The sequence below is a fragment of the Cheilinus undulatus genome, linkage group 5 (genome assembly GCF_018320785.1).
Source record: "Cheilinus undulatus linkage group 5, ASM1832078v1, whole genome shotgun sequence".
NCBI classification, from domain to species: Eukaryota; Metazoa; Chordata; class Actinopteri; order Labriformes; family Labridae; genus Cheilinus; species Cheilinus undulatus.
In genome coordinates, this window is record NC_054869.1 from 20,165,673 (window position 1) to 20,237,761 (window position 72,089).

The 72,089-nt window shown below is 39.2% G+C and overlaps 2 protein-coding genes across 3 annotated transcripts; one reads left to right on the forward strand and one right to left on the reverse strand.

Moving 5' to 3' along the window:
• Positions 1–7,576: 7,576 nt before the first annotated feature.
• Positions 7,577–15,138, forward strand: ccnh (cyclin H). 2 transcript variants are annotated; one of them, XM_041787105.1, is made up of 10 exons: positions 7,577–7,753; positions 7,880–8,004; positions 8,100–8,216; positions 8,311–8,384; positions 9,567–9,780; positions 9,892–10,055; positions 10,533–10,603; positions 12,053–12,155; positions 14,210–14,273; positions 14,646–15,138. In XM_041787105.1, exons 2-10 carry the CDS (start codon positions 7,888–7,890, stop codon positions 14,649–14,651), a joined length of 930 nt encoding a protein of 309 aa, XP_041643039.1. In that variant the 5' UTR covers positions 7,577–7,753; positions 7,880–7,887; the 3' UTR covers positions 14,652–15,138. The 2 variants fall into 2 exon arrangements, with proteins under 2 accessions (XP_041643039.1, XP_041643038.1); XM_041787104.1 differs by having other exon boundaries at positions 14,972–15,138.
• A 116-nt stretch (positions 15,139–15,254) lies between these two features.
• rasa1a (RAS p21 protein activator (GTPase activating protein) 1a) lies at positions 15,255–49,233 on the reverse strand. The gene is made up of 25 exons (XM_041787103.1): positions 48,022–49,233; positions 32,045–32,197; positions 29,763–29,898; positions 28,325–28,395; positions 27,508–27,625; positions 27,189–27,220; positions 25,442–25,494; positions 25,130–25,280; positions 24,889–24,967; positions 24,459–24,582; positions 24,211–24,373; positions 23,976–24,063; positions 23,629–23,709; positions 20,041–20,198; positions 19,845–19,921; positions 19,571–19,743; positions 19,322–19,481; positions 18,998–19,140; positions 18,275–18,390; positions 17,217–17,300; positions 16,983–17,050; positions 16,787–16,875; positions 16,602–16,679; positions 16,354–16,488; positions 15,255–16,260 (listed from the first exon to the last, which is right to left on the reverse strand). The coding sequence occupies exons 1-25, from the start codon at positions 48,564–48,566 to the stop codon at positions 16,177–16,179; spliced, it is 3,159 nt and encodes a 1,052-aa protein (XP_041643037.1). The 5' UTR covers positions 48,567–49,233; the 3' UTR covers positions 15,255–16,176.
• Positions 49,234–72,089: the final 22,856 nt, after the last annotated feature.

Below are 72,089 nucleotides of genomic sequence, written 5' to 3' on the forward strand. Positions count from 1 at the left end.
AAGGAGCTACTTGTCATCTCCACAGAGCCTCACAGTGCTGCTGGTTAAGCTCTGCCCGTCTCATTCCCAGGACAATTCAGAGTCACTGAGGAGCCGGGTCGGGACCAACAACAGCACGCCATAACACAAGCATGAGCTAATGATATGCTGCGCTCAAATGAATGTAGGAAGCAAAGAGGCTGCTGGGAAAGGACAGAAAGGAGAACCTTATGGAATCACAGAGATCATATTTGAGAGGCTTGATGAATTGGAAATGAGGTAAAATCTAAAATAGAACCGAAGAGATTGTCCAGTTGGGCAGTGTTAATTTCAACGACTAAAACTATGACTAAAAATGTTTGTCGACAGCCTTTTTCAATGAGAAAGACTAAAACTAACCAAAAAGAGATCTTTAAAGACTAAAACTGTCTAGAAGTAGTTTTCATCAGTGTTAATTTGAAAGCTATTTTTAATTTCAGTCTTTTGAATAAATGCCTTTAAGTTTTAGTCACATTTCTGTTATTCTGCTCCTATAATTTTAGTCTAGTTTTAGTAGATGAAAACTCAAAAACATTTACACTCTTACCAAGCATTTATTCTCTTACCTGATTCTGGTACCAAATCATGGTCGTGTGTTCTGTGCACACTGCCAAACCTGGATCCCTGCTTTCTACAGCTGAAAGGCACAGTAGATACAGATGGACTGTATTTTGACAAATTTAATGACAGTGGAGAAATATCAGAGATTTTGAATTTCGGACAAAAACTAAATTACATTTTAGTCTAGTTTTAGTCATCTTGATGAAATTTATACTTACTTTTAATCAGTTTTATTCATCAAAGATCTATTCATGGTGAGTCTTAGTCTCTTATTTCTCATGGAAAAAAGGCGGTAGATGAACATCTTTAGTCATAGTTTTGATCAACAAAATGAATGCATCTGTAGCTCTTCTGCCTCTCAGCTGTAGAAAGCAGGGACCCAGGTTTGGCAGAGCGCATAGAACACACTAACATGATTTAGTCCAGATTCAGACAAGAGAATAAATGCTTGGACTAAAAGTTTAGATTAAAATGTGAGGACTTTTTATGGACTAAAACTAGACTGAAATGTTTTTGAGTTTTTGTTGACTAAAACAATAAGGGTAGAAAATACTAAAATGTGACTAAAACTAAAACGCATTTGATCTACAGACTGAGACTAAAATTAATATTCAAATAGCTGCCAAATTCACAGTGCTGTAGGGAAATCTGCTTTTTCTGTGAGTGTGTGTGTTTTTTTTTTTTTTATCAAACACAAGATGTAAAAAAAACTTTGCAGGTTTGTGATGCTGCAGTATCAGCTCCAGAATGATCAAACAAAAACAGCAATACAATTCAGCACACAGACATAAAACATGCTTATGACATTTCTCTGTATTTTTGTACTATTATAAATATTGATTTCACCTCAGCCATGCAAGAATAACCATCCAAGAGGGAAAGCAACATAAAACAGCGCCTTTCTATACTGAACTCATCCACATCTGTGGCTATTGGGATGTAAAATACACTCTCACTATGACTCTGGATCTCTAGAAAATCCAAAAAGTTCATGTTTATCAAGATATTGATAAGATAATGGAACATGCCAGGGAGTAAGGGGATATTTGCCCCGTTTCAAAGGCTTTAACTGATGCTCTTACCCCATCTAGTGAGTAGAAGGAGTAATACGCTGAGTGTTTGCGCCTGTCTATGTATGTGCGTGTGAGTAATTCTCCTAAATGAATCTTGAAGAATCAGAAAAGCCATATAATTAAAAGAGAAAACATAGGCCTTTGCATAATTTGGATTCAACATAAGCAGATCAGTGTATGACCAACGTATCATTCATAAGAATGTATTTTCACTCTTTTTAAATTCAATTAATTAGATTTTAGCTCACTGGTATGTTTAATTTGCCTCACATAAAGACCACAAGAGGGCATTATTTAATCACTGTATTTTAGAAAAAAATCTCAAGTGGAATAAAATGTATTCAGCCATAAAAACTGGAGCAGTTGATGGTGGGATTGTTTTGAATGACTGAGAAGTGATCAGCCACAGTATTGTTATAATTATATCTTTTAAAGGATAATAATAATCAAAAGTTAGAAAAGATAAGAAAAATCACATCATCAAAAAAGTGTGGGATATGACCTCAGAATGACATTTATGCATCTCGCTTGGAAAATAAGTAATCCGAAGAAATAATTCAAGTCATACCACTTCAGCAATTCATTCATTTGCTTGATTTTTTTTAATTGCCGTCTGTTTTATGAAAAATATTTCACTGAGCAAAGGTTCAGCTAGGCATTTAGTATCAACATGTTTTCTGTAAGAAGTTCAGCCCAGCATGTGTGACATTTCCTGGATAAAACGTGTGCAATTTGCTGCTCACAGAGGGTGCTTTGAAAATATGCATGTAATTTAAACGTCAGACTTGTCCGAGACAATGCAGACCGGTGACTAATGGCTCATCCACCTGACAGGGCTTTTTGTGCAAGTCCACAGGAAGTCCACAGGAAGCCTGCAGAGCTCTCCAGCAGGGCCTGCAGCACTCAGAAGAACGCTCTCTGACAGAAAGGATGGCGGCAATTAGGAAAACAAAAGAGAGGAGAGTGCAAGGGATTATTAGCAGGATCTGACACCAAGCTTTCACGGTCTCGATTACAGAGCATCAGGAAATATTTCTTTTAGTGGTTGATATTTGTAACTTTTTTATTTCTGATAAAATTGTCTTTTTTTGTTACATTTGTTGAAGTTGCTCATTTCAAATGGGCATTTTAAAACACAAAATGGTGTTACTGGAAAATAAATATTAAGACTATACATTCTGGCATTTTTTTGTGCCATTATTTTTGTCTTCTAAGATTTCTTTTTTTAATTTTCTGGAATAAACAAGGCAGAAAATGGGAAATGAACATCCCATTAAATTCATAACTGTGTTAAGTTTCACTTGCTCCATTAAATTAAAAAAAAGAAAAACATAAAATGAGATAAATACGCTGCGTGCACATGCTTCTTTAATTTATTCCCTTCCTTTTTTTTTTACAAGCTGCTTTTAAAAGCTTATTTCAGCTGATTTGCAGCGTTTGAGTGCTGATTTTGACAGACACTCACTGCAGAAGGTCAGCTATTCACCTGTAAGGAGAGAAATTAGCCTGCCTAATTTTTGCTGTCCTTCAGGTGCAGCCTGACAGCCTGCTTTGCATTTTAATGCAGAAACCCTGATTATTAAATCTTAGAGAGCTTTTTTCTTTTTTCTTTTTTTTTTTTTTTTTCATAGTCTCAAATAAATGGCTTGGGTTGCTGGGCAACGTGCCTTGATCAAACAGGGTTCCCCTCCCCCATTTGCAAGCTCATAATTCTTCGTCTATATTCAGGCATCCTCTTCTTAATTAGATTAAGATGCAAAACCCCCCGCTGCATGCAAATTTGCGCTAATATGAAGATTATGCACACAGAGACACAATATGTAGCTCTGATGCGCATTCACCCGTTTAAAAATAAAAATATGAGGGCAAAAATGAGACTTTTTCTTGTGGAATATGTAATTCCTATTTAACTGTTTCATTGTATTTATTTCTATCATGAAATTTGAACCAGAATGTTTAATTCAGTTCTGATGCTACTTGAAATAACACCAAAATGTCACATTTAAGAGAGAAAAACATCTACCTGGCAATCACACAACACAAAATAAAGCCTGTATAATTACAGGATATATTAAATGCAAATATCCACTCCACTCTGAGGGAAAAAATGGGGGCAGTGCCACCACACAGACCATACATCACTGCAGCAGGACACTACACCTGCTCCCATTCACCCAAATGGCCAGCTATTTGCAAAGGTGAGTACATGCACGCTGATGTAAAGGGTCATTTGTAGGCCTTGTTGGAGCCTCGTGCTGTGAAGGATTGGATTTTCAGCAGAACTGCCGCACTTTAACATCCCTCTATCTGTCCTCCTCTACATCTCATTCACAGCTAAGGTGCTCACCGTGATGGAGTGCCACGTGCGTGTGTGTTTTTCACTCCCCGCTGATTTGGAAACCCTTTACAAACGAGCTCTTTGTTTTTCTAAATAAAACATTTCCATCTGAGGGGGAGGAAAACAGAGAAACATTTCTGCACTCTGCATTTGTCTTCAAGGTAAACTTAAATGGATCATTAAATTTCACTCAGTTCTCGCTGATTTCTCACTGTGGAGAGGAGAACTTGTATGCATATAGCAAACCAAGGACAGTTGGATTTGCAGAAAAAAGAGCGTGCCATTTCTGCTCTCCCTGGAGCTACGGCTTTGATTGAATCCTGAAATGAGTTGAAATGTCACAAATCCCTACCAATATGCTCGCAAAATGAAAATTGGCCTTGGGGTTTTTAAGGTTCCCATTAAGGATGTGCTTAACACGTTCTGTTAAGTGTGGTTGGAGTGCATCAGAAATACAACATAATCATGTGTCGACGCACACTTCAGCAAAATGTCCCCGAAAATCCAGTGATGCTGAGCGAATCTCTCTCTCTCTCTCTCTCTCTCTCTGGTGAGGAAGGAAAGATCAGGCCTGAGCAGGACTGAGGCAAGAGGAAAGCCAAAGGGCAGCTGGCTTCAAATTAAAGCTGGCAATGTTTGAGCAAAACAGGAGAAATTACAAAGCTGACTCTGTGCTGAATTTCCTGCAGTGTTAAAAAAAATCCATCTGAAAAGTAACATGCATCTAACACTGCTTATCTAGCTTCCTCTCTATCACATTATTGCATGTGATACCTTCTGCAGTGTCTTGCTTTATTAAAAATAATAAACTCAGCATCTCCTTTCAGACTGGTAATGCTTGTCTCTGTCTGAACACTCTGATTTGATACCTCTTCCTCTCTCAGGTAGCTTTATTTTCAGGAAATAGGATAAAAAAACGACTCTCCCGCCTGTTTAGTATTCACATCACGTAAAGTGGGTCTGTGTTCCTCATTTAGTGCTGTACTGTACAGCTGGGGAGCTGTCCGGTGTGCGGCGGCAGTATGCAAATGAGCCTGGATTTGAATGGAGATGGAGGTAGACACAAAGCTCAATTAGAGACACAGAGAGAGAGAGGGGGAGAGGGAGAGAGAGCTTTGAGTGTCTGAAAGGAGGGGGGAGGGTAAAAAGAGGGGAAAAAACCCTAATGCCAACCTGAGGAAACTGATGTATGGACACATTGGAACAAAAAGACTCAAGATTTCTAAAGTGTGATCTCTGACGGCTGAGCTCTGTGATGCGTCACCAAGATCCCACATCATCCGTATCACACAAATCATCAGAAACAAGCACACGCAGGTGCACTTCCTCTTTTTGTTAAAAGACCCAAAGACAGACCCTGCACGGTGAGTGAAAGAGCGGCCATTTTGTTCTTGGGTGTTAGTCCGTGCCCAGCAGCAGTGCAACATCACCTGACCCAGCGCCTGCATGAGTGTCCTTGGAGGAGGCTCTGACATCAGCTTAGCCACCCCTGGTTGTCATGGCAACCCTGGTGCAAATGGGGCGAGGGGTGCAGGGTTGAGGGCAGAATAATTAATATGCACACATATGGGCGTCTGAATGCAGATTTAATTATATTTGTTGGTGTGTGAAGCAAATGGGATTGAACGCCACAGCCAAAAAAAAAAAAGAAGCAGATTAAGAGAGCTCATTGGTCAGAGAAATCATTTGCATCGTTGTCAAGGTTATTTCTAAATGAATTCCTTTCATAGAGAAAAGTAACTTCATAAGGGTGGGGATAATCCTCCTCAGCCTCCTCTAGATTCTTCTTCCTTTTACACAGAATCATGAATAGTTTGCAGAGCTGCACAGCCAAGGTGATGCTTCACACTGGATCAATCTGTCGGTCACTGGCTAACACGGTGTCCATGAATTGCAATAATTTCAGGTTTTCAAATGCAGCAGATATATAACAAGAAGGAGTGCAGATTTGACTCCAACTGGGGAGAGTAACTTGATCAGGGAGGCTCAGAGATCATTCGGCTGATCTGCAGGAGGCACCAAATCACACAAGTCTGATTTCCCATAAAACACTGCCTGCCAGATTATATAGAGACAACATTTAGTCTCAAGGATAACCAAAACACACACTGCAATCTTTACTTTATTCCTGTGTAAAAAAACATCCGTACATTTTTCTGTGTAAATAGCACTGTAATGCCTGAAAGCCATTTCTGTCAAAATGTAAATAATAAAACTAACTTAAATTAAAAAAAAGAGTCTGATTTTAAGTGTTTAAAAGCAAGATATAAAGACAAAAATAAGTCTTCCACACAGCACAGAGGATTTATGCCAAACAGCAGACAGAAAGGTGTTTGCTTAGACTGACAACACAGACGTACACGCACACAGTCGCTGAGCTGCACGCACGCACGCGAGCATTACACGCCCTATCAGCGCGCGCACATACAGTAAACGTTGCACTGGTCTCATCAATAATGCATCGGCACTTCATGTTTATGCAATTTAAGCTACATGGCAAAAACCCGAGCGATGGATACTGTAGATGTAAGCCCGACTCACATTTAACGTATACACCGTTTAACAAGCCTCACACACTCACAGCTCACACATAAAAGTTCAAAAATATCATTCCGCGTGCAAAGAAAGAGATTAAGATAATAAAACAGTCCTCAGTACATACCTGTTAAAGCGTTATTTCTTTGATTCTGGTTTATGCCGGCTTGAAGGGCTTCATGATAACACGGCACTAAGGAAATAAAACTAGCTGCGGTGATATGCAAATTAACGGCTCCTGCTGAATGCACGGGCATTTATTATTCATAAATTACTCATGTTTATGCAAATTACGGTATACGGAAACACTGGTGGGGGTTGAGTGGCTCCGTCTAAACACACTGTGTGATTCAATTTCTGTTATGCTCTTCTATCTAAAGTGTACCAAATCTAGGACTCTGACCACGATGTATTATGAAGCTGCTCACTTATTCTGAAGTTTCCTCCAGGTAGTCACTGAGCTGAGGGAAATCAAAGACAGTGGAACCGAGAAAAACAAATAACCTAATAGGAAAATGTCGAAAATGACTCCACTGTGGAAACGCCTTCAAATAAGAAACAGAGAAAAAAAACTTTGGTGGTGTACCTTTTAATATTATTCTAATGACAACAAACAAGCTGTGAGACCTACTGGCCTTATTGTACATTGAGTATGACATTTTAATAGGCTAGTAAATAAACAAACTCAGGCAGGTGTTGTGCATGTCTATTTCTTGTCTTTATGGGTTCAAATATAACACTCCTTAACTCTCTAGGTTGTATTCAGATATGCATACTTTTGATTTTGATTAGATTTTCATATGTAAAGGCTATTTTAAATGTTTGCAGCAAAATATCCACTGCTACAAGCTAGCAACTACATTGAAATTTCTCAAGCAAGTCTTTGAGCTTGTTGATAAAATTAAGAATAAATCATTATTTTCAATTTGTGCCTGTGCATGTGAAAGAGGGAAAAGGTGAACGAGAGAGACGATTTTAATGAATACCTTTCTATTGCGCCCCTTTCTCTGACTTACGGTAATGTTGCGTCATCAAAAAGAGACGACGTGACGCAAAAGTGTTGCGACGAGTTATAGTTTTATTATTGATCAGTTTTCTTACCTGTATCTTTGAGTTTACAGGGCTTTAGAGGCTGTTTTTACGCAACTAGAGGTATTAACTTTTTCAGTACATCACTGCTCTCGTCAGCGTCACCTGTGTTCAATGGACTAGCTTATTTTGACATAAAGTGAGTAAACTGATGCTAACGCAGACAGTCATACTGCTAGCACCTGGCTAGCTCATGTTTTCTTGTGTTGTTTTTCTTTTCCTTACGCTCTTAATTTCACTGATTTTCTCTCATTTTTCCCTCCAGAAGCAGCCATGTTTCACAACAGTTCACAGAGAAAATACTGGATTTTTAAGAGTGATGATGAACTCGAGCAAATGAGACACAAGGCTAACCTGAAATTCCGTAATAAGACACACGAAAGTGGGAAGGCAAGTAGTGAAATATTTAGGTACGCTTCCTAAATAGGACAACAAATGTGTGCGACAGTTATCTTTACCTGCTGCCGTCTCTTTGTGTGAATCAGGCCGGGGTGGTGGCTTTTCTGGAGCGCCATGAGGAGGATGTTTTATTCAGGCACTATGAGAAGAGACTGCTGGACTTCTGCAATGCGTTCAAGCCTGCGATGCCTAAATCCGTTGTGGTATTTGTTAACCGACTAGTCTTTCCACGTGTGATCAAACATTATGACTTATGTGCCTGTACTAACCGGAGACACGTGTTTCTTATCTGTGAAGGGAACAGCTATTATGTACTTCAGGAGATTCTACGTGAACAACTCCATCATGGAGTACCATCCAAGAATTATCATGTGAGTAACATTGATCTAGGTCGAAATGATGGGTCAGTACAACTAAAACAATGATGTGCAAGTTTAAAGGAAAAATAAATAAGCTTGTTATGACTTTGTGGTTCACCTGTGCCACATACTTGTTTGGGGTTTTTCATGATCAGATGTTTAAACTGACAAAATACTAGTAAAAACCTAAGTATATCTGCTTATTAAATTCCTGTAGTTTACTAGCTTTGATCAAAATTTATGTCGTATGATGGACTCTTCTTCCATGCTTTACCTTCTTACTCTTAGGTCAAGGCTGGTTGTTTTAAATGTATTATATGAATTAAACAGACATAACTTGACTAGTTCTTACACCACTGCCACTAAAATAGAAGTTGCAGGTAGACTTTTGTCTATATCTATATGCAGATTTTTACGTACTAATTTAAGCTGACACCAGTATTGATTCCACTAATTAAATATGTATTTCAGACCTAAAACTTTAGTCCTGAAAACACAGTTTAAAGCTCGAGGATGACAAAAAAAACCCACTTAAAATTAAGCCCTAAAACACACTTCGAAGTTTAAGGAATGAAGATGAACAAAGAGAAAGACTTCAGCTGACATAGTTCAGTTAGTCCAGTATAGGTGCATTTCCACAGCTGAAATTAGTTTTAAAAATCTGCAGGATTTTTCATTTCTGCTGATACAGATAATTGACCTTTTCAGCTCATATCTGTCAGTACCAGAGCTTCTGCACACTGTCAAAATAGCACAAACACATTGGTATTATTTTTCTGCCAAATTATTGCTCTTGTATTTGTACAGTTTAGACAATGTACAGGAGTTTGCCAGCAGTTTTCTGAGAATTTACCCCACTACTCAGCTCTTGTCTTATGATATACAAATAACTAGTTTTGATATTGTTACTCTTCCCTATTAACCATCCCTCAAATATCAGATACTGTATGGTTTTAAAACAAATGTTATGAAAAATCAATAATTTTTACAAGCTTAAATATATTAGTGTCTTACAGTGATGTTGAAACAAGTACTTGGAATTCCTTTGGTGAAGATGATTCCTTTAGGCATGATTTAAAAGCATAGGTGTTTAGGAATGACTGAAAAAAATGGTTAAATTCTTTGTAAATTAACTTTTGCGTATGCATTTCTGCTATTCCACAAACCCCATTTGATACTCACCTTTATTTTCAGGCTGACATGTGCATACCTGTCCTGTAAAGTGGATGAGTTCAATGTTTCCAGCACCCAGTTTGTGGGCAACCTTCTGCAGGAGACGCCAGCAGGGCAGGAAAGGGTTCTGGAGCAGATCCTTGAGTATGAACTCCTGTTGATCCAACAACTCAACTTTCATTTGGTGGTCCACAACCCCTACAGACCCATGGAGGGTCTGCTCATTGACCTCAAGGTAAGTGGACTTTTTTTGGAGTTTATTGTATTTCTCTTGAGCTCATTTAGAGCTTTGTATTATCAGCCTTATCTCACTTAATATTTACCTTTCATTAATGTCGATCCTCAGACAAGATACCCCGCGCTGGAGAATCCAGAGTCACTGAGGAAGAGTGCTGATGACTTTCTAACACAGGCAGCAATGACCGATGCCGGACTGCTGTTTCCTCCTTCTCAGATCGCTCTAACAGCTATTCTGAACAGCGCATCAAGAGCTGGGCTCAGTTTGGAGAGGTGAGTCACTAGACATGCTCAGTTTGAGACAAGGAGCAGGGCTGAACTTCTAAAACAGAAGTTTGATGTAATCTTGAAACAGTAAACAACTTCATTTTGTTTAAGTAGTCCAAACGGTATTTATAATTCTTCTCTGCACCTTCCTTATTAGCGATACCAAACAGGTGCTCTCAATTTAAGACCCAAACAGCAAATTACAAGTGAAAGTGTCAGTTAAGTGTCTTAATTTGAACTAATACTAATACTCCGTTCTAAATTCGTGTTTTAAGTCTTGCTTTAGCTGAGGTTTTGTACATTTAAAGTACATGTTTGAAAAGGTTTTGGGATCTTTCTGGATGAGCATCCTCAAATCATGCTTCTCCAAGCTAGATTTTCTGTCTGATTAAAAATGAAATGCTTGAAATTGAAAATCAACTGAAGAAAATCTACATAAGTCATGAAGCGATTTTTGTTTTGTTTCTTTTTTCACATGCCCAGCTACCTGACCGAGTGTTTGGGACTGAAAGGGGACAAAGAGACTCTGTCGAAGATGTATGACTCTATGAGACGTGAGTGAACTGTACCTTTGCATTGACACCACAGGGTGGTGCTGTGGAGCCTTTAGTCAAGATTGTAGGAGCCTGAAGTGAGGCACTGAGAGTTGTTTTTGTGTTTAAGGGTTGTACTCATTTCAAGCTAAGGCTGGGAAATTGAGATTAAACTGCAATATTGTTTTTATCTGAAATGTGTAATTTATAATGCACTTCATGCAAACATTGAAGCATCAATATTTCTAGAATAGTTTGCAAAACTCTTATTTTTTTTTCTTATTTAGAGTTAGAATGACATAAAAATGATTATTTCCTTCAGCAGTTCACATTGCATCTACAATATGAGACAAAATAATCAGTTTAATATTTTTCTAAATTGTTCAGCCCTATTTTTCATGATGACTACTACAATGCTGTAAGTTAAACAAAGCAATCAGTGTCCTACAGTGGTCAAAGTAGTCAAAGATGGGTGATTCATGTATGTCAGTGGTTCCCAAACTTGTTCTGTCTGTCCCACCTCTGGCAGATGAAAATACTTTCAAGCCCCCCCACTCATCACGTACATGCATATATACAGTATATTCAGTCACCCCCCTTGCTAACTAATTTTGCTTGGTTTTTAGAATTTATTTCCAAAGTTGTCGACAACAAGTACAGAAAAGTCACGGCAATTAGAAACTTCTGAATTCAGACTGCCACTCTTATCTCATGTTGAAAGTCCAGTTTTGTCTTGATGAAGCTAACAGCAGAAAAAATAATCTCACACTAGTAGGATGTGACAACAGGAAGGATCAAGCCCTCTTCATTACACAGCGTTGCACAGGTGAAGCCAAGGGCATCTGAATCGTTAATTTTTTGACTTTGTTTTAGGTGTTGAGATGTCTTGTGTAGATTCATTGTTATCACTGACTTTACTTTGGCAGTGCTAAACATCCTGCATGGACTTTATTTAGCCTTGCTGCATCCCCCTCTGCCATGACTATGGTCCCCACTTTGGGAATTACTGTGTTATGTTATGTCGTCCTACCAGACAAGCCCAGCCGGCATATTTATGTTTAATCTATTTTAAATTGTGTTGGTTATAATGTAGAATGATGTACTGCTTGTGTTTGTTAAAATTAACAGAAGATGAGGAACTAAAAAAAAACATAATTGCATAACAAATCACAAATCCAGCAAAAGGAAAAAAAATCGCAATAAGATTATTCCCCCAAATTTAACCCGATTTTAAACCCAAATTAACTTTTATTAAAGATATATTTCTGGGATTTTTTTGCCCAGATTCAGAGGAGAACATGTGGGAAAGCAGCCACTGGCTGGTCCTGAACTTGGGCCGTCCACGCACACGATGCGCCACCCAATCCACCCAAGACTTTTTAAGACCCTCTTTCAAACCCAAAGAGAAAACAGCAGAAGATAAAATTGAAGCATCTGCAGGAACACTGATGCTTTTCTGTGTTCATGTAGGGATGAAAACCCTCCTGAAGAAGTACGAGCTGCCTAAACCAGAGGAGGTGAACGCTTACAAACAGAAGCTGGAGAGGATTCATGCTGAATTCACTACAAGCAAGTAAGACAATGTGTCCTGCTCCTGCATGTTATTGTACAAACACTGTTATTAAAAAAGCAAATAAAATTCATTTTAAGTAGTTGTTACATTAAGACAGAGATAGCTGATTGCAGTTTTATTAGAAGTTGCAGCATTTTCTGATATAAAAACATGTGGCACATTGATGCAGGTTTGTGTATTTTTATAATTTTTATAATCACAGATGTAGTTTAAATCACCTTGAATAAGCGACTCCATCCATTTTTGTACATAGTAACAGTTTTATTGTAGCCAGGTTGTCGTATCTAAGATGCAAAAGGTTCAAGGTTCAGTATCAGGTAGAAAAATAAAAAGGAACACATCATCAGCTGTATGAAATACAGAAAGGAAGTACAACAGCACGCCACATTCCTACCTACATCATCCATACCAGGTAGCACAGCTGATATATTGGTATTGCTGATGAGGAGACGTTCAGGCTCATTTTATCGGTCGCCGGCTGTCTGTTAACACTTGGTGAGGTCGGTGAGGTCCGTGGTATCTTAAGTGCATCTACAGTAAACAGTTTGGTAAACTCTGGAGTTATGACAGGCACAGATTCAGACACGAATCACGAGGAGGCACGCGAGGCCAACCCCTTACGATCATGACTTAAAAGTTGATAAATCTGTGCATGGCATGACTTCTCAGGATGAAATCTACATGAAAACAGTCGGTGCAGAGGTGTACAGAAACGCCACCCTGTGATGGCGGGAGAGAGAGACTGCAAATGCATGAAAGCTTATCTGTTCACACCCCGAAACTTAAAGGAAGTTGGTGGTTAGAGCAGCATATATGTAGGCCCAAGGATCCATTCAGGGTTAACACATGCACAGGACAGGATACAGAAATCTACAAACTCTTATCTCTCAGCTCAGCTAGTTCATACACAAACACCTTTTTACTTCTATACAAGCCTAGGTTTATAGTATCAATAAACAATGCAGCATATAGAAAAAGTAACAAGTGGTTCCAGTGCTGCGTGGAAGGAAGTTTGTACACAAAGACAAGTGGAAGTTATAATGAAGGAAGAGCTTGTCATAATACCAAGCACAGGGTGTGTAGAAAGGGAGTTAAGGCTTGTGTCATCTTGGAGAGAGGTGCTAAGTTTAAATTCCCTGATGACGGCTACTTCAATGCTTTGGATTGCCTCCCCTGTAATCCTTCAGTCCAAGGAAGAAAAAGGCTAATCGTGGAGGTCTGCTCTATAATCAGCCACTAATCATGACCAGTCAAACTTCTGAGGGAAAGGCAGGCATATCAGGAAAGTAACAGAAGTCCAGATACATCTTGAGGTGACGGTATCTCAGGTCCATCTTCATTGAAATCTTCTTTCAATGTCTCACATGATGAGGCTTCTTTGAACTTGAATAAGTTCAACACACTGACAGTGTCTGAAGCGTTTTGGGAAGGGCTTTGGAAGGACAGTATTCAAATATGCAGCAAGTGGTTTCCCATGGAGAACAGCTGTATTGCGTTTGAACTGCCTTGTATCTTGGCCACATGCTTATAAATACAAACAGCCTCGTCTTAGGTCTCACGGGACGAGGCCTCACTTTGGCTGGCTGGCTGTGTAGTCACACTACCACACTTTGATTCTCAGCTGGAAACCTGTAAAACTTACATTACCTGGATGGCAGCTGCCAATGACATGATGGTGCACTCTGTCCTGTAAGATAAAGTGGACATGTCTGTGAGAGGAACACGCTGAGGGAGTCCAAGGTGGATTTAAGTGATTTCAACATGAGTGTATAAAAAAGCACACATAGCGTGAACTAGTCTAAATGAATTTGACTAATGTAACGATGAAACTAAAACTACTGGTGGAGACCGTGAAGGTGTGGAAACAAGATTCTACGTTCATCTACATGAGTGTTGAAAATGAACTTCAGTGAAGGGGTTGGTCAAACATTGAACATAGACAGAGTTCACCAACAAATACAGCTTATGGATACATTTCAATAATACAATTTTTACACAAGCTACTCTGAGCAGCACTGACTAACTGTTCATGGTAAAATGACTTTGTATTGCAGCAAACGAAAGCGAGGATATGAAGAAGACGGCCACGTAGCAAAAGAACCACGTTTGGAAGAAGAGGTGGGACAATATTGAGTATTAACAAGCTGATGAACTATCTAAACTTAGCACAAGAAGTAAGGAAATTTGTGTTGGTAGAGGATTTCTTTGTTGTAACAATGCTTCCTGGCAGCAAATTTTATTGTGTTGGAAAGTCTGTTTAGTCCCCTTTTAATGGTGCCACCTTTGTAAGGAGCATGCAGTCTGCCGACAGCAGTTGGATTGTAGAATCATAGAGGCACAGAGGAAGCTGAAAACGCTATGCTGACTGCTGCACTGATCGAGTAACATCTTTTGGTGGAGGCAGTGTGATGGTGTCGGGTGCACGCTACTGAGGCTCCTGTTTGTTAAAAGAACAGATTGTTAAACTGTCAATATGTCTTGTTTCTTCAGACTTAATCATCCAGTCCAGCATACAACACCAAACCTGAGTCAATGGCAGAATGAGCTGTTTGGCATTGGCTGAGAAGATCTGACAAATTTTTCATGGATGCAACCCACATACTCAGCTCTGCTGCTGATCCCACAAATGCATGTTCCTTACAGATGTGGCACCATTTAAAAGGGAAATAAACAGGCTTTCCAGCGGCATAAGACTTATTGCCAAGACGCTTTGTTACAATGAAAAAATAATCTCCACAACACTGATTTCCTTCATTTTTGTACTTGGTTTGTATAAATTAAAGGAAAATCTTCTTAAACCGGCTCTTTGATTGCAGGAGTGGACTGATGAAGACCTGATATGATCCTTTGCCTCAAATAAAGTTTATTCTCCTGAATTCCAGTATTGAACAGTCAAACTTTGCACAAGTGTGCATGCTCCATTTACTTTTCTACATAATGTTCATATTTGCCTTTGTTCTCTAAGAATAAAGATATTTTTCTACATTTTTCTATCTTATCATTTCTGCAGATTTAAAACATCTCTCCACAAAAAAAGCAACATGATGCTGAGTGCAAACCCTTCACCTCTGTCAGGGAACAATGAACGACTCCATAAGCTACTTTAAAAAAACTGTTTAATAAGTGCATGCATGTCTGATACAGTCTGTACTATTCAAAAAATTACTGCTGTAAACACTTTGTTTTTACTTGGTTTCTCTGATTATGTGTCTTGCCTGGCATTGAGAAGTTAAAAAAGACTTACCAAATAATCAAAATAGCTGATACAGTCTGAGAAAAAAAATTCAGCTCGTCTCACTTATATACTCATGATTCCAGCAAGAGAATTTATTCTTAATATAAAATAACCATACTTTTATGAAAGAATTTGTTCCAATCTAGAAAACAAAGAAAGAAAAAAAAGAACAAAATAGACAGAAATGTTCGTTTCAGCTATTTGCGGATATTTTCACAACCTTAAAATAAATCAGTCAATTACAGTATAAAAGCATAACCGCTCATAATCCAGTTACAAGAAAAGGGGGGGACTGAGAACTAGCTTCTTCATGTCAGTTTCCTCATATCGAGCAGGAAATGGGGAATACACTTTGGCAACCTGTGCTGTCAAAACACATCTCGGGTACAAAGAAGCATTTTAAAATCTTTATATTTGGCCCTTGTGATGAAGGGAATGAAATGTACCCAAAGTCTGAAAACAGTTTCTGAGGGAAAGAATCGCTTTCTGTGCATACAGCTGTCAGTCATTGGTGCAAGTTTTTTTGTCTTTGTTTATAAGTACTGCGTCGGCTGCTTCACTCAGCTGCTGTTGTTGCATAGCTCGCTTGTGGTGAACGGGACAGGATGGTAGGAGGGTGGGGATGGGCGGGGCTATTGGAGGAGGACATAATAAAGGGTGGTGGCAGTGGAGGGGTTGCCATGATGATGATGGTAGAGCATGCTAGGTCTCCCCTGTGCTGCACTCTGGTGGAGGAGACTTGACGGATGATGTGATGATGAGAGGAGGAGGAAGAGGAGTGCAGTACTACCTGTTGCTGTTGGACATGGCGTACTGTGCCTGCTTCTGCTGGAGGAGCTCTGTGATGGCCAGCAGCTTTTTCAACACATGCTGCAGACACAAAACCCAAAATAGATCAGTGTTAACCAGGCTGGCTTAAATTGTGCCTGAGAGTGCAGCACTGTGATATCATCCCTCTCTGACCTGCTGTGCTCCCCTCTCGTTGCTCAGCGTCCGGAGCTCGTCTGAGTGTGTGGCGCAGAGCTCGTGCAGTGCAGCCAGGTCCCGGGACAGATCCGTCCTAAAGTGCTCTGTGGCTTCAGGGAGGTCAGGGACATTCTATGAAGACAGTGAAAACCTTTCTTAGCTCAGGTAGGAGTTCAGTCGAGGCCAACAGGAAAAGAACAACAAACTTCATTTAATACTATAAGAAGGCAAAGAAAGCTACTCACCCCTAACTCATCCAGAAACATGATCATCCTGTGTTTGTTGTTTTTGATAAAAGGGTTCACACCCTCCATGTAGGGTTCCTTGTGGCAGATTAGAAACATTTGTTGAATTAGTCCATCAATGCAAACACTATTAATGCAATGATTCATGTGATGTTTTTCTGCTGAATGTTATTATTGACAAGTACCTTAGCACCAAATTCCACCAGGTTGGCCAGGTTCTGAACAGACTTAGCCACTAGTGTGAGGGTCCTGCCTGCTGCTGAGGATGGAGGGTCTACATGAAGAGACGGCAGTAAAAAAAACAATTTTTTTTTTTTTTTAATGTTACATGGCAAACACTGGGAAGGATCTTGTTTGCTTTGTTGATTATCTGATGCTCACCAGCTATGATGTTAAACATTCTTGGGTTGAGAATGGCAGGACAGATCAATCTCAGAAAGACAAAGCCACTGGAAGAATGATGGATGATGTAAGTTGCATGGAATCAAACCAAACAATGAACAACATGTAACAATCAAAACCATTACACTAATGGACATAAAACAGAAATATTACAGGTGATAACAGCTTTAAAGTCTAGGTGTATGCAACAATGATTTTTTTATGTCTGTTTACCTGACAACTCTCGTCCTCATGGTGGTGTTGGGCCATTTCTGCTGCACAGACTTTTGCAGACAGCCGTAGATGAACCTCAATGTCCTGCATAAGTCAGGAAAGAAAGGTTTATTAGATATTTAGTGCTGGAGCACCAACCTCAGGGAGAGGATCCTATTGAAACTGTAAGCATTATTTTTATTTTCTGACTTAAGTATTGCTAATCTGGAGGCCTTAACACCCCAAAAGCTCACCAAAGTTTACTGCTATGTCAATCCCAGTGAAAAATTTACTATCCTAGTGGTTTTGTGCATGTACATAAAAAAATGGCCCCTGAAAACAGTGTTTTTTCTGGCCCACTGGTTTGAGCTACATACATGAAAATCGATACATGTATGTAATATGATTACACAGCAATAAAAGTCTCTTGGGGTCGTAGTCTAAAATGAACAGGAAGCTCACCACAAACAAGTTTTGGTAAAATTCTGCCATTTTTAAGCCAATGACAAGCTTCACATTTTGACAAAATACTCCACAGGATTCCATTGGATTGACTCCAATTTTTTTCTGCTCATTCATAAGTTAGACATCAAAAGTTATCAAAATCATGAGTTTTTGCCATACAGCAGGGCCATGAGCTGAGCCTAAAGGTAGATAACCTCTTTCTTTCTCTATAACTTTTCAGTGCTTTCATCATTCATCACCAAACTTCACACGGATAATCACACATTAATCCTCCATCCATTCATGCATCAACTTCATCATTTTACCCCCTTCTGCCAAATAAAAAAGCTTTATCCTAATGAATCATTTAAACAGTCAACCCTCACATAACTTAGGTGAATGATCCCAAGTCTGTATATGCATCATGACCACACCTAGAAAAAAGCCTCTTGGATCCATGCCAAAATTCCTACTGGAAGTCCACAAGCATCAATTTAATTTCAAAATAATGCAAGGGGACCTTTAGTGCTACTTGCAGCCCTAGCTGACTTTATTTTTCAGTTTATACACAATTTTAACTGCCGTGCATAACAGAACAAAATTATGCATTAGTGTGAAGGTATATTTGTTCTTACGGTGGTAAGATCTCAGCAGCCATGAAGATCTTCTCTACTAGCTCAGACAGGATGTTGAGGAGATGAGCCAGGTTCAGATTTACATCCTCATTCTTTTCCAGTTTGGAAGGGTTCAACTTGAAATGAGCAAAGATGACAAAATAGAGAGATAGGAAAAGTACAAAAAAAAGAAATGATTACACCTAAAGATATTTTGAAACTGCTATTAGAGATTTCAAAAAGCAATATTTCACCAAAAATCTGCAGTGACAGTAGCATTTGCTGCATGCAGTGTTGAACACTGCTGTGCTTTCTAGTCAACAAAGCTTTGTGATAATTCTCACTTTGCACTAGAGTTAGTCAAGACCAACATGAGAGCCTATGTATTCACCAGACAGATGTTGGCAGGTATGTGAACCTTTTTTAAATTGAACTTTTATTTTTAATATCAGGCGGCTATTGATGCACTGCACCAGCTCCATGTAGGATTGTCCTTCTGCAAGACCTTTGACCTCAAACTGCCCCCTTGCTGTGGATTAATATAAACTCAAATCTATTGATTGAATGCAGCAAAGACTCACATCAGCTTTCAACCTCAGTCATCTTGATGCTGTACCATTGTGGCTTTTTTGGGTTAACATGGCAGACAACACTGTTATGATCAATCAAATCAATGCTCTACCACAAATAATAGCAGAGTGAATAGTTCAGAGACTTTTGCTGCTGTGTGTAGGGTCTTTTTACCTCACAGGACTGTTTGCTCTCCATGATCTTGAGGATGGTGTCTTTGAGAGCGTGATGAACAAAGGGTGTCGCTGTGGCCTTCATGTACTGCTCCATCAGCGTGCTGGCCAGCGTGGTCGCTCTGAACAATGTTGTGGCCTCATCTAGAGGGAATGCACAGGTAGAGAAGGTTAACATATCAAAAAAGCACAAGTTTTTACATATTTCAAGTTGACAAAGAAACCAAAAAATAATGGAGCTCCTGTTACTAAGAAAGTTTAGGTTACACGTTTTGATTTCACAGGAGTCATATTGTCAGGTTTTTATCATTGCTTGTTTTCTTACCCTCCATGTTGATCTCTCTGTCGTTGAGTGTCCTGAGTAGAGGGGCTTCAGCCTTCTCGTGTCTGAAGATTCGCAGGAGGAGGCTTGCCAGTAAGGTGCGGTCCTGACCACAAACGTTGGCCAGAGCATAGATGACATGAAACTCTCTCTGCAGAATCATCTACAGAAAACACACAACAATGATACCATCATTTTAAGTTGGCACAAGAGCAGCTGACAATCAGTGGACTTTATCTCAGCTGAACAGACCTCTTTAAACTCGCTGTACTCCTCTTCAGGCATGATCTTCTCCATGGAGTACCGGGCTCGTACCCGTAAAGAGCCCGGCTCGATGCCCTTCAGAGGCACGTGTGAGCTGAGCGGGAACCACTCGTCTATCATCTGGCCCTTCTGCAGACGATTCAGCTGGCACCGCATGAACACTGAGAGGGAGAGAAGGAGGAGCACAGTTAGAGATGGTGGAAAAGATGGGAGAATGAATTCAAGTAAAGAGTTCAACCATTATTAAATTTAATGCACTTACATATGTCACTTTCTTTGCTCTTTTTTGTTTTGTTGCTTAGGCTGATTTCAAATCTGTTGATTTCACTCGACAAGTCACTGAAACAACAGATGTTGAGATATTTGTAAACTAACATGGTATCACAGTAGGGAAGAATAGACAGTAAAGAAGACAAGTGTAAGGAGGGAAAATTTTAATTCAGATGAGATAAACTCACTCAAAGATAAACTCCTCAGTGAAAACAGGATTCTGCCCCTCCCTTGGGTGCGTCTTAGCCACCTGGACGCTGTTCAGATAGATGTTACAGTAAGGATTGGTGAAGTACTTCACTGGCAGCTTGTGGGCCTCCTCCACATACAGCACGAGGCTGCTCACCTGAGAGGGGGAAGGAATAGGCAAAAGGCATATATGAACAATTGTCCTAACAAAGCAATAAAGGCTTCCCTTTTAATGTCTCTCCTTTCGGGTATGGTAATTCAAATATAAAAATAAATGAAGAGTACTGACAATAAATATCTGTAGATACTTGTTTTCATATTCACTTGCTTTCCATCGTAATTTCCATCATTACACAAACTTGATTTTAATTTGATTTCCAATTTAAACTATCATGTATTTAGTACTCAAGTGCTAGTACTGATGTTGTATTCTGATTTACTCAATTAATCCTATGATGGTACAGGATAGGCAAAAATAAGCCACTGGGCTTCAGCCTATTCCTTTTTCGGTTGCTGTCTGATAAATTATGTAAAAAGTGGTTTTATTTTTGTTTTTAAACTGAAATAAAGCATTCATTCATTCATTCAACTCCTGATAATACCTTGGTGGTAGAGAAACCTGATTTTTATGGTTCAAATCTGAGTTTTCCTTGAAATGCATAGAGCCCTGTAGACTTTCTGACCAAGAATTTTTTTTTTCCAAAGTCATGTACTCACTGACAAAATTCGCCTTAGTCATTTCCTTTAAAAGAAAATTATATGTACTTCAAGGGATTAAAAGGCAGAAAGTGTCAGATCTAAATGTGTTAGGTCAAGTGGTGCAAGGCAGTAACTTCTCAGTGAATATGAAGGCACATTTATAAATATACAGAGTATGGCTATTAAGTAATGACACTGTGCCTATATGGATAAAACCACATGGTTCACAGTCACACAGTGATATATATTATAGGTTGTGCATTCATGCACAACTGCAAGAAGTTTCCAATAAGTGACTTCTTTAGTTCACTGCCAACTACTGATTGAAAGGCACGTGTTTTTTCTAAGGCCTCAAAAATGATTAGCTTGAAAGTTGCATTAACTTGAAACTTTGACTTAACACTTATTATAAACACGTTCAAGAAAAACAGCTAGAAAAAGTTAGAAGAGACGACAATTGTGGAAAAATGGCTTCATTCTTAATGAAGATAAAGTGCCAGCTCACACTGCGCTCTCAGTAAAGCAGTTTTTGGCCTAAAAACAAATCACAGTGCTTGAACACTGTCCCTTTTCACCTGATCTAGCACCATGTGACTTTTACCCAAGATTAAATCGGTGCTTAAAGGAAAATGTTAAGTCTCAGAAGTTAAAATAATAAGAGAAAACTGGCAAAAGACCTACTGCACTGCTTTGACCAGTGGAAGACCTGAATGCAGCGGTGTTTTGATGCAGAAGGGGAGAATATTGAAGGAGAAAGATGTTGAAAAATACTTATGTTCAATACAACTTATTTTCAATAGCCATACCTCATACATTCAATACACAAACACACACAGCCTTCAACCTATTCTTACATTTATTTTGTCTGTATTTCTGCAACTTCTCTCTTTTACTTTCAAATATGGACCAAACATGTGACAGTCATAATAATATAATGTTATTATATTATTATAAGCATATATATGAGCTAGCTTTCCTTGGCACAGGGACAAACACTCACAACAGAACAGCTAGGCAGAGATCAGACGGAGCAGTAGCAAAGCAGAAGTGAAGGTCTGTGTGAGACTGCAACCTCTACTTGATACATTTTTTAATGTCTACTCCAACAAAACAGATTTTGGAGCAAGAAAATTAAGGTCATAGGAAGCAAAAATGAGCCTGACCACATTATTATGTTTTCTAAATCACTGAAAATGTTAGGATATTATAATCTTGCAAAGCAGATGGGTATGCCAGTTTCCGTGTTTTTCATTGGCGAATCCATCTTGCAAAGCTCCTATCTGAACCGTTTGGGCCCGGTTAGAAAGTGGCTGGACCAATTAGTGTCGAGGGGTAGTACTTTCGGGCGCAGCAGAGTAGTGACATAAGCAAGCAGCACTAACAGGCCGGAGCGGAACACATTAGCATCTCAAAAAATTTGAATATTGTGAAAAAGTTCAATATTTTTTGTCACTATTTTCTGAAAGTGAAACCCATATATTGTATAGACTTGTTACACATAGAGTGAAATATTTCAAGCCTTTATTACTTGAAATGTTGATGATTATGGCTTACAGAGAAGAAACCCAAAATTCAGTGTCTTCCTCCAGACTCTGGGACCTAGAAGAGTGGAGAGGCAAAGAATCCACGTTGCTTGAAGTCTAGTGTGAAGTTTCCACAGTCAGTGATGATTTGGGCTGCCATGGCATCTGCTGGTGTTGGTCCACTGTGTTTTCTGAAGTCCACAGTCAACGCAGCCATCTACCAGGACATTTTAGAGCACTTCATGCATCCTTCTGCTGACAAACTTTATGATGCTGATTTCATTTTCTAGCAGGACTTGGCACCTGCCCGCACTGCCAAAGGTACCAAAAGTTGGTTCAACGACCGTGGTGTTACTGAGCCTGACTGGACAGCAAACTGGCCTGACCTGAACCCCATAGAGAATCTATGGGGTATTGTCAAGAGGAAGATGAGAGACACCAGACCTAACAATGCAGATGACCTGAAGGCTGCTATCAAAGCAACCTGGGCTTCCATTACACCTGAGCAGTGCCACAGGCTGATTGCCTACATGCCACACTGCACTGATGCAGTAATTCATGCAAAAGGAGGCCCAACCAAGTATTGAAGGCACAGAAATGTAAAAAAATACTTTTCAGAAGCCTGACATTTCTATTCAAAACATCTTTTTATAATTGATCCTATGTAATATTCTAATTTTTTAAGACACTGAATTTTGGGTTTTCTTGTCTGTAAGTCATAATCATCAACATTTTATGTAATAAAGGCCTGAAATATTCCACTCTATGTGTAACAAGTCTATATAACATATGGGTTTCACTTTCAGAAAAGAGTGACAAAAAATATTGAACTTTTTTATGACATTCTAATTTTTCTGAGATGCACCTGTAACAGAACTTGATAACATTTCTTTGTTAAAAGAAAAACAAAGAACAGAAGTGAGTTGTTTTCTTTTCAAAAATGACAAAAGTCATGTACTGACATGTCTACAGTTGCCATGGTTCGCGTTATGCAGTTCTGCATGGAGTTTACTCCTACGGGATGGGCCCAGCTTGGTAGCGGCAACGCCATGTGTTTTGTTGCTCTGATTGGCCCGTAAAGATGTGACAGACAGAACGTTCATCCAATCACCCTCTGAGTTTTTTTCAAATGCTCTGCCCTTTCCCAATCGCTGTCTATGAGTGGGTTTCCAGATGGATGTGTGAAACAAATCCATCTGGCGTGTCAGGTCTAATTATCTGGCAACCTCATCACAGTTGCCCTAAATTTGATCTGTCCCTGAATTTGAATTGACAAATTGGTGGTCTTCTGACTAGCTTGTTGGATTTGATTCTGTACTTCTTAACTTCCTCATGTACTCACATAAAGACTGATTTTGTGCATACCTGTCTGAGCCTCTTGTTGGAGGTTGGCTGAGTGGTTTTCCTTAAGTTACTGCAGAAGGTTTGAAGGCATTTCATCCAATCCTGTAGAAACAAAACAATGTCAAAATATTTCTAAGGCCTGGTTGTAAGAGGCTTTGTCTCTGTAAGAACTCTGATTTTGCAAACTCTTCACTTAGTTTTAACTTTTATGTTAAATGGAAAATTAAAAAGAAAAGGCACATCACATCCAGAAGGCTTGATCATGGACGTGTTTATTCATTTTAACACCAACATGTCACTGCATGGTAAGTTTTTCTGGAGACAGAATGAATAACACTTATTGTGAAATCACATTTTGATCTCATTACCTGTGCCTGCTCTGGAGACTCCCCCGCAAAGTAGAATATGTACTGTTCCTCACTAAAGTGCTGGACAACAATCTGGAAACAGTTTGGCCTAAAAAAGTCAAAATTTAAATTATTTTGAGCTCTTTGATACATCATTTAGATGAAATTTCTTTAATTTGGTGTCTGAGGCAGTTATCCATCACTGCATCTCATTCCACATCTATCAGATTGCACTTAGAACTATTTCATATCTCACCTGCCAAACAGACTGTCATGCACACCATACACAGAGCACACACTTAGGTCGATCAGCCCTTTGGGTTTGGTGGCTCTCTTCTCGCTTTCAAAGTAGATGAGCTGGGCATCGTTTCCCTCGAGGATGAAATAAAGGTTCTTCCAACGTTTGCCTTTGCCTAAAGCTGTGAGGAACAAAAGATGAGTCTAGTATAGCTGTAGATCCTGACACAAGGCATACATCCAGGCGATATAAAAATAAGCATGTACCTTTATTGAACATGAGGTAGCCTTTCTTTACAATGTTTTTGTAGAAAGCGTCTTTCGTTTTCCGTCTGATAGTGTTATAAATTTCTCTCCCATCTACTGTATCAGTAAGAACTTGTTCCTGATGCTGCAAGAGAGAGAGAGGAAATTTAAAAAAAAAAATCAAACAATCACACAATCATGAAGGCGAAATTGATTCTATCCAAAGAGCCAGCTAACAAAACAATGAGCTGTTTTTAAATCAATACAGCTCTCTATCTATTGCAAGGATGTTTTAGATCTTTAAGAAAGTAAATGTCTGAGTCAATACATTATCTTCAATTCACTGTCAAGCTTTTCCTTTTATCAAACCCTTGAAATGCTGTTTTTTTCCAGTAATTTAGAAACGGCACCTGAGATAGATTCGAGTGTAATCGAGTAAATTATAACACACCTGCACTGAAACTGGTTCTTTCAGGTTGTAGCCCTCGACGATCTGTTCTTTCTTGTAATGGTCGATAATGTCATCAACACTGCAAGAGAGAGAGTGATAGCAAACAAACAGCCCATCAGTAACTATTGCCTCCTTTCACACCCTAGCTACAGCCACAATTTCAGATTTTTCCACTTGTTATGGCATTGTCTCAATGTTGTTCTAGTTTAACAATAGCTGAAGGTGGGCCATCATCACTTACCTGTTGTAGTACCTCCCTCCCATCATGTACTGATTGTTGGGGGTTGGGGAGATCTTAAACCTTTGGATATTTTCATTGGTACGAAAAAAGAGGGAGTAGTCCCCAGGTGTGTTGTCTGATGGTCGCACTAGAAAACTGCACACCTGGCCGACTGTGAGACGAGACAAGAGGAAGGCTTTAGTGCAGGCTCAGCAGTCCTTTTTGATAAGTGGACTGTGATTTTTCACTACTTATTTCTGGAAAAAATTATGCATGTGAAAGCCACAAATGATAAATAACTTTTGCTGAATGAAAGGCAAAGAGGAATGGTACCCGTCATCAGCAGGTTGTAGGCCTCTTGTTTGGTGATCTTTCCGTGATACCAGCTGCTCAGGAGAACAAAGGAAAAGAGGAGAATATGCACACAACAAATTTAGCTAGATCGATAAAGACAGCATGTTCATTCAGACCTATTACAGCTCTCTAATATCACATTACTGTGGAATTTCTAGAAAGAAAAGAAATGATTGTACAGAATAAAACAGCATAAATATGACAAGAATTTAATTTCCTCTCTTTATCTGCTCATTAGGCTTTTTTGGGATACTTGACACTTGTTTAATTCACTTTTCTCGATTGGGCCATTAACACAGTCAAGCTTAAAATCTTGCCAAAGCAGAAGGTGATGATAAAGTGAGAAGACTGCTAGGTCTTTGTAAAGGCAAAGCTGAAACCAAATGTTTATCTTAAGGACAAACCAAATTAGATTGTGTGAAAAATACTAAAATAATAGAGTGGATATTATCCTGAAATATTACGTTGGCTAAAAGTACAAAAAAGCAAATGCTTTCATGAAATAAAGTTGTAACAAGATGCTGCACTGAGGTGAAAAAAACACTGCTGAGAAAAGTTTGCATCTGTGTTCCTGCTGCAAATGATCTAGAGTTTATATGGGGGCTTTTCCATTACATGGCGCGGCGCAGCTCGCCTCGGCTCTACTTGGTTTGACTCGGCACGGCAGCTCAGAACGACAGGGGATTTGCTTTTCCACTGAGCTACCCATTTGAAGGAGCATCTAAAGCTGATGACGCAGTGTTCTGAGCCCTTCTCGATGTCTCTACACTGTCTGATTTTATTGACTTTTCATTGTTTTAAAGCAAAAATCAAACTGTAGACTGACAGAGCTGCATGCTGCTCTTTTCACATTCTCTCCCTCTCTCTCTTTACACGATCAATAAAGAAACAATAATTCGCGCTTATCATCAAAAGGAGAGAATTTCCTGCATATAAGTTAAAGAACAGTCTCCTTAGTATTGATTAATGGGTCTCTAAAGAGCAAAAAAATGAACATAATCATATTTTTGGATTGGGTAGTGAGAAAGGCATGCTTTACTAGCATCAGTTAATAAATTAAATGGGCTAAATGTGATAAACATCTCCAGCATTTTATTTTTTAAGAAGGGTGCGCAATTATCCGACTGTGGTATGAGCACATAAATCTCAAGTTTTGGTCTTGTGTCATAAATGTTTGTCGTACAGTTATTGCTGGGATTAGACCACCACTGTAACAGAGTTACAGACAGCTGGAGCAGAGGCAGGAATAAAACGTATCTCCCCGCCTCCCCGTGGACTGAAAATTTATCATGGGGGGGTATCAGTAGCAGAAGGGGTAAATTCCCCTGGCAAATCGCACCCTGCGAACCGCTTCAATGTCAGTGCGGTGCGCTTGGAACTGGGGCTGGCTTAGTTTGACCCTGCTCATGAGCCAGTTTGGCCAGCTTGGCTCTGCCAAACTGGTGATGGAAAAACAAATCAGCATGGCTCTGTTTGGCTTGGCGTGGCCAAAAACTGTAGTGGAAAAACCCCATATGACACCCCATATAAGGAGGCCACAACTGGCGGCCCAGGTTTAGGTCTAACCTGTGGCTCTGTTCTCTAAATTTAATAACCCTCTCTTTCTTACAGATTTCTTATTCTTCTCACTGTCCAATCTAATCAAGGCCAAAATACTTCTATTATTACTATCCACTTGCTGGATATGGAACAATATGAAAACAGACTTCAAAACAAAACAACTTACACTTTTCCCTCATGTGGATCCTCCTCCCGCCCCTGAAAAATATCAGAAACAGAAATCCTGTCAGATATCAACTCTGTTGGGGATATCACAGCATGTGTGGCCCCTGTATACTGTTGAGAATACTTCGTATTGAAATAATGGTTTGCTATGATAATGTCACTTTGGTATTTTACTGTAAAACTGTATTACCCACTACAGTTTTCTAAACTGTAGTGGGTAATATCTGTATTTTTTACTTATACAGTAACATTTTTATGAGGAATTGGATGTAAAATTTCTTAATATGTAAACCTTTTTCAACAATCTGTGCATTACTTACCACCTCCTCCACCAGATCCTCCACAATGAGGCCCTGCTCCTCTGTGCGAACATTAGTCACCCACATCCAGCCATCATCCAGTTCATTGTGAACAATAAACATGTCCCCTTTAAGAAAGCTGCAGACACAGGGGGTCAAAATTAATTATGACAAGGATGTAACAATATGCAGACTGTGCATAAAAACACAATAGCAATAACATGTCTTAAACTTCCTGCAACTTCTTCTATAAAAAAAACTGTAATATAAGACAAAACCTCTTCATCATTTTAATCTCTAAAATGCATGATCAGTAGCTCTTAGCTAAAATTAACCACTAAGAGACAATTGTAGGTCTTACTATTTGTGGCTGTAATGCCAGTATACAACCAGCAGGTGTCTCTTCTGACCATTATTATCTGAGGTGAATATAACATTTCTATTGACTGAGTTAAACCTGACAGACTCTGGCAGACTGCAGGTTGAGGTTTACTTCAAACAGATATTTATCAGATTTAGGAACACAGGGACAGTTGGAGATGTCAAAAAGCCGGCTATCTGTTTCTTAAAGATGGGGATAATGCGGTTCTTTCATTAGCCAGAGGAAGTGCTTTCCAGGCTGCTGTCAGGGGTACAGCATGTCTTTGAATGGTCAAAATACAAGGGAAACGCTGCTCTCTGGGAGCAATACAGGCAAATATTTCATCAGTGTTGACTGGAGTCATGAATGCAAAAACCAAATGTCAGAGTACAGTTAAGTGACTGGTAGAATCTGATTTTTTAAACAGCAGGTATAAAAGACCAAAAATGTTTTGTGCATCTGTAAATAGACACATACCTGATCTCATCAGTATCTGGCACTTTGGTGTAAGGAAGTATGGCCCTGACTCTCCTCCTGTCCTCTACAGGCTGCAGAAACACACACATTAAAAACAACAGTCTCAACTTGACCTTAAAAAAACCCATCCACGTTAAATTCCCCAATTATTCCATAAAATCAAGCATTCTACTACTACTCCCTCAGGGAGATTTTAACACTGGACTTAAAAAAGGTAATTAGCATTAGCTTGAGTTTTTCCTTAAACAGCTCTGAATACTGCCTGGGGGCAAAAGAGCAGGGAAGATGGAAGATGTGAAGAAAACCCACTTGTATTATAAGCAAGGAGCTTGACAAAGGAATCAAAGTATGTTTCATGTTCACTTAAGAGGTACATTATTCGACTTATCTTTTAATGTCACTATTTCAGCAGGTCAAAGTAGTTTTACTGGACAAAATCTCATGAGATAAAGTTTCTTTAAGATACCTTAATGTTGACATTCAAGTTTTGGCATACTTTAAGATATTTAACAAGGTTTTACAGACTTTTAATAACTTTCTAGTAAAGAGTTTTTCAATAACCTTGATACTATGAGTGATAAATGATCAGTGTCAGAACTGAAATAAAAGGAATACATAAAACTAAAAATTTTCAGCTCAAAAGGTGTCCTTTTGTAACAACAGGGTGTAAACCATGATGTTCAGACATTGTTTATTTTATTATTTATATCACAAAAATATTAAGTCTAACATGCAAGCACCATAATGTTGCATTGCAAAAGAAATGAAGAGTTTAGAATGATAAAATGGTAATGCACATACAGAAATATATATATATATATATATTTCTGTATATATAAAAATAAAAGGGCTGTCAAAATTGACGCATTAATGCAGATTAATCCATCTGCATGATTAATCTGATTAAAAATTTAAACCCAATTAACCCATTTACAGTGCAGAATGACTCAAAATCCCTGAAACATCTCTGGCAATGCATTTCGGGCAGTTTGTCCAAGTAGGGTTACCGTCCAGCATGCCGCTGTGCATGCGCAAATGGGCTCTAATCCGGTAGTGACCAACCAACTCGATATGGAAGATGCTAAACAGCATGTCGGCCATCTCGATGGGAGATTTGTAGGGGTGCATGATAACTATCGGGCCGATAACAGGAAATTATTATGTCATTCTTATCGGTCCGATATTATTACAACGAGCCCCGATAACATATATATTTTTGTCAGCATGGCAGTGCTGGCATTTGTTTTCTTTCTCATGAGACTACACATTCCAAAACAGCAGGTGGCGCCGCAGTACATGACCTGCTATTAATATATATATGTGTGTATATATATATATATATATATATATATATATATATATATATATATACATACATACATAAAGGGTTTACTTTTTTTTTAGAATAAAAATGTATTAATGTACTGCATTCACTCACCTCTGGGGGTGCAACTGGTGATAGCAGTTTCTCTCCTTTTAGCAGACATGACACGTAGCTGTAGTAACCAATCAGGTCTGATAGAGAAGAAAACCGTCGTCCCCCAATGTAATAGTCCCCACACATGGCGATTATCCTGAGGAACACAACATTAAGAAAGAAGAAAACACTTATTTTTACATGCAGGCTAATCACTTTGCAAAAAAGGCAACTAATAATGTTTTAGCCATTGACTTTAAATCTATTGATCTGGATAAATTTAAATAGTAAGCATCTATGCAGAAAGGATGTACGGTTGTGAGTTAATTACAAAGCTAAAAGTGAATCCAACTATAAAGAATTAGTCATTTGTGAAAAAAAAACAAAAAACAATTTGTTCCACAAATTGTTGAGGAACAATAGCATGGTGATAGTCTGTCTCTAAACCATATCCCATTGCAGAGCCGCTAATCCTAATACTCTGCTCATCAGTTGAATGGATCTCTGATGGAGGCTTTATAATAAACCCAGAAGTGAATTTGCAGCTGCACAATCTAAAGACACCAGCCTTTCCCAGTGCAGGTGACACGCAATTAACCTTGTGATCATAATTCCCTCACAGAGAGGCGCCTTCCTCCCAGCATTAGTGACATCATGGATCCAGATACTGAACCAGTGAGTCAAGGAGATGATGTCACTGTTACTCAATAAGAAAAGGCTATTTTCTCAGAGACGTCTATGGTCAGGTTGCTTTCTAAGATTCAAAGTCTGGCTCAGAGATTAGCAGTGAAATTAGTCTTTGTCTTTAGAAAAGTGGCAGAAAAAGGTGATCAAATAAAGATAACAGAGCAGACAGAGAATTGATGAACAAATGACCACATAATGTCTCTAAACATATATCATTAGTATCAAATAGACAAACTGGGCACTCCCTATGAAGGTGAAGCATTATTCTCAGCATCTATTAATTTTCAGTACTAATAGATTTCCACTTTATTACACTAGATCCCAAGTGAGAAACTTCACGGAGTAAACTTTTATTTGTGAAAAAGGGATGTTGTGTAACATCATTTGACCTTGATCTGAAAGAGCGCATCTTTCCTTTTATTTGGAGTGAACTGCAGGGTAAATGTATCCTAACAAACAGTATTACAAATCCTTGGGAGGAAAGGACAGACTATGATGCTGATTCTATCTTGACTGCAAGGTTACAAAATCCTATAATCCAAAGAAGTTTGCTGTGTCCTTTTTAGTAGATCCCCCCACACTCCATGAATGAAAAGCCCTCTGGGTCACACATAAACAAACTCACATGCACAGAGTCATGGGTTTTGGCAGATATCGTTGTGGTCAAGTTAAAATGCTCTGTACAAGTCCATGCTTTATAAGAGTTGTTGAACTGATATTTTCTATATGTTATGCAAAAAAAGATCAAGCTGCGAACAGGAGCTCTGCAGATCCGCAGAAACCACTTATAAGATGTAAAGACTCTCACTTCAATATCAGCTCATCTCTGAGAAGGATCTTTCATTGCAGCTTCTGTAGGTTTCTACTCTTTGATTTGGCAGGTTGAATAACGTTCTGTATCTTCTATCTGGGGACTGCATGCTAGCGGATCTTTGTGAGATGGCTAGGGATGGGAATCGTTCATTTTTATTGATATTGATACCCTTATCAATACTCCTTATTGATCTGAGTCCTTATCAATACCACTATCGATACTTTTCTATAGTTTGGTGGAAAAACAAGATGGAGACAAATAATTATACTTGAAGTGGTCTTAGCTGAGTAGAGCTCGAGTTATAAAGCTATGATTTAGTCTGTAACATCTAGGCTATTTCATATCCCTCAAATATAAACACATTCTTCATATTCACAACTGTATTTATTAAGGTTTCTCACCAAAAATGAAATTTTGCCATTTTTATGTGACACTTGAACACATCATAACATATAGTATACAGCATCTAATTTACTGAGGTTACCTGAATGCATCATATTTTCGTCTTTCAGCTTGTTAAGTTCAAGTTTGTAAGAAAATTTAGATAAAATAATCATGCATGAATTGACTTCAGACTCATGTTTGTAAAATTGTAAAAAAATTGGGAAAATCTTGTGATTAAATCTTATTATGAACCCACTGTCCTGATATAAATGATATTGTGACTTCTTGAAACAGTGTAAGCAGTTTGCAGCTACCTAAATTTGGCTTTAGACCTCTTAAGTAGGTTCTGACTGCGATCCAAACTGGATCTATTACTGAGTGTCATTTATTTCTTCATGCTGGATGTCCTCTCTCATACCTGAAATGGTTGACCACGTTGGTCATACTGAGGAAAGACAGGACGAAGGAACCGGGCCGGCGGTCGCTCTCCCTGATGAGGTAGCTGCCAGGGGTCCGGGCCTGGCGGAGCCGCTCCTCAGCAATGGTTCGATCTAGCTTGCCATGGTACCACCTGAGGCAGACAGAGAGGGAGGAAAAGAGATGGATGGTGTGTTAGGCCAACAAATGTGTACACAAGAAATATCATATCCTGCAATAACAACATTTAATATAACACACTGTTTGCTATTTCTAATAAATGTTTCATTTTATCAAAAGAGACAACAAACAACCTCCTGAGATAAACATAGTGGGCAAAGGATGCTATTTATTGTTTTGTGCAAAAAGTTGAGCCTAACACACAACACGTCTAATACACAGCACCTCTCTTATCAGACATCCTTGTATTAACATAGAAAACCACAAAACTATTCTAAGCTCTTTACAGTCGGTTTTAAAAAATAGCAAGAACGTAAAATTAGACATGACTGCAATCTTAAAGTATTTCCTAATTGAATAATGGCAAGATATATATTGTAACAGGGACATTTTTTTACCCATTCTGGATACTTTTAAAGCAAAAAAAGACATAAATCAATAGAATTAACTTAAAATATGCACCTCTGATCATTTTACTACCCACTCATGAGAGTACAACCCAGACAGAATGAGTAAACCCCGTTTTCTTAGACAAAAGAAAAATGTGCAGGGCACCTAAAAGGTTTTTCAAGTTCCCAGGATGGCATTAAGGCCTTGTAGCTTTCTGAATTAAACAGAAGCCATAGGAACAACACTGGTTAAAATTTCAGAAGGTGAGGCTGAACTTCAGCAGTTCTTGCCAGCTGAGGTAAAAAATTAACATGCTTTTCCAAATTTAGGCCACCGGTGCCTCTTAATGCAGAGGGCTGGGACTGGGAAAAAAAAAACATCCAGTGGTGAGAAGATGAATGAGGAGCTGCAGCAGCTCTCTCCACAGGAGACCTCAAGGGCTCCGATCTGGTCTGGGTGAGTCGAGATCTGTGCTTATACAGAAAACGTGACCAAGTCTGCTTTCATAGAGTAAGCCGGAGAAGGCTTCCTGAAGTGGAGAGGAGGAGTTAAGTGTCCATGAGGGGGCTTTGGGGGGATTTTGGTGATAAGAGAATTAAAGAGGCCGCTCAGAAGTGGAAAGTCAGGCCTAGCAGCCCTTAAGGGAGGAAATAACACTGAAGGGGGATAGGAGAGTGGAGAGGGAAGAGATTGACAACTGTAAAAGAAGAATCGAAGAGAGCAGAGGTGACAAATCATAAAGCAACTAGTTCAACTGGAGATGTTAAAATTACTGTAACAATGGTTTGAGCCGCTTTAACACAAAGCAAAAGTTACACATCACAAATACATCCTCTACAACTTCAATCATTTGGTGACAAACTCCTGCAACCAATCCACCAATCCTACACCAGGTAAAAAAGCATTGTCTACAAATATACTGTAAAATCTAGCCACAAAGCATATAGCCTAATTAAAAAGATATTCCAGATATCTTTTATGTGCATTATAGTCCAGGTCTTTGTGTTTCTTCCTTATCTCTGTTATGCTGATCAAATAAAGAAATACATTTTGATGTACTTGAACCAATAATACATTTACAAAGGAGAATGTGGTACATGAAAGGCAGACTGCAGTCTAGGTTTCTTTAATACAAGCAGAAATTCTCACACCAGTGCACATAACACCCTATTTCATGACATAACAACAACACGCCAAAGCAGTGCTCTAATGGTTTGGCTGTATTTAGAGTCAACCCTTGATTTGCGTTAAGATTTTCTCTTGGGTAGTGTTAGTATCTGTTTTGGCCATTATAGCAACTTTATTTAGGAAACGAGGCCAAAAGATGCTGAAAATTTAGGGGAAACTCTCAAATAAAAAACACTCATGCAAATAGATATGTTTTCATTAGAGACGAACTGACCGAAAAAATTAGGGTCAATACCAATACTGATGTTTTACATGACAATTAAGCTGATGCTAATGTTTCACATCACTTCTATTGGTATAAAACTCCTAGTATGCCACTATTTTCTCTTGTGTTTGACCATAAAACAGATGAAAGTTGATCCAAGCGATAACTTCTTCTGCCCTGTAAAAAGTCTCATTTTATTAACCTGTTAGGTATACTAGTAGATACCCGCACAAATCTGATTGGACATGACAAATAAACATTAACTGATGCATAGGGATGGGGATTGCTAGGATTTTACTGATATCGATTCTACTTATTGATTCAATTCTTTATTGATTCCCTTATCAATTCCTTCCTGTGATTTTTCTTTTGGAAAACAGACAATGTAGGTTTTCACTGTTAACAACTCAAATTTTACGAGTCAGTAACAAGCCCACTTCAATTCCTGGCTATAATAAACAGCTTTGATCGCTAAAAATGTTAAACATTAAGTGTTTTGGAGGAGAACATGCTAAAATATACAAAAATGTTTTTTTTTTGGAAGTGTCTTGGTTAAACAAACTTCTCCCTGGATCTTAAATCTCTGAACTTGAATTAGAATACGACACTACTGCTCATTATCTTTATAAGATAAAACCTTTTAAAGGCACCAGGAAATAAAGCATCGATAAGTAAATTGTTAAGATTTAATTTAAACGATGTCAATGGATTGAACCAATTAGAACTGGTTCTTAACAGGAACTGGTTCTCGATTCCCATCCCTACTGGTGCAATCACATCTTCCTTTCACACTTGGCCTCCACGGCGATGCCAATTTTTACGTTTTAGTCTGTGACCGTACTGACATCACCAGTATTATTTCCTGGAGCTGTTCATGCCTGACTGGGACTGTCAAAGCTGTTAATGTGCAAGGTGTTATTTTTCCCTAGGGGTGTAAATCACCAGAATATTGATTCTTCTGGCAAGCATATATTTACTGCTATCACAAGTCAGCTACAGTACCAGTCTGATTTGATTCAGTCAATATCAGACGATACCTTGTATCTGTTGAACACCATCAGCTACATTCAACCTAAAGGGCAAATAAGCTATTTTAATATGTTCTGGCAATTTTGTAAAACATTTCTGACATTTTAACAAAATACCATTGTCTTTGTAACAAAATCAAAAAAGACCATTTCCTCACAGTGAAGGCTACATCATTCCAAATTCTGAATATGATTCATATGCATTTTTTAACATTTATTTTTCTTAAAAACAAAAATCTATTTTTCTTCAAATACCTAACCAACATTGATTTTCTTTCATACTGATCAAATGTAAAAGACTAATCTGCACTATTTTATAACCATGATCCAGTCGTGTCCTCTTATTCCTATTTTAAAAATGATTTTGAATGGATTTACACACATATGGCCTTAAATAGTCATTGTTTCTGCATTATTTTAGCCCTCAGTGCTTTCTGTAGCTGTGTAAATGCAGCATATTTAAAGCTCATGTGTAGTTTTGTATGAGATAATGAGATTTTGACGAGACTGAATCCGTGACACGTGGTGACAGTGAAAAATGTACCTTCTTTTGTTCAGAGTTTTGTTTTGACAAATACAGAGCAGCCTCATAATGAGAGAGCACGAGAAAAATACAGAGCACTGCTGTCATGCTTTGATCACTTTGAGCTGCTCATATAAATAAACTTTATTTGTTGAACTCAGGATGTTGTACTATCAATGCACTGAAGCAGGCTTGTAAAAGTGTTTCTTTCTCTGCTAACCTACAGCGCTTGTATCAGACAACGGGTAGAGTGAGAGAAGATCTTTTATTTTCATGTGTGATTTTAGATGGCAATCTCATACACCAGTATTCCTGAGGAGCACAGCCCAAACTTTCTAACTAATGTAGTAAGGACCTCACAATAAAGACTTATCTCTTGATATAGACTGATGCTTTGACTTTTGCATCGATTTGACGGGATCTTTGATAAACCAGTCAATGCATCAGTCCTAAGTGATTGGTAGTTACACTGCTATTGAAACATTTCCAATCTTCACTCACCCTTCTGCAGCCCCGTTGCACCAAAGTAGCCAGTGCACTCAGAGGCATTGCAGGTTCAGCAACCTGATGCTATATGCTGCTTGTGTGAAGCAAGCAAAAGCACCCAGCACATGGAGGGAATTCATTGTGGTGTGTGAAGAAGTTAACTATGATTTTTGATCACATCCATCATTCCTTACCCTGGGCCTTACAGAGTGTTGCTAGGTTCATGCAGTTCTATGTTAATTCAAACTGATTAGCTCCTAGAGGCTGTGCATCCTGACAGACATGCTGCTTCTGCTGCTGTGGGTTAGGATGCGGTTCAAATCACACATCAGAGAAATACATCAGCTAGCCTATTCTGGAATGTTAACAGTTGCAGGCTAAATAATAATAATAGTTAAAGATGTCAGTTGCTATAAATGAAAGAGCTATCTACCACAAACTGTGCAACCACACACCACTTAAAATAAACTATAACAAATGTGTCTGGATTAAATGCATTAAGAATTAAATTATAAGAGCACTACTGTTAAAGTATGTGTGCATTTTTATTTTGATCCTTACTCTGTAGGCTAATATCAAAGGGTTAAAAAGTCCAAAAATGAAAACTGACTTTTAAAGGTCTCAAGTTAAATCTAAGCTTGAACCCATAAACTACAACTTTTTATTCCTGAAAAAATAACTTGTAATTCAAAAACTATATGAAAACACAGACTATTTTTCTGTGTTTGTACACAGTGATGACATGTTAAGTGGGCATGGTCCAGCCAGTGGCAAAAAAGTAGCTTGCAGTCAATTTATATTAAAAGTTATGGACCATCTAAATGCCTTTTCCAGTTATTTCAGTTGTTTTGCAAAAGAAGAAAACTTGTCTTACAGTAACATGCTAACCCTTAGCATTGGATAAGTTTGCCTGACCTGTCCTCACTGTTAGCTCAGCGGGTCAGTGTTCAAACTACATGGCCAAAGTTGCAATAAACAAACATCCCCATATAGCTTGTGGAGAAACCCAGTGTTGGTACTAAAGAAATGTATTCATATCTTGTTTTTTACTTCATGGTCATGTCAAGGACATTAATACTGAGAATTGTTGGATGCATTTGGACAAGGGACTGATGTACTGCCTTGTTACTGGAAAAGTCATAACACACAGCTACTTTAGACACGGACTTTCATAAACAAATCAAAATCTTCATTATAATTTACTCTAGGTCTAAATGCAGATTAAAAAAAATTAAACCCACTGCTCTAGTTAAAAATATAAAACCATAAATGTCAGCATGTGGCTTCAAAATGAAGGTATGCCATAACAACTAAAGTATTTTATGTTCCCTATTCTGAAATCCCATGGCATTATTAGATCTTTTAACTTATTGTTGTGTGTAGTTGAAATTGGTCTTCACTCAGGGTCAAATAGTAAGCCTCACTTTTCACTGTAACTTGTGTCATATTTTAAAAACTGTTTGTTGTAAAATCTAAATGTCAACATTTGTGAGTGCTGTTTATTCCTGAATGTTATTAGTGGTGTATAACCTGCTGGTCAATAATTAACCCAGTTCAGCTGACAGATTGGAGACTCTGTACACTGTTGAACAACACGGTGTCTAAGCAGAAACATCAGATTTTTTTTTTTTTGATAGATTTTCCTACACAACATCACACAATACAACTGTGTGTAAATCACAAACAAACTTCAGGAAAATAAATCTATAAAGTTATTTATAGAGTTGTTTTAAAGGGTTATCTGTTTCAAAAGCTCATTGCAAGATAGGATTCTGCTCATAAAGGTGCTCTGTTGTCTTCCTGCCAGGGTTAGACTGCTATATTTGTACAAGAGCCAGTCTTTTTAACAGATACTGTGGGGGCTGGATTTTCAAATGAACTAGTAAAAAAAGATACTTTGTTCTTACTAGCAAATCATTTTTTTAAATATTTTTTTTTCTTTCTGAATGTATGCAAGTTTTAGCCTTTAACTCAGAGATCAGTCCCCATCACCAACACTACAGTCAGCCACAAGGTTGGAGGTTGTTATTTAGATTTTAAGCACAAACAAACATTGAACAGTGTGCTTACAAACAGCGTTGATACGATAAGCATGTGAGTCAACAAGACAATGTCGAAAGATAATAACCAGTTTGTCCTCATTCACAGATATAGACGGAATAAGGTACAACATTTCATTCATAAGAGAGGAGTGTTTGTTTCAGCTGCTCTGATCCTAGGGTAGCTTGTATTCAGGCAGAACAAGTACAGCAGATAATGCTTTTTGATAGCGGTAGCTCATAAACCTGCTTGAATATTGGCTAATAATGACTGACAGATGGATTTCTGCAAAACTCATCAAACATTAAGTCATTCCTGATTACGAAAAATGTTTAAATCTCAGTAGTTTTTGGGGTCGTTTTAAATGCTGTGGGGGTTTAAAAAACTATTTTAAACCCATGCAGCTATTGAGCTTTTTAAGGTACCCAAAATATCAATTGAGATTGAAGTGGTTTTGTCAGGAATGACATGCTGTTTGATGGACTTTACAGAAATCTGCCTGTCAGCAGTTATTAGCCAATAATCAACCAGGAGTGTGAGTCACTGCTCCAAAATAAAAAGCTTTGTTTGCAGCAGTTGTTGTGCACTGAGGAATTCCCTGCACAGTAAATGTAGGCTGAACGTTGCTGGTGGTGCCGAGGTGTCCACAACTTTTCAGAAGTACTCCTGCAAACCTGATGGAAAGATACTTGGTGGGGTGGAGCTTGGGCCTGGTGCAGGTCTCAACGATGGCTATCAGGAGGCCGGAGAAATAAAGGGCTAAGGTTGACGTGGTGAAGTGTCAAATCAGCATATGCTCCCAACCTGACCTGAGTTGCTGTGCACTTAACAGTACCCTAGGATTGGTGAAGCTGATACTTTAAACCCTCCTGTTTTATGAATGGATTGTCAAATTCAGTTTTAACTATGATGTTCAAGTCTAAATAAGAACCTTCAGCCTAACTTACCAAGGGCATTTTATTTCCGTAAGGTAGCAAGATTAACACAAAAGATATACTAAATACCAAAACATATTTTTCCTACTAATTTTTTTCTGAATTGAACAACCTTCTGAGAGCTGGATGGGAGGCTGTGTGGATCTGATGTGGCCCTGGAGCTGCAAGCTTATTATCACTATCTTATGGTCATGAGAAACTGAGTTTTTAAACAAACTGGTACATGTAGGAGAAAATGAGTAGCTTATTTTCAAATCAAACACTATGCTTCAAATCCCCACAGACCTTAAAATGTGTTTTGTTGTGCTGAACTGAGCATAGCTAAAGCAGTCTCTTTTACAAGTATTTACTCCTGTATCGATTTCCAGTGTTTACATCCTTTTTTCAGATATATTTGTCAATTCAAACAAACTCTAAACATGCTGGGTATGGCTGCTGCTCCCACATTCAGCATATAGGTCACCACAAAAGCAAAATATTTAACATCCATGGTAATCCTTCATTCCTTGGCCCAGAAAGCTTCTTGAAAATGATCTGTATAGACAAGCTTCCTTCTTAACCACTCCTGTCATGTGTTTTGTTTATATAAAGTCATGTTTGATTTCAGTTGCTTGGTTTTGTTGTAATGTTTTATTCCTGTGTTTGTGAAGTACTTCTTGCTTCGATGCCTTAAGGTAATCTTTATTATTCACACAGCACGGTTGTTTCAGTTTGCCAAACATGTTAACCAGACATCTCACATCTTAGTATCAGCACCTCCAGGAGAGTGAGAAAAAAACTGTGAGGTTGTGGACATTTACATTTGACCGTGCACAAATCTTTTAATTCTTAGATTATCCCGCCCACCATGGCTTGTAATGTGAGATGGTAAACGAGGCAGAGAGGGTGTTAAGATCAACAGCACAAGCCATGACAGCAGCAATAGGATTCAGGGCTACTATCGGCTTGAGGAATGCCCCGTCATGTCAGTACATGAACAGCTAGCAGCTCAGTGACATCCTGCTTCTCTCGCCTAAAAACACTCAATCCAAGATAAAATATTCATCCCCACGTTTAGTTCCTCAACAGTCGGACTAATCAATACAAGTTGACTGAAACTGAGGGAGCACAAATCTTACTCAGTTGTAGCAGTGCTTCTATACTAACCAAGTCACAGCTCTGCTAATTTCACCGCACCAAAACACCCCACTGCCCACATCCTGAACCTCAGTTTCACACAGGACACCTATGCTGTGACTTCATCGTGACACAAGAGGATTTCAGCTGTTCCTGTGAACAATGTTACTGGGTTAACTTAGAAGCATGGCTGAGCTAACTGTGTCATGCTGTCAAGAACAATATTACTGCACGCTGCTGAAATCGAACATGCCCGAGCCGAGTGAGCTTGGGCAAGATGCCAAAATAATGAGCTTATGCTCCAGCAAACATAGCAGCACGATTTACTGTGTGTACGGTCCTTCAGGCTATAGTTTAAAGCTGAATGCCTTAAAACTGTTGCATCACAAAAGCTCTGACAGGACAGGACTGACAGACTGTTTTCAAATTGTTTTGTTGATCCACATAAACACATTTCACAGCTTTTGATATGACAAGGACAACCCTTGGCAACATGAAGCCACAGGAAGCACACTGACTGAACAGTGTAGTTCTCCTATTTTAAAGGATATTACAGATCTTTATTTTGCAGGGATACGGCCGGGAGGCTCCAAAAAGTGACTTAACATGCCGGGGGGGCTAAATTGGAGCCTAATTTGGTCTGTGACTGCAGAGTTAAAAAATCTGTGAACACACCACAAATGTGTATGATTAATTTCTTAATTTAACTGTCAACAGCTGCTGTATAGACACGTTTTATAGTGCAGTGTAAATATGGCAATATAAATAAACTTAAGCCTAAACTGCATATGCAGCTTATATTATTGAGGCCATAAATGTGCACTCAACTCAAGGTAACTGCAGTTCGCAAAGCACTTAAAGACATCTTCAATGACATGTTGTATACTCCTCATAGGAATAACCATGTAATTGTGAATAGATTATGATAGAAGAAAATGACTGGCAATTTCATCATAGAAATCATCTGAGTAGAGAAAAACAGGCATTCTGGCAAGATAATGCATATTTAAATTATAAAGTGCAACATTTCTCGTACAAGTTGGAATCATCGCTGGAAGAGAGCAGAAGTTGAAGCAGCGACAAGCTTAGGTTGCAAGGGACACCAAGTCATCGGAAAGATTTTGTGCTCAAATTAAGGTCGCCAAATACTCTGATGAAAATCATTCAACCCTATTTTTAAAGTAATGATAGAGACAGAGTATGCTAGGTCAGACGTTACCATTTAATGAGCCCTGGTTAATGGATAGCTGGAACAGTTGTACATCTTTCTTAAAATGCTGTAAAAAGCAGATTAAAACTCCTTGTGCATCCACCATTCTATTTTGAATCTAATTCAAAAATAGATAATTTGCCACCCTTTTTGCTTCAGCCAGATCTTTGTGGACAATAATACAAACAGGACGACACAGATTGCTCAGCCTTGTAAGAGTTGCATCTAATTTCTGTTTGTTTCCCATTATACTCTCTGCAGCTCATGTCTCTCTTCATCATTCTCTCTTGTGTTGATGGATACAGCTGCACTCAAACATCTCCAAAGACATCCTGTCAACCCTTATCAGTATCAAAAACTAATGAAAAATTGCATTGCTTTACATTAGTAATGCACCTCAGGGGAGATGCAGACCTTTTCTTTGGGCTATAGAAAAAAACAACTTTCCAACACACAAATAAAATTGCTAACAAGGCTCCTCTAAAAGCCTAATACTTTATTAAACTGTCTTTGTGATATACAGTACCATGGCATGCAGCTACACATGTAACATGACCTGTCCTGACTACCATGTTTGATCATTTGATTAAACCAAACTGGGACATTATACTGTAAATGTTTGACTATCACGCAGATGCTTTTCCAGGCAAATTATTTACAAATGGCACACCACCAAAAAAAAAAAAAAAAAAAATCAGTATTAGAATGAAAAAGTTTATAAGCTGGGGGTGTCAGCTGTTTCTACTGAGGCAAGTGAGGAGTTTCAGGTTAATTTGATGCTTCACTTACGCTGAGTTTGCCCTCTGCTGCATCTCTCTCATATATCCTGTAATCTCACAAGATGCACCCACTCCAAGGATACTGTTGCCGGCCGGGTAAAAAAGGTGATCTCCGATGTGGAAAGCAGCGCAAAGGCAGCTCTAAATCCAAACAAGTCATGATGATGTGACCCTTCTTTCGCCCTGATACAGTCATCTTGCGTCTCTAGGCTCAATGAGCAACATCCTTCGAAGAGAGATGAGCAGGATGACTTGGAGATGAAGAGTGACAGCCCACATGCATTTAGGTGTCTTAAATAATTTGAGGAAAATTGAAGGATTACACCCTGATCGATTGCTCAAGTGCTGTCCTTAAGAAATTGATCTGAGACAAAGGCAAACTGCTACCCAGTAGTCTTTGCTTCCACTTCATCCTACTCTGACTTTCTCTTTTTTACCCTTCCTCTTTCTCTCTCATAAAGTCTTGCATCATGAGCGTGCTGCCGATTGGTTTTTGAAGCAGTGGGACAGTAAGGGTAGGGAGTGGTCTCTTTGCAAACAGATAACATACACATATATGTACTATCTAAATATTACTGAAATACACAGACACAGTATATATTACTGAAATCAATTCATAGTCTTATGACCTGGCTTCAACCATGGTTAGAGATTAAAACACATGATGACGTGAACCTCTCTCAACATTAAAATTTCACACCGATTTTAACCCCACATGTATAACTCTTTGAATGCCAGACTTTTGACTGTTAACACTAGTTGTGCACTTAACAACCAGCAACTACTGCTATGCAAATTGTGCTCCCGTAACCATTTACTTACTTTGTGTGCTTGAATTCCACAATGGAAAGATAATAAGGTACTGAGCTGTAAATGCCTGACAGCAGCTGAACATTAGTTTTGCTTTGCCATGCACGTGATGGACTGCCACAGCTTGTTAACTCTGCCGCTACAGTAGATTGACAGCACATGGGGGTCGACTTAAATTGTACAGATGGAGAGATGAGAAAGGTCCACTGGTGCATCTCCAGCCTCACTCAGCCTGGATGCTAACCAACCATCATCATTTTAATGCTCAGCCAGACACACAGGGAAAAGCAGACGTCTCTCCTTTCCTGCTGTGAATCAGCCACCCTGAAATAACATCATTACATCAGTGATAATAGGCATCCGTGTCATCTACCCATACAATAATCCGCCTGTGCAGCTTTGACTTCTACAAGCAAAGGTGTTCACTTAAGAACATTTTATCCATTCATGAATGTATATTAAGTGTAAAGGAGACAGACAGTGCAACCAGCATCATTATGCTGCCGCAGACATTACAATGCTAAGCCAACGGAGAAACAGAAAGATCTTAGTTGCACTTGTATTGTAGGAAGTCTTGGCTGTATAAATAACTTTGCATTGCAACATTTTCAAAACAAATAAAGAAGCTACCTTGTCATTCAGCGCATCTAACTAAGTCTTTTGAATAAAAAACCCAGGGTATTGTCAAACACAACTGAAATGCTCCTGAGAATCTTGTTAAGGCCACAATGAAAGGCTCAGAAGTCTTGAAAACAGGATGCACAAGAGAAAAGGCAGGGCAGTGTGGGTATTGGAAGGGCATGACAGGACATTGCATAACACATTGAAAATGCATGGAAACCATAGGCTTTGGCTTATCAATGCACAGCATGAGGCTTACACTACTAAAGCAGGACTGGTAGTTCAATTAATGGATTTAGTAAACCAGGCCAAAGACAGTGCATCCTTTCCTAAATTAAACAGAGTTCCACATAAGCTTCATAGTCTCTAAAACTTTACAGGCAAGGTACTACAATAACTTATAACATGTATGACAGGAAATAACAGGCTTAATACTAATTGACACAATTCACCAGTCATCAAAAGTGTGTAATGACTGATCCAATCCCATTAATAAAACCCTGTTTTTGTATGAAGCACTGTAAAATTTTAGCCATGACAACAATCTCCCTCAGGGAATAACCCAGTTAAGGTATGTGACATGATCCCTGTGCCATACCGGATTCAATAGTCTCTGCCACCTTACAAAAAGGCCAATAAGGGTAGCATGTAGCCTATACTCAATTAACACTGCTAATACAGAGATGTTTCCTCAGCCAACTGCTAAATCTGGTAAACTCATTCACATTGCCGCTGATCTTCAAATCCAACTTTTCTTTTCCCTTTTACTCCTTCCTCTAACCACCCACCTCCTTAGGGAAACCCTTTATGACTCAAATCCTTGCTAATCTTCGTGGAAACTCAAAATCAACGACCTGTTTCCCAACGTGCTGTTTGTTTAAGCTCAACCACTGGGCTTCAGATTTCTGATAGCAGCAGGAACGTGCACTGTTTGGCCACCTGACTATGCCACTTGACTCTTCGTTAGCGATTGTCATTGTAAAATTCTTATCACAGAGCTGCATCCATTGTTTATGAATGAAACACTGTTGTACAGAGGTGTAAATGAATGCGGCTGCTGTTTGTCTCTCTGTCACTTGCACAAACATTTGCACTCTGCCATTCTCTACAAGTGTGCCAAGTTAAGCTTTCACAGTCACCGTGCAACACACAGTGGGACTGTTTCCAACAGTGTGGAAGTTTTCCACCATCACTCTTTCTAGATGCACTTTGCAGGCTGCTAACATAACTCAAAAGAATACAAGATGAGTCTTGGAGCCAGACTACTGAAGGCACACACAGCTACACAGCTGAATGGACAGAGTGAGACTCAGAATCATTCAGGGTAGTCAGCTGTAAATGTAACACCCATTTGTGCCAATAGTAGATTTGCCCCTGGCATATGCTATCATGGGAACAGTGAGGAAATGTGCGTCATGAAAAAACAAATGTATGCATGTCTTATATTCTACATAAACTGGAGGTTTACATTTACAATGTGGCACAAAATAAGTTGATTTTATGCCACGAAACATGGCCATGAGTATACTGCCTTCAGGCCAGTACTTGTGCAGTGTTCATGACCGTGATGGATTTCTCCTGAATCCCTGTATATTAGATAAGATTTCATCTACAGCACAGCACCTAGATGAGACAGTGACCTCACAGAGGGTCTGCTCATATCAGCCCTGTCCATCACAGTGGATCAGTGGTACATCCTTAAGGAGGAACAGACCCTCTCCTTAACTGGGTCATCATTGCAGGGCAAAGGAAGCACCTTATATCTCCGCTGTTCTCAAGAGGAGCCCACTTCCGATTCAGAGGATAAATGAAGGCTGTTTGCAGAGCCTGTTTTTGGCCTTAATTTGCATTGCAAATGACAGGTGTTTTCTTAATTTTGCATTCATTTATTACATGCCCTCAATGTATTTACCAGGATTTATCAGGCAATATACCCAGATATGTGTAAATTTATCAATTAAATTGTAAGCTAAAATAATAATAAATAAATAACATTGGACTTATAAGAGCATATGTCCACAGTTATACATTGTTGCCTTTGATGTTGTCTTTAGTGTAAACCTCACTTTGTGGCATCTACTTCACAACACCTATTGGGAAATCGCAGGCTAATAATAACCAGAAACTTAGAAGAAATGTGGTCCAGCCTTCCGGTGCAACATCACCACCTCAAGCAATTCCAAAAAACCACAAACTTGAAACAGAGGAAAAGCTTTCTATGTGTATATGCCTTACACAACTTGGTTGTGTAAAACATCTCAGAGTAGGGCAGCCTTAGAGAGTGATTCATTTTGACTCTCGCCAATGTGTAAAGCTATGCGTTAGTGAATGGAGCAGAGAAACATTTGACTACAAGCCTGTCATTGTCAAACATGCAGGAGCAAAGCAAATCAATGGCATTCATGCACAAATGACAACTGTTCCTCTGCCTCACTGGCAACACTGCCAGTTGATAAACTGAAATCTAAGTGCAAACCAATGAGGAAGCTTGTTTACCCTTGGGAATAATACTTTTCCTCAGAGTTATTACATCTGAAAACCTAAGATTCTGGTGCTTACAGTTCTACTTTGGGTTGTTCATTTGTTACAGGCAAAAGCAACACTGGTGAAATGCTGGCCTTCCCCTTCCTCTGTAATCTGACAGGGAGATATAGGGTGGCTCCTAAAATAAAAGCTGAATCCACACTCTGGACTCAGTCACTTCCATATCTTACAGTCTGAGGGCCAGAAATGACAAAGCTCAGCAGCTCTCTAATGAGACTATAACAAATGGGAGGGCTGTATTTAGGTTATTACACCACCACTGAACACGCGTTTAGACATGTGCTTCTGTGCATGCCTGATAAATTCATACAAATGGCTATAATTAGAGATGATACTCAAAAGCACAATACTTGGTGTGCATTCTCAATGCTACAGGCTAAAAAGGCTCGTATATGGCTGTTTCACTTTAATTACAAATGGTATTTCTAACACATACTTTCTATTAATACAAAATGCTTTAAATTGGCTATAAAACAGCATTTTAATTCCCCTTCTACTAATACAAGGCACAATGTGTCTTTTATAGTAATAAGGATACAATTGATATAACATACTAACCTTTTATTCTAGTGTGTGTGACAACACTGGTCAAAAGTCAACTCAAAGAACTGATAAATGTATTCCTCTTGATTGCTAACATTTTGTTACTGAGGGAGTTTATAACCTCTATTCAATAGATCAATATAAATCATTAAAGAAAACCATAATATAAATCATCTTGAAAATTGCACGGGGGTATTTGTGCATCCCATGACAACAATTTATGCCCATGCATTTATCCCAGCACCTCTTCTTAAATTAAACTCCAAACAACTGAGTTATCAAGTGAAAAGTACAGATATGTAAGCACTAAATTTGATAAAACATGCCAAAAAAGGAGATGTTGCTTTTACAGACTTCATGCAATGACCTTGCCTACCTGCAACTCTTTATCAAACCAGGTGTGAACAGCTGCTGTTGCTTGGTATCCATCAAGGCTAAACAAAAACACATGATCTATTTCATGGATTGCCATGTGAAGCTGATCTGCTGACGTCTTAAAGCAAAAATGATACTTCCTTCTCTTTGCTCTATCTTGACATACACTCTGGAAAGCGTACACCATTTTTGTATTCTCAATGACCTGATACTTTAAGACTTTTTGAAATGTTTATATCTTGGACTTTTACTAATAAAATCTATCTAAAATTATACTGGTGGCAATGAAGGTTTCACAATATTTTACTCTATATTTGTCAGTCAGTTGTTTACGTTTCTTGTTGAAATATGACTAAAGGGTTCAGGAGCTGAAACAAACTCCTTTGACTTTAGTCACTGGTACTTCATCACATGAGGTACTTCTCTTGAGTATTTTCATACTATAACCTGGCCCAGGTGTCAAAGTGGATAAAGTCCTTTGTTAGAACTGCTTTCTTGGTAGAATCAAATACCCTTTGGTGAACTGAATATCCTTTAATATTTCATAATTTCTTGATTAATTATGGATATAAAAACATACATTAAAAATGTCCTGATGGGTGGAATACATTTCAGCAGTAACTTCATATTAGACTCACTGTATTTTCTCCAGCTATCTCAAGGCATTAACACTAAAAAAATCAGCATGATGACAGTCTGCTTGATTCTTCCATAAAGCAAGTTTGCACCAGTAAAACACACATACAGTTGGTAAGAGTGGGTTTTGCTATAGTATTATTTCTTGATGCAGAGCACATAGTCCTGAATGTGGGCTGTAAATGCTTATAATGACAGCTGTGAGAAACACAAGTCAACTCTGAAACTACAGAAGTTCACACCATGTCAAATTCAGACCTGACGTGTATGTCAGAAGGAAGGAAGAAGACCCAACAAAACAGTACAGGATGCTTGACAGTGTTGGTTTCTAGCTGACAGTATGACTGTTTTTACAGGTTGTATACTCACTGGTTCGTGGGAGGTGCAGAGAGGGGGAACACCACCTCTTCTTCTTCGTATTCCGCTCCATCTTGCATGTCGCTTTCATCCACAGTGCCGCCGAGCCCCCCACAGCCTGGAGGGGGAGGAGGAGGTGGAGGCAGTGGGGGGAAGACAGTGGGTCCATCCGGGCCTGTTGATGTGGGTGAAATCCGACTTACTGGACCATCCGAAGTGGGAGAGCTGCAAACGCTGCTCACGGTCCCTGAGGTTGTTCCTTGAAAAACTGAGTGTCCACCTCCTGCTACGCCACTCCCTGTAGCGGACAGCACTGATCCGGTCATATCCCCGCCAGACATGGGATATATAATACTCATGTCGGGAAGTGAGTCCGGAGATGTGTTTGAATTTTGTCTGAAGGCTGGTGCTGGTCCTTGTCCCAAATCAGTCACTCGCACTCTGCTCGGCTTGGGATAGTAGGGGAAAGGGGCCGTCTCCGGGCCTCCTCCGCCTGCCACCCCTGTCCCTGTGGTGACCGTGCCCGTATCCTCACTGCTGACCTCCGCAGCAATCATAATAGGCAATTGTGTAGAGGGGAAAAAGTCCAGAAGGGAACCTGCCCTTCCCCTCTGTTCTTACAATACTCCTTCAGTGTTTGGGCTCTGGGGAAACAACACCAAAAGTTTCTCAAAAACGCGTTTAGCTAACCAGCTAGCGTTAGCCGACAAGCTAACTTAGCTTACTTGGCTGCACTAGCGGGCGTTAGCTTTACCTCGCATTCGCCCAGCTAACGCTAGCGGGATGGCTAGCAGCTCCGAGGACACTTGATGAGTTCTTGCTCGCTATGTCTTCATTGTTTCCTGAGTTTAAAGTTCACAAAAAACAACACCTGGGAAACAAGAGCTTTCACGTCAATAATGTAATATGAAGTTACCAATAGTTCCGGTTTTCCAGCTCGGACTTCACCCTCGGCACCAGGCGGACCACTTGTCGGGGAGTGTTGTTTTATTGTCACTGTTGTGTGTAACCCCCGTCTTTTTTCCACTGTTGTTGTTTTCTTTCCTATAGAGTTTCCAGGCGTCAAAAATATAGTCCACAGACGTTCCGGTCCTATCAACTAAATTCCCGGAAAGGTATGTTGCGAACTCCCGTTGAGCACAGTAAATAAATGTTACGCATGTAAGCTAAGTTCGCCTTTATTTCTGGGTTTCAGGGCTGGTGGCTTGCCCGCTGCTGCGCTGCTCTTTCTCCCCTCCCTCTCCCTCTGCTCCCCAGCCAGCGAGCAGACACAGCCAAGTGAACACAGAGCCGCACCGGCTCCATCCATGACATCTTCTATCGGCACTCGAGGAAACGGGATTTGTATGCAAGTCTATTCCAGTGATTAGAGGTTATAATATTCCAATTTATTCCGAAAAATATCAGCTCATGATGATTTCTAATGTCGTAGAATATATGCAGACCAAGCCAGAACCTGATTGTTTACTCCAGCTGGATTCCAAACCAGCTTCAGTATCACTCTATTTGACTTTATTGAGCTTTCTTGCCCTTAGTAAGTATGGCAAGTCAATGTAGTATTGATCATCTTTTAATCGACCTTCAATCTAAATTCGAATGTACAGAAAGATTATCATTCTCCAGTGACCTCATTGTGCCATCTCAGTCAGTTCATGCAATAATATATATATATATATTTTTTAATTATTTCTGGCTGCGGTCGACTAAAAACTAGAAATATGAGCCAGTGCCTTTGTTCTCAACTGGTGTCCCTAACGAGGTTCATGAGTATTTAGTACTGGAGAACAGTCTTGGTCTCAAGAGTGCAGATGTATCCTTATTTTACATCTCTGTGGCTAAAGAGAGATGTTGCAGTAGTTTAACAAAAGAGTGCCAAAAGGAACAAGGGTGCATGAAATTAAACACAGAAAAATTGAACACCCTAATTTTTGGCCTTAATTAAATGAAGGCTAGCATTAGTTCATGCAGGACACAGTAGTTATACCATGATCAGCAGTCTGCCAGCTGATCCTAATTATTGCCTCCCAGCTCCTACAACCAATCACAGCTCTTTCTCTCAATACAGCAGTGTGTTTAAGCATTACATACTTCTCACTAATCCCAGCTAGCTGATGCAGCATGCTGCTTCTGCTGATAAACCTTAACCTCCACCACCCCAGCCTCCTCCTTTACAGCATAAAACTTGTTGCACCCTCATATCCAGATTCATGCAACTATGGATGTATTGCTTTTGAACTGATTTTATTGTATTCAGTATGCATTGTCATAAATTAATCTATTCATATGGGGGTTTTCTAGCCATGTGCACCCTGGAAAGTAAAAGCATGTTATAAGGAGCATCTTTTGAATAGAGCCTTCTCTGCCAAGTAAAACTGTATATCCATTTATGCAAAAACATTTTTAAAAACTAGTGTATCTCAAAAAAATAGAATATCATGAAAAAGTTCAATATTTTTTGTCACTCTTTTCTGAAAGTGAAAACCATATATTATATAGACTCATTACACATAGAGTGAAGTATTTCAAGACTTTATTTCTTGAAATGTTGATGATTATGCTTACAGATAAGAAAACCCAAAATTCAGTTTCTCAAAAAATTAGAATATTGTGAAAAAGGTCAATATTGGAAAGTCATGGTGTCACACCTTAATCAGCTAATTAACTTCAAACACCTGCAAAGGTTTCCTGAGCCTTTAAATGGTCTCTCAGTCTTGGTCAGTAGGCTACACAATCATGGGAGGACTGCAGACTTGACAGATGTCCAGAGGACAGTCATTGACACCCTCCATAAGGAGGTTAAGCCACAAAAGGTCATTGCTAAAGAAGCTGGTTGTTCACAGAGTGCTGTGTCCAAGCATATTCATAGAAAGTTGAGTAGAAGGAAAAAGTGTGGTAGGGAAAGGTGCACCAGCATAAGGGATAACCGCAGCCTTGAGAGGATTGTCAAGCAAAATCCATTCAAGAATTTGGGGGAGCTTCACAAGGAGTGGACTGAGGCTGGAGTCAGTGCATCAAGAGCCACTATGCACAGACAAATCCTAGACATGGGCTACAAATGTGGCATTCCTCGTGTCAATCCACTCCTGAACCAGAGACAACGTCAGAAGCATCTTACCTGGGCTGTGGAGAAAAAGAACTGGACTATTGCTCAGTGGTCCAAAGTCCTCTTTTCAGATGAAAGTCAATTTTGCATGTCATTTAGAAATCAATGTCCCAGAGTCCGAAAGAAAAGAGGAGAGGCACAGAGTCCACGTTGCATGAAGTTCACTGTGAAGTTTCCACAGTCAGTGATGATTTGGGCTGCCATGGCATCTGCTGGTGTTGGTCCACTGTGTTTTCTGAAGTCCACAGTGAACACAGCCATCTACCTGGACGTTTTACAGCACTTCATGCTTCCTTCTACTGACAAGCTTTATGGAGATGCTGATTTCATTTTCCAGCAGGACTTGGCACCTGCCCACACTGCCAAAGGTACCAAAAGCAGGTTCAATGACCGTGGTGTTACTGTGATTGATTGGCCAGCAAACTCACCTGACCTGAACCCCACAGAGAATCTATGGGGTATTGTCAAGAGGAAGATGAGAGACACCAGACCCAACAATGCAGATGACCTGAAGGCCGCTATCAAAGCAACCTGGGCTTCCATTACACCTGAGCAGTGCCACAGGCTGATCGCCTCCATGCCACGCTGCAGTGATGCAGTAATTCATGCAAAAGGAGGCCCAACCAAGTATTGAAGGCATAGAAATGAAAATACTTTTCAGAAGCCTGACATTTCTGTTGAAAATATCTTTTTTTAATTGATCTTATATAATATTCTAATTTTTTGAGACACTGAATTTTGGGTTTTCTTATCTGTAAGCCATAATCATCAACATTTCAAGAAATAAAGTCTTGAAATACTTCACCCTGTGTGTAATGAGTCTTTATAATATATGGGTTTCATTTTTAGAAAAAAGTGACAAAAAATCTTGAACTTTTTCATGATATTCTAATTTTTTGAGCTGCACTAGTATATGACAAGAGTAACCTGACACTCCTGATGGATTTGTTTCACACATCCATCTGGGAAAGCTTCAATAGGAAAAGTTTGGGAAAAGGCAGAGGCTTTGAAAAGAACTTGTAGTGTGATTGGGTGAACGTTCTGTCCGTCACATCTCTACGGGCCAATTAGAGCAACAAAACATAGCCGCTATCAAGCTGCGTCCATACTGAAGGAGTAAACTCCGTGCAGAACTGCATAATGCAAACCATGGCAACTATAGACATGTCACTACAGGACTTTTGTTGTTTTAGAAAAGAAAACAACTCACTGCTGTTCTTTGTTCTTCTTTTAACAAAGAAATGTCATCAAGTTCTGATAACTGGCTATAGCAGCATCCACGCTAAGCTCTTCCGCCATAATTGCACCGGCCTCTTGCTGCTGCTTGCTAACGTCACGACTCTGTTGCCTCTGAAAGTACTGCCCCTCATCGCTGATTGATCCTGTCATTTCCCAACCGGACCCAAACAGTTCAGATGGTAGCTTTGCAAGATGGATTCGCCAGTGAGAAACAAGGAAACAGGGGTATCCATCTGCTTTGCAAGGTTATGACAAGAGTGTTCTTGTTTGAGTGTTTAATGCATTAACACTGACTCTGGGTCTATTAAAAACATTTTAGCTGCTTAAATTTTTAAGAAAATTTGTGTTGCTACATAGTTGTTGTTGGGTCCTGGGGCTAGACGAGTTCAGATATACTGTTCTCATGGGACTTCTTACATAGTCATCCCTTGGCACATAGCTAAAAAAAAAAAAAGCTCTGATTTTTAAAAGTTTTATCTCCCCTGATGATCAAACAAGCTTGGCCAGTGCAGTCACTTCCACCACAGAGTGAATTTTAAGAGTTCACAAAGTCTCAGGCTGCAAGATGACAATGATAGCTTTTTAGTTGCTTGGAGTCTTTTGGGCAGGTGCAGTGTTATTGAACAGTGCATCTCATCTGGACAGAAAACCTGTTAACATGGCCTACAGTTAGGAAAACATTTTTTCGTATTTTTTCCTATAATGCTTATCTGATCGAGTCAGATGTGGGCACAGTGAAAGTACAGAGCAGAGTAATGGCTCAAATATAATTACAGATGACAGCTGTTTTTTCTGGACTCAATTTAGGCAGACTCCTAACTTCTTATTAAAACATGATAAAATGGGGAAAGGGTAATAATTTTAGCTCTTTTCTCATGCTTACCATGCATATTTAGCACTATCGTCACATAAATGTTGCAAATCTCTCCTTTTTCATGGTGTTGTTTGAGTAAATTTGAACCTAGAGACACAGAGGGCATAAACTGAAAAGGTATGTAGACTGAGCAGAAAGTTGCACGCTCATGCAAATCTAATCTTTGTCAGCTATAGGTATTCCTTTAGGCATTTATTTGCTGTTTTCAAGCTGGAAGTTTTTTGGGGAAGTTCCAGCAGGTATGTCCTGGCCAAAGCTTGGCCTTGTTATATAGATGAGCTACAGCAGTAGTGATGCAGCTGGTGCCACCTTTTTACCTTCACAATGATCCATCCCATCAGAACTCTGATGTAACAAAAAGAGCATCAATGGTTGTCTACATGTCCCTTCCACTTTGCTCATAGTCGTTTAACTTGCTGTCAGAATCTTTTTCTCAGTTTATGAACCTTTATCTTTCTGTTCCCTCTAGTTTCTCCAGCTGTGATTTGACAGTCCTTCCAACATCGATGGATAGATTTTGAAGCACAGCTCGCTGACATCTGCTGTCAGCCTTCATCTGTGTATCCAAATCTTTGCTGATCCGCTGTGCTCTCTGATCTAATGTGAGTGACATCCTACCAACACTCCATCCTCTCCTTCACTCTCCCACGTTGCCTCCTGATAAATTTATACCAGCCTCAGCATGACAGAAGTGCAGAAGCCAGGGTGTTAAAAAACTTCAGTAATACTCAGGAAAAAGCATACCTTTCATCCATGTACAGTATGTCACCCAAGAGGTGATGTCAAAGTTTTCCACAGGGGCAGAGGATTTCCCTGATTCATTTGACAGAGAAGGTTAGTTATCTGTAAATCTAAAGACTGACCTTGACTTGACATGCATCTGTAAGAGCCACCCTATATGAAACATACAAATACTCAGATGTAAGCACATAAACTAACATGTACTAATAGATGTAGTCAAGGATGCTCATGAAGTACTTGGAGTACTCATGTATAAGTGGTCTCTTGAAGAGACACAAAGGCCATTTTTTCATCACAATATTATTCTCTTGCAGTATGACAAAGTCTATGATTTCTTCACTATCTCATCCTCAAGTAGCCCCTATGGTGGTCTGATCCCCTGTCTCTGTATGGCAATTTAACTGTGTCCTGTGGATCCTCACAGACAGAGCATAATAAGATTGCAGACAGGATGGCGCTAATTGCCTTTTCTTGGCACAAAATAAGATATGGCTGGCTTCAGACCTGCTGAGAAGTGTATGATGCACTGACAGTGACAGGTGCAGTATGGAAAAGGTGCAATAAATGTAGTTTTTTTCCTATGGGATAAAGCTGTTTGCTTTAATTTTTTTTGTATTTTATTGTATTGTATCAAACATTATCATTTATTATTATTATCATCAAACCATATTGTATTGTATCATATTGTATGGTATTGTATCAAAAAATTTCATGTCATGTCCTGATGTCGTATTGTTTTTTTTATGGTATCCTAAACTGCCCAATCCAAACTGTCCTATCTCTCTTATCCTATCCTATCTAGCCAACCATCTCCTATCTATTCAGTTCAATTAAATTCAATCCTATCCTATCCTATCCTATCCTATCCTATCCTATCCTACCCTACCCTACCCTGTCCTATCCTATCCTATCCTATCCTATCCTATCCTATCCTACCCTACCCTACCCTACCCTACCCTACCCTATCCTATCCTATCCTAAATATCCCCTTGTTTGTTATATGAGGAGTCTATTTTGTGAGCATGTGAATGAAAATCTCAGGGCAGCCCCTCTTGGCTGTTCTGCTCTGTTTCACCATAACTGCGTTGTCAGATTGAAGAATGAACACTAATGTCAAGACCACAGGAGCTGGAGTGGCTGTCCACTGAAGGCTGTCATCCATTCAAAATGTGATATTATCATAACACTTCATTACCCTTAAAGACAGCACATGGGAAACCTATCACCCTTCTACATATTCCTTTAAACACAATGACTTTTTTCTCCTTTGCTGACAGACCTCTTGTGATGTTAGCAAGTAGCGTCATTTGTGTTGATGTAATTCATGACAAAAGCTTCCTTGCAGTCCTATTGTGACTGCTGTTGATTACAGAGGGTTGTGGGCAGACTGCAGCACTCTTAGCTGCAGTAGCTTTAGTATGTGTCACTCCTTTCATCCTGTGTGGTTACCGTATGTAAGGTTAAAGTCATACATTTAGGTACAGGCAATACACACACTCAGACACCCTTCTCAGCTTTTTTCTATCATGCACACACGCCTACATGCATACAAATACCTTATGTAGCAAAAACATTTATTATACTGTACAGGTCATCCAGCTAACCCTAAAAAGATATGTGTATGAGGTGTTCCCTCAACTCTGTTACAGGATACTTGCGCACACAACAGACTTACTGCAAATAAATAAGATGTATAAAGTTTAAGAAAGACAATGACACATGGATGGATAGCGTGAGAAAAGGTTGCTGGGACTAATGGGCTCCAACATTCATGGGATTTATGAAACCATCCCATGCCATGTCAAATGTTAACCAGATACTAAAAATTTAATCTCACATGAATTTTCAAGATGTGGCATTAAATTTTAAGATGTCATCTGAGGAAAAACCTCAAAGAGCATGCATCTGAATATAGAGGTCAGACAGTGCAAGGATGTGTTGTTAGTACACATTCATTAGCCCCCATGAAAATCAATCTAACACATAAAAGCTTCATGCAATCTTATAAAAACTGCACTGATATAACTTATGTTTGGATATACTTTTATACACTTATTCAAAGCACTCAAGTTGCATATTTTCTATGCACCTTGGTATTGTTGGCTGCAATTTTCTTTTGCAAGTTTTGAGATTTTTTTATGCTTATTCTGGTCATGTTTAATACACTAAGAATTCACATGACTGCAGGCTCTTCTTTGCACAGGACGGGTATTATGGTACAGGAAGCAGCAGGTCCTTCTGCCACCGAACAGTCTGCTGTATGTGAATGAGGTGACATTTTATTGAGGTTTATATGAATGTAAAACAGAGAGTGTGAAGGAGAGAGAGCAGTATGTCTGTGAGTGCAGCACATGCTTGCATTTGATTCCCTGTCTGCACGCTTGTCTTGTGATATTCTAATTGGTGCTGGATTAGACTTGTGCTGGCGTTACCTCAATGTGAGCAATATGGGCCCAGCCTGGCCTCAGTGTGTCGGTGAGCTGCTAATGTGCTGAGCAGGCTATGGCACAGTATGCTGCTCTACACCTCCTGCAGTCTCCCACAGGGACTTGGAGAAAGGAGGCAGATGGGGAGGTCGCTGTGGGGCTTTATTTGTGGATAACTGCAGGTTGTTTGTGTATGTGGTGGCAAAGGCACACATGTATGCAATTAATGCATTGGCATAATTACAAAACGATGTGAAATCCCAGCATCATTTTTACAGAAACTCCTGCAGATGGCAGAATCTTTGCAACATACATATCCTTTTTTTACAATGACACACACCAGAATCCATTTCTTTTTATATTTTCTTGACACTCACAGCCTAACCAAAAAGGCTCTCCCACTTTCTCTGTGGTTTAGGGGGCTGTTTTTCACTTTCTTTTTTCAGAGGGCAAGCAGGGGAGTTTGCAGCTGCCACTTCGAATGCACATATGGGCAGAGTGGTGGTGCGATGGGGGTGGGGACGGAGAACACATGGCCCCCTCAGTCACACTTTTATGGTGGTAGATAATGGGCAGCTCCATGCATGCACAACTTTTGGATTCATGATGAACAGCAGCTTGGACAGAGGAGTCAGTAAGAGTAGAATCACACATGTGACAAACACTGAATTAGACATTTACATGAACTCTAAATGCTGCAGGAGCATATTTGCTAGATCATCTGTCATACTACCATCCTCTGTTCTTTTAGTGACAGATAAGCAGTGGAAATGTGTTGTTTGACCATCATTTTTTCATTTCTTATAATGAGGACAACTTGACACATGATTTGAGCATCTTTGGTGTTAAATATAAGCTAACACTTTCATACAGAGCTGTGAAAAAGGAATCCAGGTCAATATCTTTGTCTAATCATATGACATATACCACTAACACATGTAGACAGAAATTAACAAACTTGCAGAGACACTTTATTGCCACATTTAATTGTCAGATTTTTTATGGGATTTATTTTGAAAGGGCTGGATTGAGGAAAAGCTGTCAATTTTTGTCTCTTCTTCATTTGGACCAAAGGTAGTTTTATCATTCAGCACAGGTAAATAACTGCACAGGGCTTCATGCCCCAAGAGGCCTCCTGATATAGTCATAATAAGTGTGCATCAAATATGAGGTAACAGTCTAAAATGCTTTGACTTATACAGCTAGTGTTGCAAATGTAAATAAGGCACCAAGAGTGAATAAAAGCATGAAAATAGATTTTGATAATCCAAAACAGCCAATAAAAAAAGCCCCAAAATGTCTTCATATCAAACAAATTATATTTAGGTAGATCTATACAGACTTAAACCATGAAATAGTGAGTTACTGTGTGTGTGTGTTGTGAAGTGATATAGATATGCAACAAATAAAAATGCGTCATATGTGTCAGAATAATGGATATTGTACCAATAGTGAGCAGGCCTGCCTGGTGTCCTGGCTAATAGTTCCCTCATTTTGGAGCTGTGTCAAGCTATTATTGGGTTCTGATGTTTATTTGTGCCACTTTTTAACCACTTTTAGCCAATTTTTCCTCTTTTAACTCATTTGGTCACTTTTTAACCACTAGTATTACCTCATCTGGCCTTTTTTGCGACTTTTAATCCATTAAAAAAACCATTTTCTCTCATTTTGCTTCTTTAACCAATTTTTGCCACTCTGCAAAATTTTGCTGCTGTAAAACACATTTTTGAGACACTTTTTAACTGCTTTTCACCATTTTTCAGCCCTTTGTGCATCTTTGCAACCAATGTTGCCACTTTTAACCCCTTTTTAGTCCCGAAACCCCTTTTAACCCTTATGACTGCTTTATCTGCTATTTTTACAATTTTTTTGCAACTTTCAACCCTTTTTTGTTTTCCAGCCAATAATTACCTCTTAAACCATTTTTTGACACTTTTTAGCTGCTTTTCGTCATTTTCCACACATTTGTGCATCTCGGCAACCCATTTTGCCACTTTTTAGTCCTGTAACCCCTTTTAACCCATTATTACTACTGTACTTAACCTGCCATTTGTGCAATTTCTTTGCCACTTTTAACCCTTTTCTATTTTCCCCCAAATAATTACCTCCGCCAAGGAGGTTATGTGATGGGCAGGGTTTGTTAGTTTGTTAGTTAGTTTGTTAGCAACATAACTCAAAAAGCCATGGACGGATTTTAATGAAATTTTCAGGAAATGTCAGAAATGGCATAAGGAAGAACTGATTAGATTTTAAGAGTGATCCAGATCACCATCTGGATCCAGGAATTTTTTAAAGGATTCTTTACAATTGGGAGATAGGGCTAATGGCAGAGGTCTGCGCTCTCCGAGTGCTTTTCTAGGTACCTATTAAACCATTTTTGCCACTTTTTTGATCTACTTTCACCTTTTCCTACCTATTTTTACATATTTGTAACCCAATTTTGCCTTGTTTCACCACTCTTTTTGCCATTTGTTGCCGCTTTTAACCCATTATTGCCATTTTTTAATTTCTTAAAAAAAAATCCCTTAACAGTTTTTCTTTTTTTGTCTTTTCTCAGTGTTTCTATCCACATTGTTAACATTACCACAACAAAGTAATTCTGTTTTATGAACATTACATTTTGAAGAAGGCTATATTGTACTTACTTGTATGTTTGTACCTATATTTGCTTATTTTGAGTGGCTATTATTTTGTTTAGAAATTAAATATTGTTATTACAGCTTAAATTTACAATTGACCATGATTTTGCTGACCTACATGGGCAGCCCATTCAGCTGGGCCCCAGAAAGCTCTCTACCTTATCCCTCCTTATGGGCGGCATAGATAGCGAGGAGATCTTTTTTATTTTTACAAGTTACAACTGAGACATGTTAAAACATTCAGATGCAATGAGTTTGAGTGATGATACTCTTTTAAGATGTGGTGAGTCAGTGCTGTTGGGTTTTTTTGGTATTTGTGTTTCAGATTCAGGTATGATCTGTAGTTCCCTGGTTTAATTACTTAAAAAGATATTCATCAAAATATTTTGTTCACTTACTTTGATTGCTTCTAGCTAAATGGAGGCAGACCTCATATTGGTCTTTACTTGGGGTCTCAAAGTTACCAAAACCACCCCTGATTAAGACCTGATTATTTGGTCTTTTACCTTGCTGTATCTATATGTAATTTCTGATGTTTTTTCAAATGATTAACTGATAATAAAATAATCAAGAAAAGAAAAATACACAGGAACCAGTGTTATGATTTTGTAAATTTAGATTTTCTATGTATATTCTGCATTGTTGAGCCTTGTCATATTGTTTTTGAAAAGCTGCCTGTCCAGATGGGCTCTGCAGGGAATTAAGAGCACTCAGGCACAAGCTGAATGACAACTGATACTCCACAGACAGACTACTATTACAACTAATGGACTGCATCAATAAGAGAAAGCTGCATTCAGCCTGAGGTTTAAAAAAAATAGATTTTACAGATTCAAGTTAATAAGCCTAATTCACTTGGCTCCCATTCAGATATATAACGCTCACAACTTCCCATTTTATATGACAAGCCAATTCCACTTGTTCTGCAGGATTAATATTTGAAGATAAAAGGCTGGGAATATAAAAGAGGGAGAGTGAAGGATGAAGACCTTCCACTATATGAAAATGCACTGTGTGGCTCAGCGCCCGTGTTGGAGGTTGATGATCAGATGATATCACCCTGGCACCGACGGTCTGGGCGTTTCCTTTCCCGTCTGGGGCTGCCATGAGAGATGGACAGCGGCTCCCTGGGGGCCAATGAAATGGGTTTGTCATTAGGGGCACTTCCTGTAAAAAGTTACTTACAAATATCAGCCCCATAAAACACACATGGGCTTTAGAGAAGAAGACAGCCATTAAAGCATACACAACAAATTTAAACTAATCCACACATGGGTTAATCCTTGCAACATTAAGTGTGATTATAAACATGCATAAAAAAAAGATAAATACATACTGCATATTCATCCATTAAAACTTAACATCAATGTCTGTGACCTCAATCCCCATTAGTCAAATTTTTTCACTTCACTAAAACATGTTTTTATTCCCAGCAGCTCCTGAGTTCTGCTTTGCTGCATCAGATGATGAGTCACTGCCCAAATGAGGTTATCCCATCCATCCGGACACACAGGCTGACACCAGAAGCTACTCTCTGCTGTCCAACCCACTTAAGCAACAGCTGAGACATCACACAAGGTCCTCTGAATGCATAATATCATCTTTACACCTATATTTCTAATGCATACGTATAGATTAATTCCTCTCTTGCTTAACTTAGATCTTTCTCTCCCCTGTTTTTCTCACCAAAACCTCCTTAAGAGATAATTTTCCATCTTCCTTTATACTGTTTTCTGCTTGTATCTCTATCTATGCATCTCTTCATGTCCCTTCTTCACCTCTCTCCAGCCGCCTCAGGCCATGGCGACATGTGCGTCGCAATCTGCTGCCAGCCCCGGTGCTCGGCTGTCTCCCCCAGGCCTCCCCAGCAACCCTCCACCCTCTCCGTGTGCTTTTAGGCCCCCTCTGTTTAATTCATGAGCTTCCTGTGGCTCCTGTCATGTCTCATCTGGGCCACAGGAAGGCAGAGTGTAAATAATGGAGCATCCCCAAAGACATGTTCAATGCTGACTGTCACAGCAGCGCACCATGTGCTCCCACAGAGAGGACAGGACAACAATCTGCGGCTCAGTGCCTCTCCAACACATATGTTGTGCTCGTGACGTTATTTGGACACATATGGTGACCAGAAAGAGTTCAGGTGATTTCACACGTGCCATGTAAATGGGCTGTATTTCTCCCACTAGACAATTCCTCTTAATATAGTGTGTGATTTTTTTTCAAGTCAGTCAACAAATGTAGACATCAGGATGAACCTTCTGATTTAAATCAAAGCCCCTGTGAGCAGATTTATCTGGTTATAAAATCAACTTAAATTAATGGCATTGCATCTCAATTAACAAAACCAAACAAGACCATCAACATTAAAGGGATATTTTGGTATTTTTTTAGCTGGGTTGCACAAGGTACTAGGTGATAGAAGTGCAATTAGCCTCCAGTGATTTCAGAGAGCCTTGCCCCTTCAAACAGAACACGTTTGGAGAAGCAAGACAAAACAACGCAGATGGGTACAGTTTCTCAGTGAATTTATAGGGTAAAAAAAACCCAATGTATGCTATATCAAAACATTTTAAAGCATATAATTTTTCACCCAGAGAGCCTCTGTGTTTGGCAATGCGAGCTTTGGCTACTGGCTACGTGCTCTTCCACCTCAGAGTATCTGAACAGCTGTTTGGGCGTGCAGGCTTTGTCAGAGGAAACAAGTTGCTAAGCTAAAACTAGTTATTTCAGCTCAGGTTTCCACTTCAAAAGCTGACACAGTGTTTTCATAACTAAACATATTGTACTAATCGATGACAAATTTCCACTCAGCTCTTCTAGTTGGGATCAGTTTCTCTAATATATCTCCAGAAAGTTGAAGTCCATAAAACACCAGTGTTCAGTGAGGCAGGGAACTCTGGATGGGGAGTGATGCAGGCTGCAGGCATCTGTGAGCCGTTATCCTCGATCAGAATTTTAATGCCTCTAATTACTGCCACAGCATAGATGTCAGGTCAGAAAGCATACAGTATGCTGTACAGCAGGGGCTATCAACTCTTGCATAATGTTACAGTGTTACAATGTTACATTGTCATTTAGCAGATGCTTTAATCCAAAGTGACTTACATCCTACAGGTAGACAGGTATTCCAGGAGTTAAGGACCTTGCCCAAGGGCCCAAGGTGGATATTGACCTTGCACTGATTGTGATTTGAACCATTTATCTCCCATACCAGAGTCAGTGATGTAACCCACTAAGCTATCCGGCCCTCTATCCAGCATAAGAGCCAGCTTTTTTGTTTAAGATGCTGTGGGAGCCAGATTTTCAAAGATTGCATAAATACTTTGTACAAAATAACATATTTTTAAAAATATGTTTTATTTTCCTCCTCTAGAAAATAAAGTTTTAGCTTATAACTCTGAGATCAGCCCTATTCACCTATACTGCAGCCAGCCACAAGGGGGCAGTTGAGCCATTTTAGATCCATATTTCTCGGCCTGTCATGTTGTCCATCTCTGAATAGGATGTTACATATTGAGTTTATCTAATGCTAAAAATTGTGTTTGATAAGATCAGCATGTCAAACAAGAAAGCAAAATGAACATGAAATTGTTCTAAGTCTCAGAATTCTTTCATGCCCATCTCGCTAGCTGTGCAGTAGGATGTCTACAGGACTAAGTCATATTGATCCCCTGCATGCAGTCAGCAGTGTAGTGTAGGATATGGAGTATATCTTCTTATTTTTAAGTCTCCATAGAGCACACCCACTTCAAAATCCCCTCTCCTTGAATGGCAAAGGCAGCACAAAGTAATCTGAGTACTCTAGTGCTTTAATGAATACATTAACCCCACTGCTGAAGGATAAAGATAAGTTTACTCAAAATGCATTATCTACAAGTTATCTCAGCCTATTGTTGGTGGGCCAGAGGTGGAGTAAAATCTACTCTTCTTTGCCTGTTAATTTCACAACAATCCGTACTTCGTGAAACAGCAGACATTGAGAGACAATGTGGGATTACAAAAGTATATTTTTAAGCAAACTATATATGCAAGATGTTCTTACATATCTTTGTTTATGACACAGTGTAGTAATCATTCACTGGATGGGCTGCTTAAAAATGAGGGATACATTTTTAGTATGCACAAGTCTGCTGGCACTACTACACCACTGCCTCCATGCCAGGAAAATCAGTCAACCCATGGAAAAACAAAGTTTCTGTAAAGAACTGGAATACACTGGGGTCATACCCAGTGTGTCTAGGATTTTGTGATGAAACCTACTTCTTGTTGATCCACCTAGTTTACTCACTTTCCTTTATTTACAATGATTTCAAATCAGTGTTTTTCTTCCTGACCCCAATTAGGATCACATGAATGCAAACAAGCTATACATCAACTGACAGACTGGGGCAGTGTGTACATACAATACAGACATAAATAAAGCAACATAGAGACAAAAGAGGATACAAAATAGGAGACACTTTATTAAGCCATGAGCAGATGATCACTACCATCCTACCGATACTACTGATCATGAAAATGCTACATAAGCCCAAAATACACACATGCACAAACACAATTTTATAAGCATGCATTAATGGAGAGCGTTAGGGGCTGCACACTGACGAGTGCAGAGGGCGCTCAGTGGCTTGCTCAGCACTCAGGAAGTGAACTGGCACCTCTTTGTCACCCAGACCCAATTTTTTCCAAATCTTGTTCATATCAGGACTTGAACCAGCAACTTCCAGTCCAATATTTACAGGCTGAGTGACTGCCACACTCTTTTTAATACTTCTGAACCCAGGAGCTCAAAAATATGAAACAAGATCTTAAATGGATAATGATGTTAGGAGGACTGATGAATAAATAAACAAACTAAATAAACAGTAAAGAATAAATCAGGACAGTGTAATATATCTACACTTCATGTGTTTTATTCCAGTTTGACAAAAGGTATTATTCCAAATGTAAACATTTGATGAGCAATCTCCCACTGCTGCAGTCGTTAGCACTGACCACCTCAGGGAGTTTTATTGGCATTATTTGCAGCAGAGGTGGTTCCCAAGCATCGCCCCCATCAGCGATCTTCTGTTGAATCCTTCCATAAACCCCATAACAGGATGCTCAGATCAATACAGTTGGGAGACAAAATGAGAAACCAGGGCGGTGGAAAGGAGGCAAGGCCCTCACTTAATTCTCACAGGATTGTCTATGGAGGAAAAGTCTTTAAAATGATCTGCTTGTTAAGCATAGCTGAGCAGTTCCTCAAATCAAACACAGATGTCTCCATCCTACTTAAATATGTAGCTTCAGGTTATTTGTTCTGTGTACATCAATAAGAGATGGATCAGTCTGGGCAGGACTGTAAAGCTCCTGGAGCTAAACGTAAAGGATCTCTGTAATTTTCCTTCTTTTCTTTACATCATTCCTCACCCTGCAGGGCTCCTTCATTATCAATTTTCAGACTGCCTTTAAAATGAGCCAGTAGTGGCAAAGAAATAGAAACCGAGTCAGCTGTGGAGTGAAAATGAGGTGAATCTACTTTAGATCAAAGATGACTGTGTGCTCCATGCAGACCAATGTATGGCACAATCTAAAACACAAACTAGTAACAGCTTGTTCATAGTTACATAAATGCATGCATAAAGGTTTTCATTTTTTTGTGTAGCATTAGCATTGCAGAGTTTACAGCAGTTGATCACACCAACACGTGGAATCTCTCAGGGATAACAATCTGGCAGCACAGCATGTCTTTATTGATCTGTTTTATGTACAACAAGTCCTCGACTTAGGCTGACTGTGTTTTACAATCACCTGTGTAACCCCCACTGTTCAGTACTTAGGTGAGTGTGTTGTTTTATTCTGCTTGATCTGTCTCCCTGTGGCTGTTTGTTGCAGCCCATTTGGTATGTACACAGTTGAATGTCTGTTTATATATACTCTCACAAACCCTTATTTGTTTCCCCTCATGTATGTACAGAAGCCCTAAACAGACATGCGGTTTGTCTTTTACCTTGCTAATTTTTCATTTATCCTGTAAAAAAAGTATTAAAAATTATTTTTTTGGTATAAACATATGCACACAGATCTCATTGCACCAGCAATAGCATAGTTATACATAGATGATAATTTGAATGGGCCAGCAAATCAACTGGAGTTTATTCATTATAGTTGTAAACAGAGTAAAAAGATATTGATCCATTTCCTCTTTTCTCACATTAATCTAATAGGCCAAAATAAGTAAATTACCTGGGCATTATCAAGCAACTTATGGAAAAAATTATCGTCTTATGTCATACAACAGTCTTGGTAAAATAGCACCTAGTTACCAGATAATTCACACAATAAAACAACGGTTAGGGTCAGAGGGTTAAGGGGTTACAGTTAGAGGGTTAGGATTAGGGTAAAATACCACCTACTGCAATTAACAGAAAATTGCCACAGTATTACAAGGGTAGAATTAGGATGAGATGGTTAGGGTCAGCTAGGGTTGGGTTAGCAAAACAGAGCACTTGCAAACTACGTGAAGGGCTGGATCTTCCCTGATCACTCCCCTCATATATATGGGCCACCCGGACCCCACCCCCTAGGCCCTGTGGCCCCTCCCCCACATGTTACTGTAAGGGTTAGGGTTAGGGTCGGCTAGGGTTAGGGTTAGCAAAACGGAGTGTTTGCAAACTACGTGAAGGGCTGGGAACTTCCACGATCACTCCCCTCATATAAACAAGCCACCCAGACCCCACCCCTGAGGCCACACCCCCACATGTTACTGTTAGGGTTAGGGCTAGGGAGTTAAGGTTAGGTGTTATGGTTAGAGGGTTATGGTTTGGTTAAAATACCACCTAATCACTAGAAAACTGCCACAGTATGGTTAGGATTAGGGGGTTAGGGGGTTAAGCGTTAGGGTTAGAGGTTTAGCGTTTAGGTAAAATACCACATAATTACCAGAGAAAGGACACAATATTACACGGGTTATGGTTAGGTTGAGAGGGTTAGAGGGTTAAGGTTAGAGGGTTAACGTTTAGGTAAAAATACCACATAATTACCAGAGAAAGGCCACAGTATTACGAGAGAGAGGGTAAGGGCTAGAAGGATATGGTTGAATACCACCTAATTACCAGAGAATCCTTACAATATTACAACGGTTAGTGTTAGGGCTATATAACCCTATCGCCTATATGCCAGAGATTCGCCACAATATTATGAGAGTTAGGGTCAGGATTATAGGGTAAGGGTAAGGGTTAAATAACACCTAAACAACTATATTTCCATTACATTACCATATCTCTTGGTTATTCCTTTAAAATGCCAACATATTGCAAGGTAATTACCACCTTAGCTTGAGAAATTACACTTATTACAATCAAATTACCAGGTTATTAGGGCCCACTAAAATAAAGTGTTACTAAAGATCTAAATGTTGAACCAACACATGCAGGATAGTATTTTTTAATGCATGGTTCATTTAAATAATAGTAAAAAAAATTCTAAAATATATTACTTTTAATTTTTGGTTGCCCTCATTAAAGATGTTTGCACCATTCATGAAAATTGTGGGCTGCTATTATCTTTTATTTTTTTTTACAAAAAAGTTTCTTTTAGGTCAGGAAGATTGCAAAAGAAAATGAATGATGAAATTATTGAAAAAAAAAAATCTTAGGAACCGAAAATGAGCTAATCAGGAATAAAGCCAACTTCTAAAAGAAAAACACCCGAGTTGAATTGGGCAATATTTGCAAAGCAACATCTCTAATTTAGGAGGAAATGTGTGATTAAAGTCAAACAGGAGATGTTTTGCTCCCATAAACAAAGCTCATTCCTTGCATTGCTGCCTTAAATTTTCCTAAGCTGTAGTGGCAGTAAACAGAAGAGGAAAGGAGGACACTTTATGATTAAGAGACTTCTGCCATGAGTAGCAGTTTACACAGCAGGTTGTAAAGTTACTAAAGTGGCTGCTAATAAACTCACACACTGACTTCCCCAATCTGGCAGCATTGTTGTGTTTGATCCCCTCAGCTCTGCTGGCCCTCCAATTCCCTCATGAAGCTGTTAATATCCCTCAGTAGCTTACTAAGGAATAACTTACCCCAGCTGAGGAAAAGTACATTCAATCATGAATAATGAAGAACAGATTTAGATAAGGGAGGAAATGACAGGCTAAATCAGCAAAGATTTTAAAGACAATAGGTGAGAGCCTGCTATCTGTTTGGCATAATCCTCTCTGGAGAATGGATACTATAAAAAGTGTTTTTCTTACAATGTGATGAAGTTGGGGCTCAACAATGCGGCTCCCATGGGCCACCTTGAGTAACACTGTAGGAGGCTTTGTTTTGTGTTAAGTGGAAGAACGACAGTGGATTAGATACCATGGTGAAAAATAAGGGCACTGCAGCTGGGGGGAATCTAGGACAAGCCATTAGAAGAGGAAGGATATTCATCTTCAGGAGTTAACCCATGTGTTCTTGTAGAAACAGGACTCTTTTTTTCATAGAAAGCAGCTTTAGATACACTCTCTGACCCAAATGATCCTGAAAATTATTCTATTTAGACCAAGTTTTTACACAAAAAGCAGAAATATGGCTCCTTTTTCTCTGTAGTAATCCTGATGCTGATGTTTAGACTCAGTTTAACTGCAAATTGCCTGCAGCATCATCTTGTATTTACCAACGGCAATCTTCTCAGAATCCACCTTAAAACAAGGGAAGGCATAGTTTCTTTGCTGGAGGGTAAAACTTGTTCTGCAATTAATTAACTAGTGATTTTCCCTCTGCTTTTACAAGCTCATGCTCATAGCACCGCTCACAAAGACACACATATGCAAAAAGTGCGCACACAGAAACTGCAGCTGTACTGCTGCTGTATGTCTTTAGTGCAGAGTTTTAATTCACAAATCCTGTGCTGCACTTTGAATACATTAAATTATACAGTAGTTGCTCTTTGGGCACACCTTGAAGGCTTTTGAGATCAAAAATAAAGGATCAAAACAATGTAAAGAACTGCTCCCTACAGGTTTTAGTCGTGTGTTTTGTGCATGAATGAATAAGAGAGGAGCTCTTTTTTTGTCTTCAAAGGGGATGAGGGTTGGCTTCCGGATCAGCAGGTATGGTTTTATCATTACTGGCTAGACAGGAACTATTTTTACCCGTCCTTTCACTCACTTCTAAAACCGCTGTGAAGAAGAATAAAAAGCACTGAGACATTGACTGCAGCTGTGCAATGAAGGAAGCTTTTTTTTTGCCTACTTCCACTTTCACATTCAAAGAATACAGCAGTTTATAAATTCATAATCAAAACTGAGTTAAGCTGTGAAAAAAGCATCATACAAGAAACGTGAGTTTTAATAAAATGTAAGAGTTGCCAGTCTTCTACTCTGTGCTATATTGGTCTCATATTTGCAAACCCTGACTTGACACTCTTGCTTGGTTCTTTCTTTCATCAGTCTGCTTCTTGTTTTTTTCTTTCTTACTTTCTTTTCTTACATAGACCTCCCCAGGCCTGCAGCATTGAAAAGCCTCTTTCTTTGGCCCATAATGAGAAGTAAAGCTCTGCATTTTGGTGCCCCAAGGGCCTGTTGCATTTCCTTGTGTAGTTTCATGTCCCATCCAGCTCAGTAGGGTTAATAAAAGGGCACAAACAAAAAGCAAACAGCAGGTTATTTTTACAGTAGGACCAAGCCTGGCATCATGTAAGCAGAGCTTCTTGTAATGCTGCCTTCCAACCATGTGTATGAAGGGATGTTTTAAGTGAACAAAGTAAGGTTGTCAAAATCTTCAATACATGGATACTTTCATACCACATGATTCTAAACAATAGTCTCCATTATTTCAATGTCTTACAGCAATGCTTCCCAAAGTGTGGTCTGGGGTCCACTGGTGGGCCCCGGGGATACCACAGTTGGGCCACAAGAGGCCTTTTACCTTATAAAGAATAATATCATTTCAAAAATTTCATAGCAAATTCCACACAGAATTTCTGATTACTTTCCCCAAAACATTTCGATAAATTCTCCCATGATTCAATGCGAGGAAGGGAGAATTACAAACAAACTCCTCCAAACATCCAAATAAGTTCCATGAAAATTCAAATAAATCTCCACCCAAAATTTCCAGTCGAATCCCCCAAAACACAAAAATAATAATCTGCAAAATCCATGGAGTATTATGGAATATTTCCAAACAAGTTCCCAGAAATTCCATTAAAAATTCAGGAATTTTCAGGCAAATTTCTAAACAAATCTCACCCGAAATTTCACTTGAAATTCCCCCAAACTTTCAACTAATTACCTCAAAGATCCATTTAAAATTATGGAAAATTTGCCAAAAAAATTTACCCAAACATCCAAACAAATGCCCTAGAAATTCTATGGAAATGCAGGAAAACTTAGAACAAAATTACCCACTAAAATGGATCAAATTTACCATCATTTACTGACAAATTCACCCAAAAAATTCTAATAAATTCTAATAATTTGTCAAACTAACAAATAAAGTGACCTAAAACTCTTTGAAAATAATGGAAAATTTCTAAACAAATCCTCCCAAACATCCAGACAAATTCCATAGAAATTCCATGAAAACTCAGGAATGAGTGTCATGGTTTGACTGGTGCTGAATTAACTGGTGATGCTCCATTAAACATTTTACAGTGTTGCTTTAAGATTACTAGGAAAGGTTTTATGCAGCCACAGGGTACATTTTAAGAGATTTTTCAGAAAATAAAATAAAGGTGACTTTGTAGATTCCTGTTTCAACAAAATAAAAGCTATTGGATCATTAGCAGTACTTAATGACTATGCCAACACTTAAATGCAAAGATGTCTAAAATTCTGTTTTCATTTTGTGTTTAGAGAGCATTGGGTGTAGATTAATTAAAAAAATTAATTAAAAAACTGTAGCATCAGGCTGCACCATAACAAAGCTGAAAAAAGTGAAGGGGGTCTGAATACTTCCTAGATGCTCTGAATACCATGACACAGTTACTTGGAGAGGAATCAGTCTATTGTACAAATATGAAGGTCTACCAACATATCTGGGAGATTAAAGCAGTGTAAAGGTGTTTGCTTGCGATTTTTGATTACTGAAAACAAGAAATTACCCAATAATGGACACCAGTCATATTTTTTGTTGTTATCCAAACAAGTATCAAACGAGTATCAAACATGGCAGATTTTTTAAAGTGTCATACTCGACTGAAAAATTCTGGTATCATGTCTCAACACAATATAAAAACTTTGTTTTTAACTTAATGTTTTATACCAATCTGAATAACTGGAAGAATTGTCAGTCCCTATTTTGAGTCCAACACCAGGAAATAAAAACGTGTGAGTAAAGCCCCCTCTCCTGGTCAGAGTATGCAAGCCCCAAAACAAGAGATGCTCTGTCTGAATAAAATTGAGGAGGATTAAATGCAACATTTATGAGCTAAATTCAATTTAGAAAATTCCAGAACCAAAGGCATATAATACATAAGAAATCCTGTTTGGTAATATCTTAAATTGGTTGTAATTTTTAAATGGTTATGTGTGACTGTTGCCTTACAATGGCCATGTTGACGAGACTCCTGCAGTGAGGACAATGCTAACAGTCACAGTGCTTGTGTGTGAGGCTGCCATATGGCATAGAGCCAACACACACCACTCCACACACACACACTTGCACAGCTGCCAGAAGACGCCACAGTTGATGTCAGAGCACACAGGCATGCAGCACACAATCACGTATTTAGATTTGCATTTTCTGTATGTGGCCGAGCTGGAGCTTCTCAGACTGAACAGTAGATGGCACTATGACACCAAAGCTGAAGCTGATGTGCTTTATTTCTATATGAAAGAAGCAGTGAAATATATCAGCATTATGAGACATGTCAGCCACACATTTCCTCTCAAATGAGGGAGCAGATTTGTGAGCATGAAAGCTGTGCACTAATGGGAGACAAAAAGAGGAGAAAAGGGAGAGCGTCAGCACAAATTTGACCTAAAGTATGTGTATTTTGTAGCTTAGAATTTGCTGTATTTTCACCTAAATTGTGCAGCTTTTTAAAAGTATAACAAACATCTTGCTAGTCCAGTTCCAACCCCAGCTTTATGGGATATCCAGAGTTCAATTATAATCGCAATGAAGCAAGAAAATCCATTAGTGACAGATGAAAATGTGCAGTAACAACATACAATACATGCAGCCTGCAGACTCAGGAGTGTTGTTTTGATATCTTGGGAACAGTGAGAAGTAAAGGACGGAAATTACGAGCTCTGTGTTTGGCTCACACAGCCATGAGTTCCCCATTGCCTGCTTCATGCAGCTGTAAATAACGGTAATTGTGCAAAAGCTTAATTAAATGACATAAATCCTGTTTACGACAGCAGGGCTTTACTGGGCCACTGAATCGTAGGGGAAAAGGAGGCTGTGGTGTGGTGTTATTGTGTCTCTCTCTATTCCTGCTCAGTTTCATAACCCATCTTTCCACTTTTCAGTACACAATCTACACTGACGCAGGACACAGCATACAGCCCCCCGTCTCTTTTATTGTGGTTCTAGCTAACGTCACTTTCTGTTAAACTTTGCACACCCATGGCAATAATTCATCTGTTTCATTAGAGCTGAGTGTGGGAGTGTGTGTGTGTGTGTGTGTGTGTGGGGGGGATATGAAGGTGTGGCTGTCTGAATGTCACTCAGACAAGGTGGGGTAGTGGTGGTGGCGGTGGGGGTTACTTCTCTGGTATTCAGCACCACAGACCAACTCAGACGTCTCAGCTCGACGTCCGTGACCCTGAGGCCTGATGGGAAGATATTTAACGAGCGCACAGACAAGGACGTCTGGAGTTTAAAGAACAAGCAAATATATTTATGGGAGGTCAAACAGAGTTCAAAGCTGCGTCCGCATACTTCTCATAAAATTCATAATGCAAAGGCCAAAATGGGAGGACACTTAGCCAATCAGATCACATCCTTTTGTCTCTATGCAGAATATACTGTGACTTCAGCCTCCATCTCTTTGTCTCAGCTCTTTCATCCAGCCAGCACAATCCCTAATGATTGATTGATATTAGATTGAACTAGCTGCCTGTTGTTTCAGCACCATTG

What these genes read in the sequence shown, in the direction of transcription:
- ccnh (XM_041787104.1), top strand. Translation starts at nt 7,888, where the DNA reads ATGTTTCACAACAGTTCACAGAGAAAATACTGGATTTTTAAGAGTGAT. An exon ending in CGATGCCTAAATCCGTTGTG is followed by an intron (nt 8,217 to 8,310) that starts GTATTTGTTAAC and finishes TTATCTGTGAAG; the next exon opens with GGAACAGCTATTATGTACTT. An exon ending in AACCACGTTTGGAAGAAGAG is followed by an intron (nt 14,274 to 14,971) that starts GTGGGACAATAT and finishes CTTTGATTGCAG; the next exon opens with GAGTGGACTGATGAAGACCT.
- rasa1a (XM_041787103.1), bottom strand. Translation starts at nt 48,566, where the DNA reads ATGATTGCTGCGGAGGTCAGCAGTGAGGATACGGGCACGGTCACCACA. An exon ending in AACGTGGTCAACCATTTCAG is followed by an intron (nt 29,899 to 32,044) that starts GTATGAGAGAGG and finishes TGTGTTCCTCAG; the next exon opens with GATAATCGCCATGTGTGGGG. An exon ending in CTACAACCTGCTGATGACGG is followed by an intron (nt 25,281 to 25,441) that starts GTACCATTCCTC and finishes CTCGTCTCACAG; the next exon opens with TCGGCCAGGTGTGCAGTTTT.